Genomic DNA, 66,383 nt, shown 5'->3' on the forward strand with positions numbered 1-66,383 from the left:
CTTGCTTTACTTTCGAGTGGGGGAGAGCAGAATTTTTAGTGGAGGAAACTTCTTGCTTTGCTACAAAAAGAAGGGGTTCGGCTGGCTTTGGAAAAAAACCCGGAGGAGGAAGGCTGTAGGACTTTTGGTTGAATCCTTCGGGATAGCTGTAGGAGTTTAGTAGGAGTTGAACTTGTTGTTTTTCTTTCATTTTCATTCGGGACAGCAGGAGGAAGTTTTGTTGTTTTTCAGTTGCTTTGTATTCTCATTCGGCTACTAGCTAAGTTTTGTTTTATTTTCAGTTGCTTGGTATTCTCATTCGGCTACTAGCTAAGTTTGTTTTATTTTCTGTTTTCTTTGTTTTCTCATTCGAACAGCAGTTGTTTACTTGTTCAGTTGTTTTATTTTCTGTTGGGCAACAGTTGTTTACTTGTTTGTTTGGTGGTAGTTGTTTTAGGAGTTCAGTTTTCTTAACATCAAGTTTATTCCTTACAATTCCTGTTTTTATTTAATTTCAGTTTAATGTCTTTTATTTTTCCTTTCACCTTTAATTTCTGTCTATTTAAATTACTGTCATTTATTTCTCCTTGCATTTTAATTCCTTACATTTCATCGCTGCACTTACATTTCATCGTTGCACTTAAATCCAACAAACAAACATGAATCTGGTTCACGACCAGTAAATTTTGATTTTCATTGCACTTCTCCATCCATTGTACATATCATCCTCTTATTTTCTCTTTGTGAAGTTTTTTCACATTTTTCAACAAGTTTAATTTTAAGTAACCTTTCCCTGTGGATTCGATCCTGTGAGATACTACAACGCCTGTATACTTGCAGGTAAAACTGCACTTAAATTTTGATTCATTAATTTGAGTCAGATTTTAGTCGCAATCAGCTACCACTAGAGTTTAAACACCAATAGGCCATTCGACTTCTAGGATTTTGAGTCAAGTAATCTTTCCTTTTTCTTGTGTTCTTCTTCATAACTCAAAGTAGGGTGAAATGATAAGTACATGGTTGAATACATGAAGGATTTGGACTCCTCATCATTTAGCTTAGACCAAACCTTAGGAAACCCTAGTTGGTTCCTTAAGAACAACTGGGAAGTTGTGAGTGCTTCGCCATTACTAAACCCTTTAGAGATTCTCATCTCTTCATGAGTTGAAGGTGTATCGTGTGTGGGTATGTGAATCAAGAAAGCAAAGTCTCATCATGCCTCCTCTTTTCTAAAGCTAAAATCTCCTTTTGAAAGTAGTTTTCCCTTATTTGGTTGGAAGGAAAGTGTGAAAAAGTGAGAAATCCTTTAAGTGGTTATGTGAGAGAATATGGAGAGGGTGAGAACATGAGAGGTTCGAAAATGAAAAAAAAAAAAAAAAACCCTTGGGCATGTGGTTCATCTCCCTTTATATAGAACTCTCCCACAAAACCCTATTGGTTACTTGAGATCTAATGCATGAAGGACAAGTGGCTTGCCCTTCTTCTTCGCCTTTGGCCATCCATGCCTCTTCAGTTCCCATCATGAGTTTGCCTTGGAAATGACCAAAGCATGTGGGTGGCATGTGGGGTTCCTCCCCTCTAGGTCGAATGCCTCAAATGCCCCTCTCATATGAGTCTAGGTGTAATGAACCTTAGGGCAACTCGGTAAAACCATCCACTAGCCTCTTCCTCTTCCAAAATGAGGTGTTGCATGGATGCCACATGGCTTAGGGGTGTGGTTTCTTCTAGGTGCCACCTCTCTCTCTCTTCTCCCAATGAAGATCTTTCCTCTTCCATACACATTCCCTAGGTAACCCTCCCACTTCCCTATGCTTCCTCAAAACGCTAATACGACATGTGGCAAGTGAATGGGAATGGTGGCCAAAAACGTAAGGAGGTTCATCCTGTCATGTGGCTTTCTCCTTTCAAATCTTCTAGAAGGACTTAGCATCGTTGACAAGTGTCACATTTTTACAAAAACCCTAGGATAGGTGTGTGGGATGGAAAACCAAACCATCCTCTTTATCCCTTGGCTTTCCCCACAAATCCTTCTTGGAAATCCCCTTGGTCTTCCTTAGGTGCCATTTCCCTATTCATATCTCTCTCTTGGAAATTGAAAGGGTGCCAAAATAGAAGGTGCTAGGCGTGTGGGAGGGCTTGGTTGAGTGCCTCTTGGTTTTCCCTAGGAGATCTTGTCATGAGATGCTTCTAGAAGGCTTCTAGCATGAGTGGGAATTGGCACCTCCACTAGGGTTGGCATGTAAGCCTTCCCTTAGGCTTCCCAACATGCTTCTCTCCCCCTTAACCCATTATCAAAACTAGATACAGTTAGGGTTTGAATCTTTGGCTAAAATCCAAATGGGCTTGGGTTTTCCTTATGGGCCAAATTACACTAAGGGTTTTTAGGACTAAATTTCTCTTTTGGGCTCAAATTCACAATTAATCTTATAAGGCCTCTTCTTCCCTTAAATCACTAGGGCCCTCAATTACTAAGGCTTCTAAAAATAAATTATGGCTCATGCTTCACCATATCAGGTTATTACAGAGACTCTAGGTCTCACTAGGTCTTAGGGTTGACATCGGGTGCTGCTCCCCCACTAGGCGTGTTGTGGGGACAGTCGTAAATCAAGTGATCTGTCTGGCCGTACTTAAAATAGGCTCCCAAGATCAAACAACATTCACTGCTATGTCTTTACCCACATCTACGACATGTTGGGGGTGTGACCAGTGCGAGGTTCCAGCCATTACGCCTATCCCTTTATCCATCAAGGAGGGAACCCTCTTTTTCTTCGTTCTTCCTCCAAGTGAGTAAGACATCGCTCTCTTCGATTCTAATTGATCTGAGTGATCAAACTCCTTTACTTCGCCTCAACTATCAAAGCAATGCTAACCAATTCTCAAAACTTTTTATTCTCAAACAAGCAACATGGCTATGAATTCTTGGTTGTAAGCCTCCTTGAAACTTTTAGGCCTGCATCTTCTTGGTTGCTATCAAATGTGGGATGAACCTTCCTAATTCCAAGAAGCGAGTCGCATACTACTCCATAGTTTGGTTGCCTTGCACCAAATTAGTAAACTCCTAGGCCTTCTATTGCTTGGTGGACTCAAGGAAGAATCGCTTATCGAATTATTCCTTAAATGTTTCCCATGTAAGAGTAGCTATAATCCCAAGCTCTTATATTAGTATTTGCCTCTTGGTTTCCCACCATATACTGGCCTCTCCTTGAAGCATGTGTCCAACATACTGGACTTTCTAATCCTTTGTGCATCCACTTAAAATTGAAGGTTTTTTCCAAGTCGATAAGCCACTTGTTGGCTATTAATGCTCCTTCTGTGCCCATGAAATTTGGCTATCGATATATGAGAAACTTCTTAAATGGATAGCCACGATCATTTCCTATTGTGGCTCTTGTCTATTATTTTGCCCTTGGGCCATCCACTGTTGTACCACTTTTGTCATTTGGTGGATGGCTTTTGTTATAGTTTGACCTCCTTCCAGTGGAAGATTTTCTTCCTCCCATTCTCTAGTTCTTGAAGAATTATCATGACATCTCCCACATTTCATGAGCTCCTCTTTTCTTGAAACATACAAAGCTAACATGCATCATTCCTATTCGTAAAACAAGATAACCTTGGTTTCGATCTTTGGTTCATAAGCCCTCATGTTTTCAACTTATATGCTACAAGGATTCAAGCCTACAAATTGAGAGATTCAAGCCTAACTTTTGGTAACATAAACCCTAGGACACCTATAGGTTTACCTAGAGACGTAATTGCTCTAATACCACCGTCTGTGATGCCCCAGATATAGCTTAGGATTGGACAGAAATTGAAGCGTCGGGACAAGCAACTCAAGGTTAAAAATCTCTCGTTCATGATAATTAACATACAATGCACCTAGTATGTTTCTAAGAGTATGCAATAATCATAGTGGAAAATCTTCAATTCTAAGTGAAGATTGAGCAATTAAAGTATGGTACCAAATAAAGAAACCTATTCATCCCAAAAGTACTTGTTCCAAAAATGCCTAATACAAAATGAGGGTTTAAACCACAATCCGCATATCAAAACATCAATGTATTGCTTTTACATAGCCGAGAAAAAGTCCTATTTGCGCTTGTCTTTTTCTATTATCTTTTGTAGGTCCTCAAAAAGTTTTAGCACTTCATAGATGAAGTTCTTGATTGACTCTAATCTCTCTACTAATGTTGGCTCCACAGAGCGCTCAAGGCTCTTACGGGCCTCTTTAATTTGTAGGGGATATTCCCACTTGCATCTTCCCATCACTTTCTCCTAGACCTATCACAACTTCTACCATTGTAGAGGGATGGTAGTGGCAACTACCACAGTGAGATTTCAAGAAATCTTGACAAGTTAATCCAATAACATGCAAGAAGATAATATAAGCATGTATAGGCAAACCATGAGTATGAATGCATGGACATGAACTTGACTAGAAACTCATTTCGTTCTTGTACGTGTTATTTTCAAAACATTGGCTACGTAATTCATGTAATAGAGTAACGAAGTGACCATGTAAGAGTATCATTTTTCTAGTCATATTAATCATTTATAATTGTTAACCTATATAACAATATGGGTGGATACCTCACGGCTCCCCTAAGCACCATGGGTTCCCTACTAGTTATCGCATCACATTGCCCGCCCTCTTGACTAGGTGTGAGTACTCAAAGTCCTTATGACTAGGTGTGAATACATTAGAGTCCACAAGGCATTGAGTCGTGCTTTTACATCTAGTTGAGACAACTTGCCATGCCTTCATCTTTGATTTTCCGCTCTTGACGTGACCCTTCGGATGGGGTATGGCTCTAAGTACGATACTGACACCCTTATGAATCCTTTCATGCTATCCCAAAAAGTTCTCATCATTTGTTGTGTCAGTAGTTGTTCCTAGTTCCTCTTTGGTGAGTAACCCTTTCTCGCCTTAGGCAGTTGGTATACAACTCTCCCAAGCTCATCCATCCCTCTGATTTCTTGTTCCTGTCCTCATGGGTGATGACTTTCCTAGCTTGTCTACCATGGCCGATTTCCTCATCTCTACCTCACTCTGGAACATATCAGCCAGATTCCCACATGGTGCCTACTCGCTCAGATGTTGGACCAGCTACACTCGATGTCTCTTGCTGCTGGTTCTTAAGACCATTGGACTGCTTCACATTTTTTATGTTTCCTTTAACTCCACGAATGTTCTATTTGACGCCCCCAAATTTTTTCTTGGGATTGAACAGACATCTAAAGCGTCCAGACATGCAACACAAGGTTACCTGTCCCTGTTCATGACATATAAGATACAATATTCCTAACATGCATCTAGATTATGCAATATTCGCAGCGGATCATTTTTTTTAGCAATACTATGCACCAAATTTATAATATCCCAAAAAGTTAAATCGTAATCCAAGCATACTTAATAAAATAAACATCCACAATTTTAATACGAGTCTTAGAAGACTATAATCTCAAAAACATGAAAGACCAGACTCCATATTTACATTATCAAAATACACTATTGACGAAGTTCATCGAGTAACTCGTGTAACTTGACTAACGAGGCCAGAATACTATTTAAAAACTAACTATGGAAGCTATAAGCTCCACATTGTGTCTGCAGAGTCCTGTCAAGCTCCTCCAGTCTACCAATGTCCGCTTCCTGCTCTGATTATGACACATCGCCTACCATTCGGGGGAATGGTAGTTGGAACTACCATGGTGATATTTGATTACAAATCTCATAAAGTTAACAAGAAACTCCTACACAGGTTAATGATGCATGTATGACAATAAAAACATGAATGAATAATTAAAGTCGTAAGTAAGCATAGCATAACTTGACATATAGTATGACATAGTTGACATAACGTAAACTGAAATGTGAACTGAAATTGACTTGACATGACATGAACTTGAACTTAAAACATAACATTAACTAGCAACATAACATGAACGTGAACTTGAAACATAGCATGAACGTAGACATACATAACATAAACATGAACTTGAACTTAACATAAACCTGAGCATAACATGACATAAATGTGAACTTGAGACACAATGTGAACGTGAACATAACATAACATGAACATGAACTTGAATATAACATGTACGTGAACATAACATGACATGAAGATGAACTTGAAACATAAAGTGAACATGAACATAACATAACATAAACGTGAGCTTGAACATAACATAAACGTGAACATAATATGATATGAACATGAACTTGGAACTTAACGTGAACATAAACATAACATAATATGAACGTGAGCTTGAACATAACATAAACGTAAACATAACATGATATGAACATGAACATGAACATGAACATGAACATAACATAACATGTATGTGAACATAACATAACATAACATTAACTTGATCTGAAACTTAACTTAGCGTAGACTTGATCTAAAACTTATTCTTATCTCACCGGGTCACCATGATTGGTTATTCTTATCTCATGGGATTCACCATGATTACTTATTCTTATATCATGGGATTACCATGGTGGTGTATTCTTATCTCATTGGATTACCATGATTGCTTATTCTTATCTTATGGGTTCACCATGATTGCTTATTCTTATCTCATGAGGTTACCATGATGGTGTATTCTTATCTCATGGGGTTATCATGATTGCTTATTCTTATCTCATGGGTTTCCCATGATTACTTATTCTTATCTTATGAGGTTACCATAATGGTGTAGTCGCAATAAACTGAACAATAACTTAACTGCAGGAGGACATACATGGGACAAAAACATTTCATAACTTGACATGGCATGCAACAAACAACATTTTGTAACAAGCATACTTGCAATAGTGAACTTTATGTGACATGACTTACATGTAACAAATGGCATACTTAACATAATACACATGCACTGGATAGCATTACATGACATAATATCTTGTGTAATAGATAAATAATTCATGACAGAATAAATTATGTGTAACAGAAAAATATGTGATAACTTGGCATGACATGACATATATGATAACACACATACATATACTGTAGCTCCTTTACTTGGCACCCATATACAATAAACTGCTAATAAGTTAAGAGCTAACTTACCTCGATCGTCTCGTTCTATGATAATAAAGCACGAAACATTAGAAACTAAAAGATGGTATTCTAAAAGTTAGAAATTTAATCACTAAAGATTAGAAGCATGAAAAATTAGATAACTTAGAGTAAAATTACCATTTTACCCTCTACATATGAAAAAATGACCATTTTATCCCTAACTTCAAGATTTCACATCCTAACTAAAAAAATCTTCAAAATTTACATTTCTCATATAAATTTTGTCCTAAACTCAAAAATCAACTCAGAAAAATTTAAAATAAATTACAACTATAGAAAACACACTATGGCCAAAACATCCATAGGTCATTTCTCTTGATTTTTGTTGCAATTCTTTCCAACTTCAAAACTCATGCTTAAGCCAAAATTTTACAACGACGATCTTCATATCCTAAGTTTAAAACCATACTTAAAACATCCATTTAGAAAAAGCTAATAATCAACACCAAACTTTTTGTAAAAACATCCAAACCCTTGAATCACAAGCTTTGACTCTAAATCAAAACATCTCCAAGAATTCCAAAAAATTAAATCTTACTTCTAACATATTCATAACATCATTCTAAGATCAAACATGATTTAAATCATCAAACTAAAGTCACTAAAAACACAAAATAACACTTGAAGTTTTTTGGTTTTATATTTAGTCCAAAAACATAAACTTGTTTCCTAACTAGCTTTGATCAATCTCTTGATCCATGGCATAAAAAGATGAGATCTTCAAACTAAAACATAACAAGGTTTAAAAATATGTCTTAAAGAAGATCCAACCATCAAACTTAAAATCACATGACTAAAACTCAATAAAACATGGATATAACTCAAAAATATCAAATCTTAGGCCTAACCGAAATCCTCTTGCATAGAAAAATCATATCTTTAAAACTAATACTAAATATCTTCAAAATAACATCCTACTATGAAAATAAGAGACTTAGGATCATCATATAAAAATATAAAAGCCTTTATAGTAAGATCAAACCACAAAATATTCAAATTTTCTCCAAACAAAAACTGTTTTTCCACTTCCACTTTTCAAGTTTCTAGATTTAAGAAAATATATCATCAAAAACTTTATTCATGCACCAAAATTTTATTCATGCAACAAAACCTCAATGGAAACACGTAAACATATGCTAGAAGCACTCCATAAAATTTTCTGACCAAGATATGTCCATTAGCTTGGTCAAAAACTCTAAAACATAACATACTCTCCAGTTTTAGGCCCAGAATGACATTTCCATGATTAAAAATACTTTTGACCAACCAAATTACGATTTAATGAGACTAATAATATATTTATGGAAACTAAACTCAAATACAAACAACTTTTATGAAGGCGTCATTGTGTGAAAATACTTGGTCAAAAATCTCCACACAAAAAGACCTAGAAATCTGCCCGAGAGAGCTCTTTTGGGTTTCTCTCTAAGAACGGGGTGAAGAAGTGATGAAAAGGAAAGAAATGTGTCTTACACGACTTGAGACTTTTGTAGGGGGAGATATGGGCTCGAATGACCCTTGATTGGAAGTGGCTATGTGACATAAAGTGGAGAATAGTGAGGGGCAAAGGACTGCCTGCAGAAGCTGTGAGATATGGAGGTTGATAAGGTGGATTTTTTCTTCACATCAAGACACTATTGGGTGCAACCAAGGGCAGCGGATGGTCTACCATGTGGGGGAGGAAACTTCTTAAATAAGCTTTGCCAAGGTGGCCAAATTCGTGGGTCTTGGTGGGTCTCAACCAAGTGGGCTTCAATTTGGGGTTTAAAGGGGGTTTGGTTAGGGGTTGAGATGCTATCAAGTCCAAATCCAATTTTTCTTGGCCCAATCAAATTTTCAAGATTTTAAAAGTTGGATAATGATGTCATAACAAGAATTTGGTGATTTAATAGCATGCAGACGTGATTTAATCAAGTGATTAAATACAATGCTAGAAATTGGATCAAAAAGGGTTTGGAGGCCAACTTTAGTGTTTAGGAAAACCTTTTAGGGTTTTGGTTTTCAACCAAGTTTTCAGAATTTCAATTGGATTCCAACCATTTAGGGCGTCACTAGGGTTGAAACCCTCTTTGATCTGAGACAATTTGGTTGATCAGATAAAAAAAAGTTTTGCTTAACTGGTATGATCTCTCACACCTTGATTTCCTTTACAAATCCATCTAATGGTTCATCTTTGAGCCGAGTTTCTATTACTATTCACTATGTGTGGCTAAGATATTGCCAAATATTCAAATAAAACTTCTCTAACCTAATTTAAACATTCCACGCTGTGGTTTTGAAAACAATGCACTTAGTAAGCTTATCAAGGTTACTATTCACTCAAAAAAAATACATAATAAACTTAGTACTGAAAAATCCTAAATATTCATATTAATCTACAGTGAAAATCATTTACCAAAACTCAACCCGCCCCTAAGAATAATTTCACAGTTTCGAATAGGTGTTTTGTCCAAAATTATAAAAATGGGTTGCTGTGCCATAAAATCCTAAATAATCAACTTAGTCTCTTGACGCATACCATAACATATTCTGACACTTCTAACTACCTCAAATAATAAAAATTACATTTCTAGCACCATAGTGAGTGATAACACTGACTATGTTGACAGACTAAAACCTATGCGATTGGTTAATTCGTGAAAACTTATAAGGTTTTCATGAGATTCCTAAAGTCAATACAAATTTCAATAGTGAACTTCTAGCGGACTGTTACATTCTATGCCCTTTTGCATTAGCTAGGACCCTCACAAGAAGTAATCTCAAACTCAAGCATATTTCGAAGGACGATCTTTATCATATCTGTGTAGCAGTAGAGGAAATTGTCGAACATATTCTTTGGGAATGGCCCTTCTACCAAGGATGTTTGGAGTCTTTGTTGTGAGAAGATTCAGAAATTTAGTTGTGTTGGCCTAAGCTTTATGGAATTAGATATTTATCTGGAGGGGTGTTTAGAAGTTACCGATTTTGAGCTATTTATGGTTATTGATAGACTATTATGGATGAGAAGAAATAAATTTCTATATGATGATATTTTCCAACATCCTTCTCATTTGTTTCAGATGGTATCTCTTTGGAAGATTTACTTAACCCTTGCTTCCCATTACTCTACAATAGCAAGTTCCTACTCAAGTTTGGCAAGCCCCAACATCAAATTGTATAAAGGCAAATTGGGATATTTCTTTGGTCTATAAAAGAAATAAAATGGGTATTGGAATTATCCTACGTGATTGAAATGGTTGTGTAATAGCTTCAAAGCAAATTCCAAAATCGTAAACTCCTAAACCTCATATTGTTGAATCCTATGGAGCTTTTCCTGTCTGTTGTTTTTTGTTTGGACTAGGTTTTGACAAAGTTATCTTTGAGGGAGATGCTAAAATGTTGTGAGCTTCATTAAAAAATCGAAAGGTTTCTATAGTACTTGTGGTCATCTCTTACAGGATACTCGAGCTTTGCCGTCAACTACTTTTATGTCTTGAGACTTTTTTTATGTGAAAAGAGATGTTAATCATGTGGCACACCTCCTAGCAAAAGCTGCACTTTGTTTAGTTTGTGATTCTGTATTTATGGACACTGTTCAAGATTGTATCAAACATCTGGTAATGTCTTATTCAAATTTATAAAAGCCTAGTATGTATTTCTCAAAAAAAATAAAAATAAAAAGGACGCACGTGCCCCATGAAGGAGAAAGGAATCGTGTCTACTTGAACCATATGAATCTTCCTCCATAGTATCCTTGTATTTATAAGAAACAAATGGCCTGCACTTGCGGCATTCCGTTGTTTGTTTCCTTGTCATTTATTAGTGGACAAAAGAGTGCTTCACTCCTTTGAAGCACTCCTTTTTGTAATCTCAACAATAAATAATTAGGCTTAATTTTATGTATAGACTATAACTTTATAAGTCGGAGCGTAAACACATCACTATTATTTTTTTTAACACATAACTAATTTTGAAATACAGTACAATTAAAAAAAATAGCATGATGTAGCATTACCAAATTAATAGCTATTAATTGATTTACTTGATAAAGTCAGAAAGATGAAAGATCTCATCACTAGCTTACACTATTGGTATTAGATACGCAAGAATTCATTGAATTCCCTAGTGAGCTCAAGTCTAGTCTATGGCTCCAACCCGACCTATGGGTGTGACTGCAGCTACCCGCTTTCTTGGTCCTCATGTCTAGTTCCCACCTAAGAAGGTGCTACCATAATAATCCTACATAGACAAACACAAGCATAGATAGATTCATACCTATATATTTTGAATTTGAGATTTATTGGCGCCACCCACCATATCTATAAATGTAGAAAGGTATAGAAAATATTAATAAATAATTGTCATAATTGCAAGTGATGTGTATAATATAATTGTAGCACCATCTATATATTAAAATGGGAATTAGTTAACTAGTTAAAATCACCTTGATCAAGTCAAAATCTACCTAAGTGACATGATGCAAACCCAAATTGATATGAGGCATCTAGACCTAAATTTTATGTTGATTGCATTGAACAACTTTAAGAAGGCAAATATGCAAAAATATGGCAAGAAAATATCACTGAATTGTGAAAATATCAATTCTTTCTGTTCTTTTTTTTTTTAATTTTTTTTAATTTCAATCCCTAATTTCTATTAATTAAGAGCATCCTCATCCGGATCCCCATAAAATTCCTATAATTTAACTCAAAATCACATTTCCTTAAATTTATTCTTAAATTTTATTCATCTTTTAAAAACCTTCTATATCTCATTCTCCATCCCTATCTCTATTATATTAAATAATATTTCTCTATTCTTTTATTATTATTTTTTTCTCTCTCTTCCATTTTAATCTTAACTACAAACTCTTTTATCTTATTATCTTCTTTTCAAATTTCACTATCTACTAAATATTTATACGATCTTAACTATCATATACATTATTATTTTTCAAACCGAAATTCATATTATAAAAATAATAATTTTTTTTAATATGTACATTTTCTAACGTGATACGAAATTTTTTTTATTTAATACTCTTTATCAGTTTCTCTAATCGTAATACCTAGTCCTTCAACATTATCATAGCCTACTGAAAAACTTGGTAATGAAACCCCATCACCAAGGCTAAGATCATCCTACCAAATGCCTTCATCAACATAACAGAGTAGAGAGGGGATAATGGATCACCCTATTGTAGCTCATGGAAGCTATGGAAGAACTTAGTGGGCCAATGTTTATGCCAATTAAAATTTGTTCCATTAAAATTTGACAAGAATGTGTCAGGCCAAAATTGTACAAGAATATCTCAATAATTTTACATTTCTAAAAAATCAGTCATGAAATAAGGACAAAGTGTACTGGTCTCATAACAAAAGGAAGAACCAACAATTTTTCCAAAGTTTCTGTCAGTAGCATATAAACGGGAGATTTTTTCTCATAAATTAGCAAAGCATGTCGAATTAAACTAAAACAATCAAAGAATGATAATAAAATGAAAAAAAAAAGATTATACAAGCAAAACTTGGAGAAATCCTCAACAACTCAATTCCAAAAAGCAGCTGAAGAAAGTGAAAAATAAACCACAGCACAACCAATAAATCTAGAAACAGAGACCAATTTTAGCGCAAGAAAAGACTTTAGCCACTCCCCTTTCCCTCGGGTATAGCCATGGAAGAAAGCCAACAAAATCACAAACTAGCACAAAGAGAGGGACAGAGAGTAGAGAGAGAACCCGAAAAAAGCAAGCAAAACGGAGCTTAAGATCTAATACATACGGAAGCTAGCTACAGTTTGCCCCAACACCAAAATCAAAGAATAACAAGAGCTGCAATAAATAAATAAGACTTCAAACATCGATATAACTTCAAATAATTGAAGCTGTGTACCTTACTAATGAATTCCAAATCACTCACAGGCTTGACCATGGTGTCGGGAGGAAGAAAAAATGGAAGAGAGAAACAGAGAAGGAGAGAGAGAGAGGAAAAGAAAAATAGAAAAAAATTTGGGGAAGCAAACATACGAATGAGTAATTTTAGGGTTCTTCACTTACAAAAATTGGAGATGGAGAGCTACAATCGATGGTGCTTCAGTATGACGGAGAGACCAACCATTTACCCTAGTGAGAGAGAAGAAGATGCGAGCATGTCGAATATGATGCGGATGTACAATACTTTAACAAATATGGGGAATTCCTGTACAGATCGCAAAATGGGGATCGAGATGGAGATGGAAAAATGAGCAAAACCCTAAATTATACCCCAAATTATAGGGAAAAATACTATATGCAGACCCGGATGGGGATGCTCTAACAAGTTGTTAGGATACTTCTAAGTCTGCCTAGCATTACTTACCAACTTGGCCAATTCCCCTCCGCATGTATATTTTCTTATTACAATCTAGTAGGATGATTGATATTGTAAACACAACTACGCCATCAAATAGTGGAAACTTGGTGCGTGCGACTTGCATTTTTTGAATATTTTGGCTCTGCTAGAGTTTTGGGTATACGAAGCTAGGGTTCGTGGGGTTGTATGGTGGCCGAGGTAGAGGCAGGTCAACGTCCTTATGTTGATCTCGTCTTGGTGGTGCCTTAACTAATCCCGAAGATGTCTGTGTGTCATCGTGGGCCTAAGTATGTAGATGGTAAACTATATTTTCAATTTTCTAAGGAGGAGATTGCTCAATTTGCTGAACCTTTCCGTTTCTCCATTGTTCTAAAGTTCCTATGACAGAGGCCTTGATTACGCCCAAAGAATAACGCAGTAATTGTAGCACAACTTTGGGGTGAGAGACAAATTAAAAGATTAGCAGAAAGAACAAAGAAACTAAGGAAAAATAGTAAATGATTAATGGAGAATAAATATTAATTTTAAATATAAATTAAAGTGAAGCAAAATTATTAACAAAAAAAGTGATCAAATTGAGGAACAATAGAACATCAGGAATCCCTTGCACAAATCTGATATTTTAATTATTCTTGATTCATTGGATAACTCAATTAGGAACTCAATTCCCAAAATTATCAATCAGAATGTATAGATTTATAAACCAAAATTAAATCAAATGTAATCCTTTGAAAAATCTTTCACCACTTTTAAATACGTAAATTATTATCCCTATTGAGAAAATCTAACGACGGCTATATACTCAGGAAGCAATATTGTAGCAAAGAACTAAATCAATATAAATAAATAATTGATCCAAACATAATCAAAGAACCAATCTATTCAGTAGAAAAAACATGACTAAATCTATAAACAGAATAAATGTTATGATTATTCGGAGAAGAAAACAGCAACAATGAATTGAGAATGATAAAATAGAAGAGTTTTAATAATTAAAAATCAAATACATAAATTAAAAATAGCATCTACTATGCAAGTTCATCTCTAACCCTACTTAATAATTTAGTTACTCATAAATATAATGGATAACAAAAATCTCCAAAGAAAACTGTAGTGAACAACAGCCATGGAAATGATTTTCTCTTCCCTTCAAATCTGTACCTTGTGCCTCTCCTCTCCCTCTATTTCGTGTCAATGATATGCTTATATAGGATAAGAAATAAACCCTAATGACTTCATAATTTTCACATAAAAAAATTGCCTAAATTTTAGGACTAATCTTGGCAGCCACGTATGTGCTTTAGGAGTTCGAATTTGAAATCCTTATTAAAGACAAATTTATAGACCTTTAAAATAGCTTTCTAATTTCATCAATCAGATATGTGAGTAGAAAGTTATGGTCCAAATACTAAATTATATCCAGACTGTCTCCTAGCAAATTTTAGATTTAGACTTCTTGTAGTTTTTTTTGTGATTTTTTTTCTTTTTTTTCTCGATCCAAATTGCTCTCAAACCCCATGAGACTTCTTGTAGTTTTTTTGTGATTTTTTTTTCTTTTTTTTCTCGATCCAAATTGCTCTCAAACCCCATGAAGCTCCTCCTTTGAATTTGACTAGGCTTTGACTTGCTCTTTTATAAACTCTGAAATTAAATATAAAAAACTGCTTAGGAGTATCCCATTATAAATAAAAACTCAATTACAAAATACACATTAATTTCTATGATTTCTATTCACATTTTAGCATTTTAATCCAATAATAGGGTATTTAGAGTGTACTTTTGCACACTTATTACAAACCCCAACTTACTCATTGCGAGTCTCTAGTAATTTTTATGCCAAAACAACGAAAGAGACAAAAAAAATACACACAAAGGTCACCAAGTCACACTTTCCAAATTCAGATGTCAAAGCAATATTAAGAATTCAACAACCCTATCACAAACAATTCACCTATAGCAATCCGAAGAGTGTGTGTGTGTGTTCCAAACCATCTTACCAGAAGCCTTGACATACAACGTCAAGAACATCTCAAACAAAAAGTTCAGCTCTATAACTTATGGATATAAAAGTGTTTCATATGAGGATTTTCTCTATGGAGTTGACAATAGGTGTACACACACTCGTGAAAAATTAGGCAATTATATACAACCAACAAGCAAACATTGGTCTTATGATAGGAATACTAACAAATGAGACTTCCACCAATCTTTCTGAAATCTTACTTAGGATCAGAATGGTCAACACAAAAGATTGTAATGTGGCTTAGGTTCAAGGCTATATATATATATATAAAGATGAAAAGGATTCAAAAACTCCCTAGTACATACAAAGGGATTAAATATCTCAGTATACCATACTTCTCACTTGAATGTATTCTCCAACTTTTCAAATCATCAAATAATAATATTTTTCCTTCTTCTTCCTCTTCTCTCTCTCTCTTTTTCAAAAATTTGATGGACAAACACATGCCACTTTGGTATTCTTGCCATTTCTACCCAACCTTTTTTTTTTTTTTTTTGCCTTTGAAGCTCACTCAATTGAAGACTTTGCAACTTGTATTCTTCTCTTTTTTTCTTTTTTTTTTTAAATTAAAAATGATAAAACAAAAGAAAGAAAATGCAAATTCCACAACTAGTATGCACTTGGAAGTAAAAAGGGTAGAAAAATCAATGTATAGGTTATACTCCAATGTGGAGAGGTATGGATGATATAGGCATATGAAAAGAAAAAACTAAATATGTTTATTGGCTCAAAGTTGGCTACTAGGGGTCTATGATGGAAATGGTTAGATTGAAAGGCTCAAACGTTGATCCTAAGTTAACTTTCGTCATATCCCAAGTATATCCACCATCTTACCACAAACCATATAATGATATTCTCAAAAGAAGTGTCCAATTCAACAGATCAATGAACACTTATCACAATTTACTATATTTGTAGGATCTTAATCCTCTCCAAATTCACATGAATACTCAAGCAAAAGAGTTCTCTAGCTACATGTGTCAAACCATCATCTTACCGTAAAGTTTAGATGACTGCATTAGGGGATCTGTGAATGCTTCAATAAAATTGATTATGGTGGATTTGGTGTATTCACGAAGATGATTATGAATGAGAATGAGTACACATGTAAAAAAGATGCACGTGTGATGCAAAAAAATTTTAAAAAAAAAAATTGACACATAAAATGTGATGACCCGTTTTTACATGTATTTTCACTGAAGACGCTTTTTAATTTATTTAATATAATAGTTTTTTTATTTTAAATTATTGTATTTTAAATTGGTTTTAATTTATTTGATGTTGTGTTTAATTTATTTAGTCGTTTTACGGTTTTTAATATCGTTTTTGGCGGATCTATTTTTGGTTTCCTGAGTGAGGATTGGACCTCATTTCTTTTCTTTTCTCTTTTTATTTTTCTCTTTTTCCTTTTCTTTTTTTCTTTCTTTTTCTTCTTCTTTCTTCCCTGTTTCCTCCCTCCCACGCGCTGCCCCTTCTTTTTCCCCTTACCGTCAATGCCACTTCGGCGGCCCATTGCGCCGCCGTCCGGCGGCTGTGTTGTACACCACCCCCACCATTCTCTTCCCCTCCTACCAGAGTTCATCCCCACCAATTTTCAGAGCCATCGGACCAGTTGTTGGTCGCCACGAGCCCCTGGAAGTCACTGCACCTGCTCTGTTTTTTCCCCCTGTTGCCGGTTGCTTTCGCAGCCCAGAACCACCGTTTGACGATGGCGTGGCCTACACCACCCACCCAGTTTTCTTCCCCTCTCACCGGTGAACATCCCCACCAAGTTTCACCTCCATCTGAGCCACCGTTAGTCACCACGAGCTCCTCCAAGCCATACGGTTTTTCACCGATTCCGGCGCCGTCGCACCACCTCCGGCCACCATCTCTTCACAGCTTCTTCCCCTACCCCTTGCCGACCTAAACCACCCATTTCCGGCCTTAATCCGTTGCCAGAGCAGCTCCCACGAGCTCAACTCCGTTCAGCCCCTTTTTGACCTTCGACCGTCATTTCCACCACCCACGGCCAAAACTCATTTCCTTTAACTTCATAAATATCTCAAGACCTTTCCCTATCAATTTCATGCCTTGGTTTGTTCCCATTCGAAAGTGGGTAATTTATTACCCACGGCAACAGTGTAAATTATACTGTTACGTTCCTTTTCCTCCGCTGTTTGCAACGCTGCGAGCTTTCAAAAAATACCATATAGCACTATAAGTATTTTCCAAACTCTACTTTTAGATTTAAATATATTTTGCTCATTCAATAAATATTTATCTGTTGGTTGGCTGATTCCGAACTGAGTCCAAGGAGTTCGGGGGTCGGATGGATGGAGGACAGAGTTGCTTGATTTATTGATTTATGATTGGTTGATCGTTTTGTGCATTGAAATCGCATTTACATGGTGCATGCATGTGCATTTTATTTAATTGAGAAAAGCCTGTTTTATTGGCATAAGTGGATTTTCAGGTGCGTGTGTATCACGACCCCAAGCCGGGATGGGGTATTGCCTCGGTAGAGCTCCTCTGGTCATTCGAGAGCGGAATAAATGGAGTGACGTCCCCTGAGTTGTCGCTGGACGACGACGGGAGCGGGGGCTAAGGGATGCTTGGTTACGAACGCGCTGGGCGCGGAACCGGGCATCGCTCTACGCACTGACTCCGTGGCTTTTCGCTGGCGAGGGCTAGAGCATGCTTGGCTACGAACGCGCGGGGCGCGGAACTGGGCATCGCTCGTTAGGTGTCACATGTGTGGTCGTAACTTGTGGTGTGGCACTGGAGCCAGGGTGTGCGGATGACCCCTAGGGGAGGTCATGGTGCATACGGATTATTTGGATAATGGTTTGAGATGGTTGTGGGCCAAATGGGATTTTTGGCGTGCGTGGAAAAATATGTTTTTATCGGTTTTGAGATGTGGTTTATGAGACATGTGCATTAAGCATACTTCATGCATATTGTTTGAGTTTTATATGTTTTTATCTGGTGGTGTTTGGATTTTACTTACCTGCGGCGCCATTTTTGGTTCCATAGATTTTGGTGCAGGGTTCGAGGAGAAGGAGGAGGCTGAGCCCGAGGATGCGGCTCCGCCGGAGTTTTGAGTTGAAGTTATGCTTTGTAGCTATTTTTAAAACTATATTTGTGTTATGTAATATTTTATTTATGTATGTTTTAAACAGCTTGTATTATATCAAGAAAAATTCTGGTACTTAGTTATATGACTTTCGTTATCCGCTGCGTTTCCTTTTGCACATTTGTTGCTCTTACACACACTTGGCACTCGTCGATAGGGTGGTGACCCGGGTTGTCATCATCCGGACATCTCGATTTCTCCGTGTTCGTGCATGGGGATTTGGGGGTGTCACAGGTGGTATTAGAGCGGTTTGGCTCTGTGTAAAACCACATGTCCCGTAGGTAGTACCAGAATGTTTTAAAGTTGTGTTTTAAAATTTATTTTAAGTAAATTTGCTTTTGAATATGTTTTAATTGTTTTATTTGTTTGAGCTTATTTGCTTGTATGTATTTATTTAGTTGTGTTATTGCATGCTGGTTTCTTTTTTTTGTTTTCTTGTTATGTGGTTTGGTTTGGGTTTTTGGTTTTATTTGTTTTTCTTAAGGGGGGTCAAAGGTTGTGTTGTGGCAGGAAGGCGGTATAATTGAGGATACTATTATTAGGCAAGAACATTTAGTGTAGTAGGCTTGAATTTTTAGCGATGTGGTTTGCTTGTATGATGTTGAGGTCTGAAGGGAATGTCATGGTTTAGGCAATCTTTGTAAGGCAGGAACTCACGTAGCAATGAGGAGAGGGATTAGCTTTAAGTCGCTTAAGATGATTGAGGTCAAGGTTTTGTAGAATTTATGTAACGAGGCTATAGGATAGGAGAGTGTAGGTTCAGCGAACTTTAAGGATGTGTTTAAGGGAATTTTGTTTAAGGATTGGGGTCTATTGCCGCTGTGACCTGGCAGCGCTTTAAGAAAGAATTTAATGATCGCTTCTTTCCCACTTCAGTGAGGTGGCAAAAAGTAAGAGAGTTCTCAAGCTTAGTCCAATGGAGCATGACCGTGGAACAGTACGCCTGAAAATTTATAGAACTTGGGTGATTTGCTCCCCACCTCAACGCCTCGGAGGAGATGCAGGCCGAGCGTTTCCAGGAGGGTCTACGTCCTGATATACGTCGAATGGTGGTCAGCCACCGGATATCCACTTTTCAAGATTTAGTGGATGTGGTCACTCTTGTAGAGCGAGAGAATAATTTGAATATGGGCTCTCCTCCAGGACAAAAGAGGCAGAGTTTTACTGGTGAAGGAAGTAGTTCGGGTTCGCCTCAGAAGTTTGTTCAGTGGGCTGGGACTCGACCACAAGCAGCCTCGGGAGTGCGTATGGGAGGACGAGTGCCAGTTTGTGAAAGATGTAATAGAGCTCACGGAGGCAAGTGTCATCTGGGTAGTAACCAATGTTTTGAATGCGGCCAGACGGAGCATCTTGGTCGCGAGTGCCCTAGTCGAGTTCAAGAAAGCTGTGGAGCTCGTCGCAATGGTAGAACTAACCAGAGGCAATTAGCTCAGGCTCATGTGCACAGTGACTCTTGGTACCGTTGGAGGCGAGGTTACGGAGACTCAGAATGCTGGAGTCATGGCAGGTATGGGTCTAATCTAATCTTTCGTGATGAATGCCTTATGTGGTTTGTTTTTTTTTTTATATTATCGAGGCTTGGAGAGAATGGCATGATCTGGGTGATCTTTTAGGGAAGTAGAATAATTGAGTTCTTTGGTTCCGTGGAGTTTATGAAATGGTCTATACCGTAGTAGGTTGTAAGTTCAACAAATTTCAATGATAGATTTTATGAAGTTTCAACAAAGTTTTAAAGTTTGGGGCCTTATAGATTTTAGGAAACTAAGTTTATGGTAATTAAGGTGTTAGGTTCGACAAGCTTTGGGGGGAAAATAATTAAGTTTCAAGTTTTAGATTTCGTGATTCGGATGAGTAATTTGGTGGCAAATAGGGCTTTAGATTTTACAAGCTTTTAAGGTGAATGTTTCGGATTAAAGCCACCAATCTTGAGAATTTCAAAAAATGATTTATTATCTATTAATGTTTTAGAATTTGAAAGATTTGGGAGTCGATTGTTCTATTAAGGGATGTAAGTTCTTTGATCTTAGAAGTTTCGAAAGATGATTCTTATTTGATTTAAGATTTTAGAATTGCAGAGTTGAAGGATTGATTTATAATAAGAATTGAGTTCTTAGTTTTACAGACTTAGTGTTGTAGCTTGATCTACTCTAGTGAGTGATTAGTTTGTAATCATTAAAATGTGGTTGATTAGAGTTGAGTTATCGATATGAAAATTTTTCTAGAATAGATTCCTTTGAGAATTGGAGGTAATGATCTAGTTCGTGTTTTTCTTTGAGGATTGAATATATCGAGCTAGTTTAGAAAAATATTTACTGTTAACCCGAGGTTGTAGTGGCAGATTTTAGGAAATGATTCTATCGAATCGAAAGATATAGGTCCATCAGGGTGTTGGAAATAGTAGATTTTATGTTGATATTAAATACGATTGAATTTGAGGCTATATGATCTGCAGACTTTTGGGAATGGATTCTTAGCAGGTCTAAGGTCATTCTCGGTACCAAACTTTAAGCAATGGCTAGTTGCTGATTTAAGGATATAAGTTGAGTAGATTCAGGAATGATTCTTGTTGAGTTGAGGATATAAGTCCAGGTGATGGAAATGTAATAATGGATCACTTGTACGTTTGAATGATTTGTGGTGTTGGCTAAGAGTACATGAGATCGATGAGTAGTAATGGTAAGTGCGTATGGATTTCAGGGAGTGCTGATTCTTGTCTCATCTATTTTTGGCTTGGTTGGAGTTAAAGGGGAATCTGTGTGATAATATTAAATTCAAGAGATTTTGGCTCTGGGTCGTTTCGTAAGTTGAACGGAATTTATAGTCGAATCGGGTTACCCATTGGGATGATGGTTTGAAACAACTGTTGTATTCATCTTGAGAATTAATTACGACTTGAAGTTATAGGAATTTAAATTGGTGAGGCTATACTTTTCTTTGGAGATCAAGTATCCAATTGGGAGAATTGGGGATATGGTTATTTAACTTGAAAGAGATCGTTAGGTCACCATGTGTGGTGTATGAAGTAATAAAGCAGTAGGATCCATGAGTGTTGTTTAATAGTTTTTTATGGTTGAAGATTTAAACAGTATGGCCTATCTTCAGATTTATTTGTGAAGTGCTATGAAGGAATTAGTTGTGCTAAAACCTTAGTTTTTGAGAGTACAAGTAGGTGGGTGAGTTACCAAGAGCGTTTTGATTATGTCTAGGTGATGTCAATGGTAGTTTATAATGAGTTTGAAGTATGGGATATCGGATAGAAGTTATAAGCGCTCTCGTTGGTTGGCCGGGAAGGACTTGGGCCTTTTGGAGATGTTCCTTATCTTTAGAAGAGACAGGTGTATTTTGGGATGGTGTTATGTGTTTTCAAATTAGGGCCTGGAGGTTGATTAGTACTGGTTTCTGTCATCAATCAATGGATGTATTTTTGCGGAATGTCGATTTTCGTTTAGGGCAGCGATGGCCAACTGAGGAATGAGTGGAGATTTGTGGTTTTTGGAAGTATATGATTTTCTATGGAAATGTGGTAAACGTTTTCTTGTGGTTAGGTGTGGATTGAGCTTGTACTTCATGATATTAATTTTTGAGGATATAGCCTTTATGTATGTTGGTGAGTTATCAGAGTGCGTGTGAAAGCATGATTTTTGGAGATTTTTAGAAGTTCAAATTTTGTATCGATTTTGAGGAATTAGTAGTGATTCGGAGTTTTAATGGGAGATTAATCTTTTGGTCGTGCAAATTTTATTTATTGATGGTTAATTTCAGGAAGTGGCTATTAGGTTACCAAGGTTGGAATATGATGAAAATTTGGAAGGTAAAGCAGAGGCGTCGCCGATATTAGCAATTTATGGTCTGAAGTTAATAACCATTGGTTTTGTTGGGAGTTGTCGATGTTATGTATCTCTCAAATATGTTCGTAGTTGTATCTTGTATTTGTTTGGCGCTGATGGTTGATCTTGCAAATTTCGAGGACGAAATTTGTTTTCAAGGGGGGAGGATGTGATGACCCATTTTTACGTGTACTTTCACTGAAGACGCTTTTTAATTTATTTGATATAATAGTTCTTTTATTTTAAATTATTTTATTTTAAATTAGTTTTAATTTATTTGATGTTGTGTTTAATTTATTTAGTCGTTTTACGGTTTTTAATATCGTTTTCGGCAGATCTGTTTTTGGTTTCCAGAGTGAGGATTGGACCTCATTTCTTTTCTTTTCTCTTTTTCTTTTTCCCTTTTTCCTTTTCTTTTTCTTCTTTTCTTTTTTTCTTTCTTTTTCTTCTTCTTTCTTCCCCGTTTCCTCCCTCTCGCACGCTGCCCCTTCTTTTTTCCCTTACCGTCGCTGCCACTTTGGCTGCCCATTGTGCCGCCGTCCGGCGGCTGTGTTGTACACCACCCTCACCATTCTCTTCCCCTCCCACCAGAGTTCATCCCCACCAATTTTCAGAGCCATCGGACCAGCCGTTAGCCACCACGAGCCCCTGGAAGTCACTGCACCTGCTCTATTTTTCCCCCTGTCGCCGGTTGCTTTCGCAGCCCAGAACCGCCGCTCGCCGGCGGCGTGGCCTACACCACCCACCCAGTTTTCTTCCCCTCTCAGCGGTGAACATCCCCACCAAGTTTCACCTCCATCCGAGCCATCGTTAGCCACCACGAGCTCCTCCAAGCCATACCGTTTTTGACCGATTCCGGCGCCGTCACACCACCTCCGGCTACCATCTCTTCACAACTTCTTCCCCTACCTCTTGCCGACCTAAACCACCCATTTCCGGCCTCAATCAGTTGCCGAAGCAGCTCCCACGAGCTCAACTCCGTTTAGCCCCTTTTTGGCCTTCGACCGCCATTTCCACCACCACCCACGGCCAAAACTCGTTTCCTTTAGCTTCATAAATATCTCAAGACCTTTCCCTATCAATTTTGTGCCTTGGTTTGTTCCCATTCGAAAGTGGGTAATTTATTACCCATGGCAACAGTGTAAATTACACTGTTACGTTGCTTTTCCTCCGCTGTTTGCAACGCCACGAGCTTTCAAAAAATACCATATAGCGCTGTAAGTATTTCCCAAACTCTACTTTTAGATTTAAATATATTTTACTCATTCAATAAATATTTATCTGTTGGTTGGCTGATTCCGGATTGAGTCCGAGGAGTTCGGGGGTCGGATGGATGGAGGACGGAGTTGCTTGATTTATTGATTTATGATTGGTTGATCGTTTTGTGCATTGAAATCGCATTTACATAGTGCATGCACGTGCGTTTTATTTAATTGAGAAAAGCCTGTTTTATTGGCATAAGTGGATTTTCGGGTGCGTGTGTATCACGACCCCAAGCCGGGATGTGGTATTATCTCGGTGGAGCTCCTCTGGTCATTTGGGAGCGGAATAAATGGAGTGACGTCCCCTGAGTTGTCGCTAGATGACGACGGGAGCGGGGGCTAGGAGATGCTTGGCTACGAACGCGCCGAGCGAGGAACCGGGCATCGCTCTACGCACCGACTCCGTGGCCCTTTGCTGGCGAGGGCTAGAGGATGCTTGGCTACGAACGTGCGGGGTGCGGAACTGGGCATCGCTCGTTAGGTGTCACATGCGTGGTCGTAACCTGCAGTGTGGCACTGGAGCCAGGGTGTGCGGATGACCCCTAGGGGAGGTCATGGTGCATACGGATTAATTGGATAATGGTTTGAGATGGTTTTGGGCCAAATGGAATTTTTGGCGTGCGTGGAAAAATATGTTTTTATGGGTTTTGAGATGTGGTTTATGAGACATGTGCATTGAGCATACTTCATGCATATTGTTTGAGTTTTATATGTTTTTATCTAGTGGTGTTTGGATTTTACTAACCTGCGGCGCCATTTTTGGTTCCGTAGATTTTGGTGCAGGGTTCGAGAAGGAGGAGGAGGCTGAGCCCGAGGATGCGGCTCCGCCGGAGTTTTAAGTTGAAGTTATGCTTTGTAGCTGTTTTTAAAATTATATTTGTGTTATGTAATATTTTATTTCTGTATGTTTTAAACAGCTTGTATTATATTAAGAAAAATTTTGGTACTTAGTTATATGACTTTCGTTATCCGCTATGTTTCCTTTTGCACATTTGTTGCTCTTACACACACTTGGCACTCGTCGATAGGGTGGTGACCCGGGTTGTCATCATCCGGACGTCTCGATTTTCCCGTGTCCGTGCGTGGAGATTTGGGAGCGTCACATAAAAATATGCCACAGAGTTCTAACAAACATTTTAAATACTGAATTTGCACCACTACCCCCCAACTTAAATAAAACATTGTCCTCAATGTTTAAGAATCAAAATTAAATAGGGAGTAACTGAAAATGGTAGAATACACTTGATAAGTGACATGGGTAGCTCGCTAAGCATCAAAGATGGTAATCTGCAATGATGAAATGAAACTATCCTGCAAACAAAAAAAAGAAAAAAATTAGTAAACAAAAAGGAAAAGAAAGAAAATAAGAGAAAATGAAAACAAAACAAAACAAAACAAATAAAACAAATAAAGAAAAACATACATGCATGGTGTGGTCAAGATTGATAGACCGGATCCACAAGTGGACTGTCTTCCACTTCCGAAACTTGCTTATCAATTAATACTTTAAGGCATTAACTATTTACTTTAAAGATCCAACCATCCTTAGGATCCTTTATTTCTACCGCCCTGTTTTCAAAAATATTTTTCACTACAAAGAGGCCAGTCCACCTAAACTAAATTTTTCTTTGGTGCTTGTGAAGTCCAAAATCATATAAGTATACTTGGTCATTAGGCTCAAACCTCTGCCTAAGAATATTTTTACTATGAAACGCTTTCATTTTAACCTTATAGATTTTAGACTTAGGCAAAGATTTCAATTTAACTCTTAGTGCTTCTATACTTATAGGAATCTGTCTTTCACCTTTCTTAAGCAACTCCTCAAATTTTGGTTGCCATGCCCGTGTTCCATAATCCTGAATTTTATCAAAAACAGCACAAATATCAACAATATTAGATGAATTACTAATAGTATCAAACTCAAAATTAACAAGGGGATATTCAATAGGATCACAATCATAAGTTGTGTGAACTCTATTGTCTATGAGTGTGTCAATCATGTAAGTTTGGTAGCACTCATCATCCTCTATTGGTTGTTTTTCAATATGAAAAATATTCAACTCGAGAGTCATATTCCCAAAAGAGAGTTTCTTAGACCATTCTTGCAATTAATAAGAGCATTAGCAGTAGCAAGAAAAGGTCTACCTAAAATTAAGGAGATTTTAGAATTAGAGTAAACAACAGAACTAGTGTCAAGGATTAAGAAATCAACAGGATAATAAAATTTGTCAATTTGGATCAAAACATCCTCAACTATCCCTCTCGGTTTCTTAACTGAACTGTCAGCCAATTGAAACACAATAGAAGTTGGCTTAATTTCACCCAAACCAAGCTGCAAATAAATGGAACAAGGTATCAAATTGACACTAGCTCCTAAATCTAGCAAGGCTTGCCTAAACTCATGATTCCCAATATTACAAGCAATGGTTGGACAACCAAGATCCTTATACTTAGGAGGAATTCGCTGCTCAATTAGAGTACTAAACTGTTCTGTTAGAAATGTTATCTTCTTAACATGGTGCTTCCTCTTAACTATACACAAATCTTTGAAAACTTTTGCATAAGTAGGAACTTGTTTAATAAAATGCAAAATAGGAAAGTTAATCTTTGCCTGCCTGAGGTTCTCCAAGATTTCACTACTAGAATCCAAAGTTTGCATACCAGATTTTAAAACTTGAGGAAATGGTACCTTAACTGAGCTCTTGATTACCTCGGCTTCCTTGGGCAACTTAGTACTATTATTGCTTTGTTCCTCTTTAACATCCTCTGACTTATCAGTTGTTGGGATATGTAAGGACTTACCATTTCTTGTAACAATGGCATTGATCTCTTTCAAATTTTCTTGCGCCATATGCTGATCTTGGGGTGTAGATTAAGGTTGAGAAAGGAACTTGCCACGCTCATTCACACTCAAGGAGCTCATCATCGTGGATATATAACTCTTGATCTCTCTGTTTTCTTCAACAACCGGCATAATCAAAGATTCAAACTTTTGATTAGTTTTGCCTTGTGCTTCAATAAAATCATGTAAAGTATCTTCTACGAAGTTTTGAGAAGATGAAGGTGTATGATATGATGCAGGATATGATCTAGGGGGTTGTGCAGGAGGCTGATTTTTAGACTTCCAGCTAAAATTGGGGTGATTATGCTACCCAGGATTGTAGGTATCAAAGAAAGGTGCAACGGGCTTCATGTACATACCTAAGGCATTACATTGTTCCTCATACATTCCTCTCATATCAGCAAATGTGGGACACTCTTGGGCGAGGTGATTTACACTGCCATACACAAAACATGGTCCAAAAGACTCTGCATGATTAGCCACGTGTGTTGGGTTTAAGACCTTAGTCTTTAAAACCTCTAACTCCCTAGTGAGGATTTCAACCTTAGCCTTTAGATTATCCTCTTCCCTAAGATGGTAAATTCTATCACCATTTAGGTTTCCTGTAAGTCGTGACCTATTTGTTCTCTCAGTAGCACTAGGCCTAGTTCAAGTATGAGCTTTCAACAAGCTCATTGAGGTATTCTATCGTCTCATCAGGATCTTTTTGTAAGAACTCATCATCTCCACAAATTGATGCTATCTAGGTGTAAGTCCCTCATAAAAATAGCTCACTAAGCACCAATTCTCATACCTATGGTGAAGACATATACTCAACAACTCCTTAAATCTCTCTCAAGACTGATACAAAGTCTCACTGTCCTTTTGTACAAAGAGAGATTTGTCTTTTTAAAGCATTGGTCTTATGTTGGAGAAAGTATTTATTAAAGAAGACCTGAGTCATCTCATTCCATGACCCAATAGATTGTGGTCTCAGTGAGTATAGCCAACTCTTAACTTTATCTTTCAAAGAGAAAGGAAAGAACTTAATTCTCATAATGTCATCAGTTGCATTTTGACTATGAAAGGTTGCAACTACTTCCTCAAACTCCCTAATGTGCACATATGGATTTTCATTTTCAAGTCATGAAAAGTAGGGAGAAATTGTATCATCCCTGTTTTAAAATCCAATTAGCGAGTATTCGCTAGAAACATGATGCATGATGGTGTGGTTGTACGTATAGGGTGGAGGTAATCCTAGAGCGTCCTAGTGAGTTGATCTTCATGTTCACTCATTTCCTCAGAATTAGAAAAATTATCAAATAAATGATTAGAAAAATTAGACTCTGACTCTGACTCTAACACAGGTCTACAAGCAAATCGACCCAAGGCGTCTTTATACCTGTGCATGTAAGGTAGAGAAAAATGCAACACTAAAAAACAAAACAAAACTATAAAAAGAAAAATAAAATAAAATAAAGATGCAACAAGCTAAAAAAGAGAACGAAGTTACTACCTTTACAAACTGCTGAAAAAACAAAACTATCTAGCAATTCTTCTACTGTCTCCCCAGCAACGGTGCCAAAATTTGTTTACGCCAAAACAATAACGCGGTAGTTGTAGCACAATTTTGGGATGTCGATTCCACAGGGAAACAAATTAAAAGAATAGTAGAAGGAACAAAAAAATATGGAAAATATTAAATGATTAATGGAGAATAAAAATTAATTTTAAATGTAAATTAAAGTGAAGCAAAGTTACTAACGGAAAAAGTGATCAAATTGATGAACAATAAAACAGCGGGAATCCCTTGCACAAATCTAATATTTTAATTATTCCTAATTCATTGGATAACTCAATTGGAAACTCAATTCCTGAAATTCCCAATCGGAACATATAAATTTATAAACCAAAATTAAACCAAATGTAACCCTTTGAAAATTCATTCATCACTTTTAAATACGTAAATTATTATCCCTATTGAGAAAATCCAACGATGACTATATACTCAGGGAGCGATATTGCAGCAAAGAACTAAATCAATATAGATAAATAATTGATTTAAATATAATCAAAGAACTAATCCATTCAGTAGAAAAAGTATGACTGAATCTATAAATAGAATAAATTCTATGATTAATTGGAGAAGAAAACAGTAACAATGAATTGAGAATGGTAAAACAAAAGAGTTTTAATAATTCAAAATCAAATACATAAATTAAAAATACCATATATTATGCAAGTTTATCCCTAACCCTACTTGAGAATTTAGTTACCTATAAATATAATGGATAACAAAAATCTCCAGAGAAAACTAAAGTGAACAGCAGCCATGGAAGTGATTTTCTCATCTCTTCAAATATGTACGTTGTGCCTCTCCTCCCCCTCTATTTCGTGCTAATGATATGCTTATATAGAAAGAAACCCTAATGTCTTCATAATTTCCGCATAAAAAAATTGCCTAAATTTTAGGACTAATTTTGGCAGCCACGTATGTGCTTCAGGAGTTCGAATTTGGAAATCATTATTATTGAAAAATTTATAGCCATTTAAGATAAATTTCTAATTAATCAAGAATTTCATTAATCAGATATGTGAGTAGAAAGTTACGGTATGTCTACACTGTCTCCTAGCAAATTTCAGATTTGGACTTTTTATAGTTTCTTTTGTGATTTTGTTTTATTTTTTTTCTTGATCCAAATTGCTCTCAAAACCCCATGAAGCTCCTCTTTTGAGTTTGACTGGGATTTGACTTGCTCTTTTATAAACTCTAAAATTAAATATAAAAAACTACTTAGGAGTATCACAATGTAAATAGAAACTCAATTCAAGAATACACATTAATTTCTATGATTTCTATTCATATTTTAGAATTTTAATACAATAATAAGGTATTTAGAGTGCACTTTCGCCCACTTCTCACACCCTCCAACTGACTCATTGCAAGTCCCTAACAATTTTAATACCAAAATAACGAAGATGGGTTGCTTGGAATCAAATCTGTCGTCCTACCATCGAAGGGGGTTTGGGAATTAGAAACTTGGATGATATGCCCCATTTAAAATTTGCTATGAAACTGATGCATGAGGATTCACTCTGGGCCAACTTTTTCCGCTCCAAATATGTTGGGAATTGACCTTTGTTGCTGTTAGGCCCTCAAAAGGGTACTCGATTTTGGCATATGATCACTAAGGGTAGGTTTGGTAAGTAAGATGAGAATTTTGAGTTGAGATGAAAGTTTAAAATATTATTTATAGGTATTATTATTATTTTGAAATTTGAAAAAGTTGAATTAAAATTTGAAAATGTTAAATTGTTTATTATATTTTGTGTGAAAATTGAAAAAAATTATAATGATGAGATGAGAATTTTGAGTTGAGATTTATCTTCGAAACCTGCCCTGATTGTCTTCCCCTCATTTTGAATAACTCCATATGGAAGATTGATGAACATGTTTTCTTTCGGTATGATAAGTGGTTGGATTAGAGGAATCTTGCTGAAAATTTTCTTGTAAGTGAGCAACTTCTTTTACAAGTGAAGGATTGTTGTCTTGACAATGGCTGGAATGTGGAATAATTAGATAGGATGGTGGGAATGGAAACAGCTGATAGTGTCCTCAATGCGCTTGCCAAATGCAAAAAAGGAGCAGGTGTCTTAATCTGGACTAAATTTGAGAGTGGTATTTTTACTACTAAATTTGCTTGGGAGAGTTGATTCACTCAAAATAATGCTTCCAAGTATAAAAGCATGTTTAGAATGTAATGTGAGTACCCAAGGTCATTTCCACAGGGACGACTAGGCTAACATAACCCAACAAATAGTAAATGAGCAAAACAAAATAAACAAAGCACGAAAAGGATATGGTAGAACAACTCCTCTTTATGAAAGAGGAGTGTTCCCAAATGTGGAAGAGGGGTTGTAATGTAGTGGATTGTAGTGAATGTAGGATGATTTAGAGGTGAGACAAGTGAAACAAGGGAGTAATTCCTCTAAGGATAAAGCAATTGTAGAAGAGTTAGATTAACAATGCTTAAAGTTGAGACAATAAAAACTCAGGTATGAATAAAAACTTTGAAACTTAAAACTAGAAAATGTATATCAGAAAGAGAAAATACTAGGGATACAGATTCGGGGTTTCCTCTATCATCAGGTTATAAATGCTAGGTGCATTTGTTAATGTTAACTCAATCAAGATATTAACATTCAAGAAATAAGGAACAGGACAGCTCAGATAAAGGAACCGAATGAAGAAAAACTCTTTACTGCATTATCATCCATTTTCATCTCAAGACTCACAGTGGATACATCCTTGATTATTTCAAGCTCCTAATGTGCCGTGAGTCTACAACAGGTCAAGAACAAGAGATTTATCCAAACCGATAGTAAATAGGGCATGAACATATAGCAACAGATTTGTATCAAATAAAACAGTAGCAAATAACCATCAACAATGAAGGAAGGAAACCCTTTCCTCTACAACCCTAGCTATAAAAACTAGCCCCAAATCATCCTTTGATAGATGATTTGAAAACCCTAAAAAGTAAGGGAAAAAGTAACTGTTCTGAAAACAAAACCGAGCTAAAGAATCCAAGATTGGACGTGAATGAATCCCCCTATGTCGTGCACCACCTCTCCTTTTATCCTCTCCTACCATCATCTCCATCTCCTCTCTCTTTTAACCGAATCCCTTCAGTTTCACGGTTCTGCCCTCTAAGGGATGCGGCGTCCCTCGATTGCTCTTGATGAATGAAGGTGAGCTACTGCAGGGTCTTCCACGCAAGCCTTACGGGTTTGGGCTCAAAGGTTGGGCCATATGTTGATTCCGAGCTCATTTTTAGGACTTAGGCCTTAGCACTTGCAAGCAGAACATTCAGCCCATTAAGTAAAAGAGCATATTTATCCACTTAATTAGCAATTTCAAAGGTCCAAGATTTTGTCTAAGAATCCCTCAATTAATCTCTCTTTTGGACTATTTTATCTTGATTTCCCTTAATTGTAAGTAGATTTTATAACCAAAATAACTTGACAATCAAGAGTATTCGGGTTAGAGGTTCTGTTTTGGGGGCATAAATGGATAGGGTACAAATTGCTTCCAAAAAACTTTTTGGTCCAAATTTGGAAGGCCTGGCATGGTGCTTTGGTTGTGGATGATAGAATTAGAAGAATTGGGAGTCCTCTAACTTCGAAATGTGATTGCTGCCAACAAGGTAGGTATAAAGATCATAATCATGTCCTCTTCGCTGGGGAGATTGTGGTTGAGGTATGGAAGAGTTTTGGTTCCTTATTGGGCTTACTGATTTGAAGAACATGGCATGAAACAACTCTTAGTTGGTTTTGGCGTGCGTCCAATTCATCTCAGATGGGGATTATTATGGGTATGTTGCCTTTTATTATATCATAGAAACTATGGGAGCGAAGGTGCTTAGCGCGTATGGAAGGCATTTTAGATTCGGCTCAGGCAGTATTGCATTCTATCAAACATTAGATTGGCATGATAATTAGTCATGGCATTTTTGGGGTGCAGAAGTTTTCTCAAGCTAATAGATACAGTTTAAACATTCCTCCAGTTTAAATAAAGCCTTCTCAGGATCGAGTAAAACTCAACACCAATAGTAGTAGTCTCGGAAACCCAGGATCCTCGGGGGTAGGAGGTGTGATTTAGGACATGCATGGTTCCCTGCTACTAGCCTTCTCTATTAATCTTTGCTATGGCTTTAGTACCCGTGCTAAATTGATGTCCTTGTTGGAGGGTGTTAAGCACTACAAGTGAAGACGGTTACGTGTGGTAGACATTGAAATTGACTCCAAGGTGCTCCTTTCTTGGTTGCAATGTGATCGATGTGGCATCTGGTACTTAGAGGACTACTGAGAGGAGCTTCAAACTCTACTTCCTGAGATGAACTTCACTGTCTCTCATATTTATAGGGAAGGCAATGCAGCTACTGATTGGTTAGCCAAATTTTGGTGCTAGAGAAGGTGATACAGAATGGACTCACATGACATACGTGCCTCTTAATAAAGAACTCAGTAAATATAAAATAGTGAACTTTAATTAAACCAAACTCTGCCATGAGAAATTTAAACTCAAGAATGGCAGTGGGAAACTAAAGAAATTTTTTTTTCAAATTCCAACTACATGGGCCGCCAAGCTTTACCAAGTATATATAAATTCTAGCTATTATATGGCCAATTGAAATGGGCCGCATCTAGGCAGGCAACAACTGCATGAAAATTACCTATAATTCATGCTTTAATTTTATGTTCTCCTATCAATGTACCATATCAATATGATTAAACCTTCGGCATATATTGTACGCTATTGAGATTTGAAACCCAGTTATCTTATGGTTTTTTGAGAGGCAGACATAAGAGAAAACAACTCTACTTATATGAATTTAGTAGTCTATGATTCTTGGTTATACTAGAGAGCTCAAGAATCTCATGATTTGTGAACATTATAAATTTTAGTCAAGAAAAGTAAACCCTAAACATCAATAACAATGTACAAAATAATTTCCCATTTATTTTCACAAGGAATCTACTCATGTTCTTCCAAAAGTCCAAAGATCAAGTTGTGAGAGGAATTATTCTCTTACTATTGCTAAATTGTTTGAACCGATTTGTTTAGTCAATGAAGGCAACAACAAAAATAAAATAACATAATAATAAGCTGACAAAACATGTCGAGCTTATCAAAGATGAGATAAAAATAAATATTAATAGTATCTTCATCTAATCTAAGTAGCCATTGCATCCCTCAAAGGCATACCAAAAGATGTTTGATAGAGAGATGGAGTTGTTCAGTCTGCTGCTATGCCTTATTGTCACCTGTATTTTGGTTCATGCTCTCAACTCACTATTAAGAGGGAAAAGAAGTGAAGTGTCCACCAGGACCAAACACTTTTCCAATCATTGGGAAGCTCCTTGAACTGGGTGACAAACCCCACATGCCTCTCACCAAGCTTTCCAAGATTCATGGTCCCATGATGTCTTTAAAACTGGGCCGCATAACCACCGTGGTGATTTCTTTAGCATCCTTTGCCAAAGAAGTTCTCCATACACATGACCTCTCCTTCTCCAACTGAACCATCCCCAACGTGCTTTGTGCTTATAAACATGATGAGTTTGGTCTACCTTGGATGCCGGTGTCTTCTCGCTGGAGAAGCATTCGAAAGATATGCAACTTGCACATGTTTTCTGTTAAGAAACTTGATGTCAACCAAAACCTCCAGCGATTGAAAGTCTAGGAGCTTCTTTCTGAAGTTAAAAATGTTGTGAAGCCAGTTGTGCAGTAGTAATTGGTGAAGTAGCCTTCGGTACATCACTAAACTTGTTACCTAGCACCATTTTCTCGATGGATTTGGCCATCCGGCCTGGTTCTATTTCGGTACGAGATTCAAAAAACTCGCAAGGTAGATGATGGAAGCAGCTGCAAAACCCAACTTGGCGGATTACTTCCCTATACTACGGAAGATTGACCCTCAAGGACTAAGGAGTTGTATGATGACTTATTTTGGGGAGATAATGCTACTCTTTAACCATATGATTGCTGACCAGTTGCAACTGAGGAAAAAGCCTAGATATGTTACTTCCAATGATATGTTAGATGCTCTTCTCGATATCAGTGAAGACAACAGCGAGGAAATTGATACATCTCGTATTTTGCATCTGTCACTGGTTATCATCCTCTCTTGCTTAATTCTTTCAAAGTGTGATGTATTTCTTTTCTTTCATATACGATAAGTACTGCATATGAGTAAACCTAAACTAACACGGATATGTAATATTATTATGAATAGGACTTGTTTGTAGCGGGTACTGATACGACTGCAACCACTTGGAAATTTCAGTGGCTGAGCTACTTCAAAACCCTATTGAAAGCTCGAGAGGAGCCAGAGAACATCATTGGCAAAGGCAACGCTATCCAAGAATCAGACATATCTCAGCTACCATATTTACAAGCTATTGTTAAAGAGACATTTCGGTTACACCCCACAGCACCCTTTTTAATCCCATGCAAAGCACCTGACTTAGACACTAACATAGCCAGTTTCACAGTCCCTAAAGGTGCACAAGTATTAGTGAATGCATGGGCTATTGGCCAAGACCCAAGCACTTGGGATAACCCAATCTCCTTTGTGCCAAAGAGGTTCTTTGGGACACATATCGATCTTAGAGGACAGAATTTTGAGCTAATTCCACTTGGTGCTGGGTGAGAATTGGTCCTGGGTTGCCTTTGGTGATTCGGATGATTCATTTGATGTTGGGTTCCTTTATCCACTCCTTTGATTGGAAGCTCGAAGATGGTGCCTCACATGAAGACCTAAACATGGAAGATAAATTTGGCATCACATTGCAGATGGCTCATCCCCTGCGAGCTATCCCTATCCTTTGTTGAAAAAATAACTCATGTCCAGTCTTAGTGATTATAAACATGGCATGCTAGGGACCCCGGTCTTGTCCCTAACAATAAGGGCCACGAGCTTGCCTTGGTGAGGATGATGACCAAGTGACCTTATTAACTTGCTTGGCCTCCCACAAAGGGTTGGTGTTTGGGTAATGAAATGATGAAGATGATGATGTAGTAGTAGTAGGGTAATCTAAGTGATGATTTGGTGCATTTGATGCATTGTGGAACAACTTGATGGTTGCCCTTGATGTTGGTGCCACTTGGATGATGCTTAGGGTGGATATGGTGAAGTGTAGCTAGGGTTTTGGGTGGTGGCTAAGGGGGATTACGAAATTGGGAAGTGAAGCACTGGGGTTGGAGTGTAGGATAGATATCTCCTTGACTTTAGGGATTGACTAAGGTAAGATGAGGAATGTAGGATTTGGATATGGTAACAGGATGAGGTTGGATGGTGTTTGAATGAGTCTAGGGTTGTTCCTAGAGTTTAGGGATTCGGAGATGATAGGATTTGAATATGGCAAGCAGATGAGGATCTTTGGTAGCATTTGAAAAGATAGAGATAATTGAGGGAGAATTCCTAAGTTGTAGGAATCTATCAAGGAAAGAGAGGGTTTTGGTTTTGGCAAGTGGAGAGGGTCTTGGTCGACTTGAGTAATTCTAGGAATTGAGTGAGTTTAGGAATTGGATTTCCTAAAATGTTGGGACTGAATTTGAGTTTGAATTTGGAAAAGTGGTTGTCCGAAGATAGAGATGAAGGGATAGGATGTGATTTGGAAGATGAGATGAGGATTCCTAAAATGTAGGAATTGCCTTTGTGGGAATCTAGGTGGTTTTGGCTAGGGTTTGTGAGACTAGATGAAGGGTGGCTAGAGTTGCCAACTAAGGCAAGAGATGTGTATGGAACGATGGGAAGAATTTATAGAAAGTGGCAAACACTTTAGTGGTTGAGAATGAGGGTATGGAAGGATAAAATGAGCAATGGAAGAATGAACACCAAGAACAAAATGATGAACACTCAAGAACAAAGTTAAATACTTAAGAATTTGAATGAACAAAAGATAACAAATCAACTAATTATTCACGGATTGCACAATAGTTGAAATAAACCTCATGAATTGATAACTTAATAAAAACAAGGATAACAACAACTTGGATTCACGAATTGCACCAAGTTGCAAGTTGCAAGATCAAGATAAATGAATCACACATATTCACGAATTGCAATGTGTGATCCTCTTTTTGGGATTCACGAATTGTATCCAAAAGGCCCAAGTGCCTAGCACCGATTGTTGATCTCCCAAACAAAATAATCATCCTCTAGTGAATTTTTCAAAAGATGAAAATGTAAAGACTAAGGGTCCTATTTATAAGGATTACAACTTGAAAACCCCCAATAGGTCTATTAGAAAATAAATAATTAAATTAAAATAAACAATAAGTAATAACATAGTTGACCCATGGCATGCATGAGCCCATGGGTGGGCTAGGTTGGCCCTTCTTTTCATGGGGTCCTACCATTCCCCCTCTCTTCAAGAACATCCTTGCCCTCAAGGATTATATTTGAAAATGTCCATGCCCTTTCCTCATTCTCTTTCTTAGCCATCTCCATGGCAAAACAATGTGCCCCTCCTTTGCCCAACTTTTCTAACATTGAGACCTCACCCGACTTGACCTCCTTGGATGCTAAAGTTACCCATACATTTTTCTTGTACCCTAGCTTGAATTTCATGGTCCTTTTGTTGTAGTCAAGCACTACTCTTCCAAGGCCCTTGAGCCATGGGTTGCCCAATACAACATCAAGCTCTACCAAATGAAGTATATGTAAATCTGCCACTACTCTCACTCCTTGCACATTCATTTTTACTTCTTTTACTAGCCCTTCACATTTCATCTTGTCTCCACTAGTCATCTTTACCTCAAATGGCTCTATAGTAATCGGATTCAACCCAACCTTGGCAACAAGGGTGGAGTTGATGAAGTTGTGTGTGGAGCCACTATCTACCAATAAAGGGACTTCAATTGTTCCTATCCATGCTATTACCCTCATGGAGGTATGTTTTTGGGTCCCCAACAAGATATTAAGGTACAACTCGGCCTCATCATAATTTTTATTCACTTTGGTCTCCTCTTGGTTGTACTCTTGGCTAGAGGATTCCAAAAAATAACCATCATCCACTTCCTCGCTTCTCTCATCAACCAACATGTACACTTGTCCTGATCTACATTTATGCCCTATGTGACGCCCCCAAATTCTATTTGGGATCGGACGAACATTTGAAGCGTCGAGACATGCAACACAAGGTTACCTGCCCCCATTCATGACATATAAGATGCAATATTCCTAACATGCATCTAACATTATGCAATATTCGCAGTGGATAATTTTTTTCTTTAGCAATACTATGCACCAAATTAAAAATATCTCAAATGCTTAAAAGATACTTCATACATAAAGACCCATTGAACAACTAAGATCATAACACTAGTCCAAAATGCTTATGATCCAAAAAGTACTAGAGATGCAACTCCATAGTACAAGTAGTAATTTACGTTAACTACTATATTAACATTGACGTCGCATCATCTAGTTGTACGCAGTGTCTAGTTGGTCAGCTTCTGATTCTCCTTCAGGTCCTGTAACAAAATCTACCATTCGGGAAGAATGGTAGTTGGAACTACCACAATGAGATTTGATTACAAATCTCAGCAAGTTAACAAAAACTTCCACACAAGTTAATGATGCATGGATGACAGTAAAAGCATAATTGCATAATCAAATTCATAAGTAATTAAAGCATAACTTGGCGTACAACATAGCATAATTGACATAACTTAAATTAAAATATGAACTGAACTTGACTTGACATGAACTTGATCTGAAACTTGACTTAGCATGAACTTGCTCTAAAACTTGACTTAACATGAACATGATATGAAACTTGACTTATCATGAACTTGTTCTGAAACTTGACTTAACATGAACATGATATGAAACTTGACTTATCATGAACTTGTTCTAAAACTTGACTTAACATGAACGTGATATGAAACTTGACTTATCATGAACTTGTTCTGAAACTTGACTTAACATGAACGTGATATGAAACTTGACTTATCATGAACTTGTTCTGAAACTTGACTTAACATGAAAAATACATACTCCACAGTTGTTGTGGCCCCATGTATTCTACGTGTAAATACATATTCCACAGTTGTTGTGGCCCCATGTATTCTACACAAACTTGACTTAACATGAAAAATACATACTCCACAGTTGTTGTGGCCCCATGTATTATACGTGTAAATACATACTCCACAGTTGTTGTGGCCCCATGTATTCTACGTGTAAATACATACTCCACAGTTGTTGTGGCCCCATGTATTTTACACATCACAATTGCTGTGTCTCACGTAGTATATGCGTCACAATTGCTGTAACCCCATACTTCGTGTGCCACAGATGTTGTGGACCCCACGAAACTGAATGTACTCAAAATGAAATGTGACTAGAATACGAAAGGACTGAAGCCCTAACGTAACATAACGTGACTTGAACATAACTTGAAATACATGACCAACTTGAGATAGAAACATTTCGTAACATGGCATAACATATAATAGACAACATATTTAACATGAAATACTTGCAACAGTGAATATTACATGACTTGACATACATGTAATAGATGACATACTTAGCATGACGTACTTGTAAGGTACAGTAATGCATGACAGAATATGTTATGTAACAGATAAAAATTGATGACAGAATAAATTTTGTATAATAGATAATTACGTGATAACTTGGCATGGCATGATATATATGATAACACGCATACATACACTGTAGTTCCTTTACTTAGCACACATACACAGTAGACTGCTAGTAAGTTAAAAGTTAACTTACCTCGATCTCCGCGTTTCTTATAAAACCTTAAGCGCGATCACGAGAAACTGTAATTAGTGATTCTAAAAGTTAGCACTGAATCACTAATAACTTGAAATATGAAAAATACTAACTTAAAGAGTAAAATTTCTATTTTACTCTCTACATGTAGGAAAATGACCGTTTTACCCATAACTTAAGGATTTTGCATACTAACTCTATAAGTCACCAAAATTTACATGCCTCATGTAAATTTTATCCTTAACTCAAATATCAATTTATAAAAATTTAAAACTAATCACAACTATTAAAACTCCATAGGGCCGAAATTCCCATATGCTATTTCTATTGATTTTTGTTTCTAACTTGTTTTGATTAACCTTTTGATCTATGACTTATAAAGATGTGATCTTCAAACCAAACCATCACATGGTTTAAAAAGATATCCTAAAATATATATAAGCTTCTAATTCAAGATCACATGGTTAAAAATTAACCAAAACATAAATTTAGCCAAGAACATCTACACTTTGGCTTATCTGAATATTTCTTTGCATAAAATTTCATATATTTGAAACTAACATCAAATATCTTCAAAATAATAATATAACATGTATATAAGATGCTTATGATCCTCCAATAAAATTATCAAAGTTATTGGAATAGGTTTAGACCACCAAAGAGTTAAACTTTCTCAAAACAGAAACTGTTTTTCCTCTTCCAGTTTCTAAGTTTCTAAATCTAAGAAAATCTTTCATCAATACCTTTAATCATGCAAAACTCCTCAACCAATAGTCATATATACATGTTAACAATACTCCATAAAACTTTCGGACCAATATCTATCCATTAGTTTGGTCAAAAACTCCAAACTATAACATATTCTCCAGTTTATGTTCCAGAATGACCTTTTTATAGTTTACATAATATTGTACTGACCAAATGATCTTCAAATGGAATAAATAAGATATCCACATAAACTAGACTAAAAAAGGAACAACTTATATGAAGGAGACTTTATGATAAAATACTTACAAAAACTTCAAAATGGGCAAGCAAAAGAACTCCTAAAAGTTATGGAAAGTATAAATGAAGATAATTTCTTGGGGAGGGGTGGCTGGAGATACTTATGGATGAGATATGGAAGAGATGAGGCTAGAGTGAGAGTTAAGTGTAGGACTCTCTTACCCGAAATGAGAGTTAAGTGTAGGACTCTCTTACCCGGAGTGAGAGTGGAGTATAGGACTCTCTTACCTAATAATATCTACAAATCAATTCAAGATATTTTTACCCAATAATATCCATAAAATTAGCTTACAATATTTTTATCCAATAATATCCACAAAATTAGTTTAAGATATTTTTATCCAATAATATCTACAGTTTTGAACAGACGTTTTGTCCAAAAATATGAAAAAATGTTATTGCACCATAAGACCTTAAATAATCCTTCGAGTCTAATGGCACAAACCATAATACATTTTGACACTTCTAACTATCTCTAATAATCAAAAACACACTTCTGATACCATAGTAAATAATAACACTAACTATGTAGTTAGATAAAAACCTATACGATTAATGGATTCGTGAAAACTTATGGGGTTTTCACGAGGTTCCTAAAGTTAATAAAAATTTCACAATTGAATTTCTAGCAGGCTATTACACCCTATGCCCCATTTTTCTCCCTACTTAAAACAAAGGCCCTTTTTTATTCTATCTTAGACCTCTTCTTTTGAAAGCTTCTTCACTTCAAGTGACTTAGATTTAGAAGCACTCCCCATTTTCTCATTGTCTTTCCAAGGAACATTGGTTTGCAAGGGTGTAGTAACCGTACTCCTCATTTCCATAGATTGACATCTCTTCATATTAGTGCTCTTTTCTAGGATCTCCGCCATTCTCATAGCTTCTTGAATCTTAAAGGGTTGCTTCAACTTAATTTTCTTGGCTATCTAAGGCTTCAACCCATCCACAAACGTGCCCACAAGGGCCTCTTTGGACCAGCCTCTCACAAGAGTTTGTGGTTGCCTAAACTCCTCGATGTAACTATGCACTTTGCCTTCTTGCCTCAACTTGGCAAGTTGGCCATGGTGGTTAATGGTAGGGGATGGCCCAAATTGCATGAGGAACTCTTTTTCAAAAACCGTCCAACCCAATCTTCTCATTTCCTTCTCATATTGGTCCTGGATCCACCTCTACCACTTACTTGCTTTCCTCTCCAAATAAAAATATGTCGTCGACACCCTCTCATGTCTAGGCACCTCATACGCATGGAAGTAGTGGTCAACCTTGTCAAGACATTTATATGGATCTCCCCCATTAAACTTGGGAAAATCTACATTTGTCCTCTTAGGTCCCCAGTCATAAATCCGGTTTCCCCTTCTATCTTCATGGTGGTCAACATCATACCCTCTCTCATGATGGTCTCTTCTTCTCTCATAATGGCTTCCATGACCATATGGCCTCTTATAACCATGCTCATGCTTAAACCTGGCCTCAAAAATTTCTTCTCTTGGTGGCCTCTCAAGCCTTACATCTTGATACTCTTCTCTTACACTATGAGTTCTAGTGGGTTGGTCAACATTGGGGATCCATCTCTCAACAACGACTCGATTGTTTTCAATTCTACCACCCCTTCTAAACTCATTTTGTGGTAGCTCACGTAAGGACCCCATGACCTTGTCTTGGCCCCATCTACAAGGGTCTCATGCCCTTGTCTATTTGAACTTGGTGGTGGTCTTTGTCCATTAGTTTTCACCATTCTCCTCTCAAGCGCCTCTCAAGGCTTGCATTGGTCTCCCTTTTTAAGGTCTCCACGTCCCTTCTACTCTCCTCAACCGCACGGTTGGTAGCATTTAAGGACATTGTAAATTCCGCCAAGGTAGTCTTGACCTCATTGATGAGGTTTTCATGCCTTAAGCATTGCTTTTCTATGGCCTCTATGCATTCCCGGTTGGAACCACCTTGTTCCTCCTCTTGAACCACAAGACTCATGGCTAGCAATTTGGTGGGTGGGGCTTGCTCTTAGTTCACAAGCCCAACCTTGGGTCCCCCACCTTCAAAGGTGGTCGACCCCTCTTGCACAAAAGGTCTAACCGTGGATGTTCCACCAACTTGTGTGGTTGACCCCTACAATCACACTACTCATTCATCCTTCATAACCCTCAAACTTCGTGCAATCAATAATTCAATCAACAAAAATTTTGGGATCCACGAGAGTCTCCCCCAACCAATTCACAAAGTTTGGATTAACGCGTTGTTTACCTCTTTAGAGAAATGTGAGCTTCTCAAAATAGCCAAGCGAGGTAGCCCTCAATGAAAGCACCAATTAATGTTAGGGATCCTGGTAATGTCCTTAACAGACCATGAGCTTGCCTTGGTGAGGATGATGGCCAAATGACCTTGCCATCTTACTTGGCCTTCCACAAAGGGTTGGTGTTTGGGTGATGAAATGACGAAGATGATGATGTAGTAGTAATAAGGTAGTCTAAGTGATGATTTGGTACGTTTGATGCAATGTGAAATGACTTAATGGTTGCCCTTGATGTTGGTGCCACTTGGATGATGCTTACGGTAGATATGGTGAAGTGTAGCTAGGGTTTTGGGTGGTGGCTAAGGGGGATTACAAAATTGGGAAGTGATGGATTAAGGTTAGACTGTAGCATAGATTGCTCATTGACTTTAGGGATTGACTAAGGTAATATGAGGAATGTAGGATTTGGATATGGTAAGAGGATGAGGTTGGATGGTGTTTGAATGAGTCTAGGGTTATTCCTAGAGTTTAGGGATTTGGAGATGATAGGATTTGAATATGGTAAGCGGATGAGGATCTTTGGTAGGATTTGAAAAGACGGAGATAATTGAGGGAGAATTCCTAAGTTGTAGGAATCTATCAATGAAATATAGGGTTTCGGTTTTGGCAAGTGGAGAGGGTCTTGGTTGACTTGAGTAATTATAAGAATTGAGTGAGTTTAGGGATTGGATTTCCTAAAATATTGGGATTGGAATTTGAGTTTGAATTTGGGAAAGTGGTTGGCTGAATATGGAGATGAAGGGACAGGATGTGATTTGGAAGATGAGATGATGATTTCTAAAATATAGGAATTACTTTGTAGGAATCTAGGTGGTTTCGGTTAGTTGTGAGACTAGATGAAGGGCGGCAAGAGTTGCCAACTAAGGCAAGAGATGTGTATGGAATGATGGGAAGAATTTATGGAAAGTGGCAAACACTTTAGTGGTTGAGAATGAGGGTATTGAAGGATCAAATGAGCAATGGAAGAAAAAACAAGAAGAACAAAATGATGAATACTCAAGAACAAAGTAAAATACTTAAGAACTTAAATGAACAAAAGGTAACAAATCAACTAATGATTCATAGATTACACAATAGTTGAAATAAATCTCATGAATTGATAACTTGATAAAAATAAGGATAACAACAACTTGGATTCACGAATTGCACCAAGTTGCAAAATCAAGATAAATGAATTACACCTATTCACGAATTGCAAGTGTGATCTTCTTTTTGATATTCACGAATTGCATTCAAAAAGCCCAAGTGCCTAGCACCGATTGTTGATCTCCTAAATAAAATAATCCTCCTCTAGGAAATTTGCCAAAAAATGTAAATGCAAAGACTAAGAATCATATTTATAAATATTACAACTTAGAAATTCCCAATAGATCCTTTGAAAAATAAATAATTAAATTAAAATAAATAATAAACAATAACATAATTGGTATGGGCCAAGTTGGCCCTTGGCATGCATGAGCCCATGGATGGCTAAGTTAACTCTTCTCTTCATGGGATCCTACCACATTGCAGCTGGGCCGGTATCTTTCAATTCGATGGGCTGTTGGATTTTGTTTTATGGCAGTTACGTATAGGACAAATGGATAATTTTCACTAAAGAAGTCAGGATACATGACAGAACTTGGCATTTATAAACATGATCTGGAAAGTGGGTGAATGACGTCTATTTTTTCTTTTCTTAGTATATATAGCAGAAACAAGATGTGGTTTTACATTTTATTTTTCTTTTTGTAAACTTCTATATCTGCAGAATCCGGAACCAATTAGAAAAAATACCCGATATCAAGCAAAGACGCTAACGACCAAAAAGTGTATATACGCAATATGTTTTGGACTGAAAATTTCGGTGTAGTTTATTGGTAATTCCTTCTCAAATTTCAATCTTCAGATATATATAGTAAATTCTCGTCATTTTTGCCTCGCTCGGGTCTGAAATTTTTAGCATTGAAAGATGTCTTCCTTTTATTGGGATGTAATGTACGTCAGAGGCCGGAATGGACACCAATCTTGGTAAAAATTTAGGATCATTTTTAATAAACCCATCTTGTAAAATCTCGATCGAGTGTATAAACTCATATATCTTGTAAAATCATCCTAGCAGCTAGTATAATGGTGGAGTGGAGTTTTTTTTTTTTTTGTGTAATTGAACCCAGAATGAACCTAATCTAACGTCCATGACCTTTACTGCATCGCTCTTTCCCTATCTATTTCCTTTGGAATTCCATAAGGAAATTGTTCATCCCCACTTATTTAAAAATATCATCCTTCCGGTTTCCAAATCTTTGACATTGGTTTTCTAGAGGCTTCCCTGTTCATCCCCTGTTTTAGCTATAATCAAAGCTAGAAGGCATAATCTTCCTCTTGTAACAGACTGATTTAAAGCTTCTTTCAACAAGTTGAATTATTGTTTCTATTGTTCCTTGAGTCTGAAGCCCTCCCATAGCTTGGATAATTCTTCTTCAATACTCTCACCTCTAAAGACTGTTGTCTTAGATATAGAAATTCTTTGCCTTAGGAAAGGACTTTCCACCTTACTCTTCATAGAAGCAAAGGACCCTCCCACCCCAAGTGACTTCTTTTCATTCTTTTTGGCAGTTATAAAAGGATGGAGACTCGGAGTTTCATTTCATTTCAGCACAATCATCTTCTTTTTGCTTGCTTATAGCGTATAGCTAGACTCATTCTGTCACTACAGGTAATTTTTTTTTTAATTATGATGTATATTGTTTGATAAACTTACGTAAATTTTAACTTCCAGTTTTGTAAATTCCACTTGAAATATATTTTGTAAATCTTAATTTCGTGCATTTACAACCCAAAAATATCTGGTGCATGCGAAGTAAGCCCAAGATCCCGACTCAAGATCATCAAAAACTAACTTCTCGCCCCCTCGTCAAATAACAAGGAGTCCCATCCACCAAACCCCAAAAAATAATTAAATAATTGTCAATCTTGCTCGTATGAATCATCTGTTTGGTCAGTTGCACAACATGGAGGCATTCTCTAAGATTGTCGATCTTCACTCAAGATATCACCGATTTTAATGCCAGAAAAAGCCTTAAATGTTGTAGCGTGGTGAGAATATGCAAAAACTTGCTTGATCTTCACTAACTTTAAAAGCACCTTAACCACTTATCTACAAAAGTAGACGGCTTTCCAAGTTTTGTTGCTAGCAATAGAAGAATTATATATTCAGTTTGTGGAGTTTGTAAATATATAGTTTGGGATTTTTACTGGTTATTTTGGACGTTGTATCACACAGGCTTCAAATTTGAGTACTCAACGATCGGCAAGTGAATCTGGGGGAAGGTTAGTGTCTACTTTTACTTCTTTTATCGTATGCTAAAGTTCTTTAACTGTAACTATTTTTCACGTACATGATAATTATGAATTTGGTCTTGCTGGGGGAAGTCATCCATCCCACCATTGTTCCTTTCTTTTCTTTTTTTTCATTACTTACATGCTGCTCTGTACTTTTTATTTTCCCTCTTAGAGCATTCACGTTGATATAACAAATTTTGAATAAAATGTCACCTTCTGCCTGCACATTCAAAATTTGTCAAGCTGAGATATCATTCAACAGCCGTATTCATACCAAAACCAGATCACAGAGCTACCATGATTGTAAACTTGAATAAAAATAATCAGATGCCATATTGGAACGTATCGCCAGTGATAAAACAACATGCCACAGCATCACTATAGCCCATAATACATGCATGAAATCTAGAAAGAAATATATTTCCTAGAGAAATACTAGTTGTTCAACTGCAAACCATAAAAACTTTTTCAAAAAAAAAAAATCATGCTGACAACAGAGAAGTGATAAGTCACAAGTACCTTAAAGATGAAACTCAAAAAACAATTTCAAATATTAATCAACATAACCCGCATCTCTCTTTACATGTCATAAAACAACAAAATAATGAAGGAAAACTCACTCATACACAGAGAGGAACAGAGGCTCAACTCCTTAATTATATCCCGAGCTTTGTCACGAGGGCAAAACCACAACCAGCCAACACTTGATTTCCAAACTGCATTTATAAAAGAAAAATTCCCTCGCCACAAACGTGTTTCGTTAAATTATAAAATTAATTTAATAAAATTAAAATTATATCAATTTATATAATTATTTTTTTTAACAAAACCGCTATAAAGCGGTCCAGCTATTTTTATTAAAAGGTAGCGCTCTTATTATGACTTGCCAGGTCAGATATCACACTAAATAAACAATAGATGCCCCCACAGCGAATAACAAACCTAAGTCACTAGAGCCCCTCCCTTCCGTCTCAATTCGATTCCAAACTCACCATCGCTTTCATCGAAGCAGCCCTCACCATCGCGATTCGAAGCTCATCTCTTCCATCTCTTTGCTTCACCGCTCAATAGTTGTTCTCGTTCCACCGCCACCTCCCAGTCTGATGCCGACAGGTTTCCACCGAAATCCATTTCTCACAATCAGTACTCGCTGCGAGACTTGGAATTCTTCCGTCGGAAAATCGTGCGATTCTCTCATGGCAAATCTCGTGGACGAAACCTGGGAAGGTGATAATGTAAGGCCTCAACTCCCTCTCTAATTTTCTCTAATTTTTCTGGTCCGAATTTAGAAATGCTGTGCTTTAGGAGATGGCATCTAAATTTTCTCGTTGAAGGCCTCAACTTAAGGAATTTCAGATTTTCCTTCCACCTGACAGCAACTTCAACTCCCTCTCCTCAACTCCTCTGCTTAAGCCCCTTCACAACAACACCATTCTCAGCATCCTCAACCATCAGATCAATGAATTTAGGCATCAAACATCCACCACAAGCTGCTGTGCAGCAGAATTTCTGCAACAGCAGCTATGGCAGCAGAAAATTTTGTAACCCTCTTGGATCTATCCAGTTTTTTGCCTTTCCGCTTCTATGATGTCTTGAGCCTTTTCCATCCTCATTTTTATCTTCCGTAGAAGGTTGGTTGATAGTAGTTCAAAGAAGTTGAAGAAAACAGCAAAAAGAAACTGCAAACCGAATTATAACAGCAAGCTTTCCTTCCCTCTTCCATGTCTGGATCTTTTATTTTCTCTTTTTCTGTAAAGCAACTCAACCACGAGACAACCAAGATTCTGTCGCGAGAGGGGGCTGTCGTTTTCGGTTTTCCCTGCCACTGTCGCAAGAGGAATCGGGTCCATGGAGATGGCCGAGAGGAAGCGGGACTGTAAGTGACCAAAGAGCTTTCGTGCGAGAGGGGCGAAGTAGATGGCGTGGAATCGGGTGAAGGCGGTCACACCATCACTAAGTTGTGAAGCCTACGTGGTAAGGTGAACTGTTATTTGTGGTTCATAAGTCCAACCGGTCATAACGTTCCGACTGAGAGAAAACCGACTGAGAGAAAACGTTATGCAGTTCTACGTTGTGAAGCCTACGTGGCAACCAACAAAGTGTGGTCTTCGTATAATCACTTTGTTGCTACGCATTCCTACGTTACTCTCAGTCAGAGTATTATTTCTCTGGGCAATGCTACTTTTTATAAGTATGAACAATTTTATTTTTAAAATTATTAAAATATTTTTCTTAAAATAATATTTTTTTTTTTAATAAAAGACGTGCATATAAGTAAAGATTGTAAATAAAATTTTTTTATCTCTTTACAAAATAATATTATGTCAGAAATCAACCTAGACAACAAATCTCAAAAGATATTTAAAATAATAAAATAAAATAAAAATAAAAACACTGCCAAAACTGTTGCAAGAACTGAAAAATGTCCAACCAACCTGAAATGAAAACAACCCATCTTCAACAATACATAGAGGACAACATGTGGTACAAGGAGAGACTTACCACACGAAATCAGCACAAAAAACCAGAGACCAACAACAAACCAACTTAATAAACTGTGCAACAGAGGCGCAGGGGGAAGATATGAACAGTATGCAAGCATAATCATCCAATCTCATCGGCACTCATATTTTAGCTCTACCCAGACAGCCAATTACCTAGTGCGATGAAGAAAATCTCTGGATGAACACTGGTGCTCCCAAATCCTCCTCTAGGGTTGGTGCGCCATTGTGAGGGGAGGCTTGAGGGCTTGGGAACTACCAGTACGATGATGGAGAGTGGGTGAGAAGTGGCTCTTGGTACAAGGGTCGTCTGAATTCGTAAGGGGTTTCACATAGAGATAAAGAAGAGGGACAACAGGTAGTCGACGGCATGACCAATGGGGGGAATTAGAGAGAGAGAGATAGAGATAGAGTAATGGAGATCAAACCGTATAGAGAGAGAGAGTGATAGATGGAAAGAGAGAGGAGGGAAGACGCTTGCTGGTGGAGTAATGACGACGACACGAGGAGGTGACAGAAGAAATTACAAGGAAGAAATAAAGAATGACGAAGAAAGGTAGAAGAAGAGACTCAAGAGAGGAAGTGTGTTATGTCTCCGGCTTATAGTTGGGATTAATTGTGTTTTGGTTTGTTATTATTTAAATGGAAAATGATAATAGTGTCTATTGAACATGTCTATTCATATTTTTTATTTTTTATTTTTCTATTAACTTTTTTTTAATAAAAAATCAAACTTTATTGATAATAAAGATTATAGACGTTTATCAAACCATATGGTTTGAGAAACAAAGTCTAAAATAAAATCCTCCCGAATCTCACAATGCTCAACATTTCATGCATTCTTAGCAAGTTTGTGAGTTGTCATATTATCCTCCCTATGTACATAAGTAAAAGAGCTAAAACAACTCTTAATCAAGTGAGACCTAATCTTGTCCATATCCCTCCATCCAATTGATTCATCAATCAAGGGCTTTAATAGGATGCATCTATGCCAAAGCTACACTAACCTCAGCTTCAGTGATGGTTTAGCTAGGTCTTCATTCATAGAGGGTGTCACTTTGTCAGCAATAGAACATAGAAAATCAGTGGAACCCATCGGCTTTGAACTTGTGAAAAGTTCCTTAAAATAATCAAGAATAATCTTATTTCTCTGCTCACCAAACTGTCATAGCCCATTACCATCTTTAATTCTCACCAAGTTATTCATTTTTTCGCCTTTGAGATGTCTTCATATGGAAATATCTTGAATTTTGGTCCCCTTCCTTTAACCACAACACTTTAAATCTATGCTTCCACATCAATTCATTCATATCTAGCCATTTTTTTAACATCTCGGGCCAAATTAAGCTCCTCTATATTGTCCCCAAAAGAACTAAGATCATGTACCCTTTCGATATGCTTCCTGGCCAAAAATAGTTACTTCTACACATTCCCAAAGCAGTTTCTATTCCATGTGTAGTGGGTTTCCACCTTCCTTTACCATATCCATTACATCCCTCATGCTGTTACCTACATCAACGCACCTCCAAACTCTTTTAATAACACCCTCACAGGTCTTCTCACTAACCCACATGGCTTCAAACTTAAGCTTTTTTTTTTGGTTTGGTGAAACTTCCTTCCCCCTCATCATTAACCCATATTAGGACATGATTCGAGTATGCAATTGATCCATGAGTAACTGAAGTGAAAGGAAATATGTTCAACCAGTGCAAGTTCACCAAAGGTCTATCCAATCTCTCATAAACACAATTAGAACCCCCTATGATTACTCCAAGTAAACTTATGCCCTCTAAACCCCAAATCTTTCAAAGCATAGTCATCTACCATCCCTCAAAATGCATAAATTTTCCATTGAGTCCTTGGATTTCCTCTCCATTTCTCATGATGGTACAATAACTCATTAAAATTCCCTAAACAACCCATGGTTCATCATGCTTCCTACAAAGAATTCTTAGTAATCTCTAGGTTTTAAATCTTTCATTAACAACTGAGTGCCCATAAATCCCAGTTAAAAACCATAACCCCTTGGCAGGCTCATTCTCAATAGCAACATCAATATGATAGTAGGAATAATTCAAAACAGATAAGCAAACATCATTTCCTCCTTTCAACCAATACAATCAACAGCCAAGTAATTCGAAAACCCTAGCTGAAACTTACATACCTCAAATTCACAAGCTGTTAATCTTATTTCCTATAAAAACAAGATCTCCAGAACTTCCCGCTTTACTAAATCGCAAAAGGTCAGAATGCCTTGTGGGTTCCCAAGCCCACGGGAATTCCAACTCAGGGTCTTCATTGATCTCAACAAGGCGATCTAATAGCTTCAGGTTCATGATTGACAGCAACCTCCAAACTAGCCACAACCCCTCTCTACGATTGTCTTATTGCAACACCCTTTGTTTCAAAATGCCCCTTCTCCTTTTTACTTCTAAGAAGGTGAAGCCATTGAGAAGAACCAGATTTAGAAGTTGCCATTTCATGCAAAAATGACAGATGCTTCCACTTTCAGCCATCCGACCCATTGGGTTTCTACTGCAACACACTTTCTAGATTTTCTTCATGGTCTGCCTCCTTTGTATGCACATCAAGTCCACATGATACGAGCCCCTCCACCTTAGGCCAACTTGAAGTCATAGGCCCAATGTCATAAAACTCAGCACAAAGCCTCTGTTTCCATTTCATGTTTCCTTCATGTCCATTTTCCTCTTGAACCATTTGAATAACCTCTACAACTGTCCAAGAGATTTCAGGCCCCTTCTGTAACTGCTTCCCAAAGAAATCCAAAACATGTCCTTCACGTCTCCCCCTTTAACTCCTCTACCCCTAAAATTGTCTCCGCCCTATTCACCAAATTCTTAATCGCAGTTAAAACTAGGACTTTAGAATGGCCAACATCAATTGACTTACTGCAATCTACCAATGAACCACCACTTGCCTCCCTATCTAGTCCTGTTTGAAACATTGACGGCGGCTTTCTAGTCAGTCTGCGAGACTCTTGATTATCCTGGAACCTCCCAGTTTTGAATTTGTCACCAAAATTTGACGCCCGTAGCCAATCACCATACAACAATACCCCTCCTTCCTTCTCCATCTCACGCGAGCCACACTTCTTGTCAATGTGCCCTAGAAGCCCACACCAATAATAGAAGTTGGGTAAACGCTCATAAGAAAATCGGGCCCAGATTGGATCACCCTCCCCTAATGAGAATTTCATACCCCCTCATAAGAGGCTTTCTAATATCAATTGTGACTCTAACCCCTAACTCGCAAATATGCTTCCCAAGCCACCTCACCCTTTTCCACATCTACTTCCTCTACCCGTCTAATTTTTCCACCAACCAGATTACCAATGTACTCATTTTTGGCTCTTAGAAGAAGATCATTAAGGCAGATCCAGAACTGTGCCTCAAAAATTTGAAGTTGATGGACTTGTAGGCTACCATCAACTTCCATCATCAACACCAAGTGTTTGTCAAAAGGCCAAGGGCCTGCACGAACCACCCTTTCTTTGTCATGAGAATCTTCAAACTCTATTACGAATAGAGTGGAGGTGAGATCTCTAAACTGAACACCATGGATTGCATGCCATGCCTTCTTCAATGTGATCTTAAACACCTCTCAGTTATAATGTTTATCGATGAGAAGAGACATAATCAAACACTTGCTGCCACTCCAGATCATATCATCCAATTTATCCAACTTAACCACCACTTTTTCATTCTCCTAATCCATTAAAGACCATCGCTTATACGAACCATGTAAATTATTAGCCATCCTAACAATGAAATGAAATAGAAATTTCACTCCAAGAACCCACACGAGAGACTATACTAGGCAGTAGACACCCCTCCACTCGTCACCAGTAGACACCCCTCATACTTTTTAATAGTTAAGGAAGTGACTATTAGTGAATTTTTAATTTTTTTTATCTTTTTCTTAATTGTTAAGGATGTTTAAAAAATGATTAAATAAAAATAAAAAAGACTCATTTCTAATATGCACATTTAGTAGGAACATTTGGTAGTCATCCTAACATTGTTCTATTTAAATTGGTAGTGTTACTATGTCACTAAAGTTTGCTATTTTGGTGAGCCCCTAGTGCAAATTATATTTTACTTATTTTTTTGTTTTTTATTTTAAACATTTTTAAAATACATTTAGAAGTTTTTTAAAAAATTTAAAAAAATCATCAATACACTTATAATCACTTTATTAACTATTAAGTGAAAAACATTAAAAATAAAATAAAACACGTGAGCGGTCAAATTAAGAGACAAACTTAGGGAGCCTAGTATTATTTTCCTATTCAAATTTAGCCCTATTCAGCCCAATGTTATGTCTAGCTAGTCCAGCCCACAACCCAATAAGTATTCATGAATATTCATGAATGTGGCTTTAGAAAGCTTTACTAGGGTTGTGAGCCAAACTCAATTCATCCCAAATCAATAATTGATTGAATCCACTACTTTTTCAACTTCTTATAAAAAAGTTAAATTTATCTCAATCTACTTCATATATTTCAACTTAAAAAGTTAGAGATAAACTTAAAAAGTTAAACTCATCTTAATCTAAAAAAGTTGACTGGGTCCTATAAAATATTACTATTTATAACTCAACTTAACTCATCTCAACATCCAAATGTAACTAATTTTCATGTTTTTTGCTTGATATCGGGAAAAAAGTCACCAAACTTTAATCCAATAATTTTAGGTTTCTATAAGAGTTCTTCAAGGGTTATGTTACTTTACCATATTATGCATATATATTTTGTGCGGAATTCTTATATTTATCTTTATTATTACTAGTTAATATTTTCATCTATTGATTTCAATTAATAATCGATGATACTGATAAGAGATAGAGACAAAATATGTAAATAAATATCTTCGGAGGATAAATTAATTTCCTTGATAATTCCCATGTACGAATAATGCACATACCGCTTTTGGCATTTGGTATATTTTGAAATTACTCTTTTTTTTAGAACCACAAAACAAAAATTTCTTTACGAATTAAGAAAGGTAGATCAGTACGTAATTTCCTTCAAACCGATAATGGTTTTTTAATTGTGATAATACTAGACATCGAAAATATATTTCATAAATTTTGTGGAATGTTATATATATATCCTTTAGTTATCGCCCAAGTCGGGCTGTTTTGGGTTTGTTTTCTACTCTTATATATAGAAGACTTATTTGTAAGAAAAGTTAAAAGTAAGGTTAAGGTTCGGATTTAGGATTTATGTTCAAATACCATGAGGAAAAATAAATTAACTTACTTATATCCATAACAGGAAAATGAAATACGTGTCATGATGTGATCTCTATATGTTTCAAGTTTCATATAATTACAGATAAAATTCTTAATTGATTTCGACAGATTCAACATGGTGAAGAAAAATATGCTCTCAGGCACAATTGTTCCTGAAGTTCTTAGAAATGACAATTACGCGAGTTGGAGTGCTTGCATTAAAAACTATCTCTTGGCTCAAGATCTTTGGGATATTTTCGAAACAACCACAAAACCTCCAGAACCAGAAGATGGTGTAATGGAATTCAAAGCTTGGAGGAAGAAGAATGCTGCAGCTTTGCATGCAATTCAAATTTCATGTGGGGTGGAAATACTATCTCAGATCAATCATATCAGTTCCGCCAAAACTGTTTGGGATACGTTGCCCAAATTAATGACCCAACTACCATCGAAAGGAGTTAACCCAGTGGCTAAGCTGGGAAACTCATCATATATCCCATCTAGTAATATTCAAGAGGATCGATCAACGATTGCACCTGATCAAAAGGTTGAACCAGGAAGCTCCTCAAATGATCCAGGTCTCTCTCTTTCTGTAATGATTAACTTTACACATATGGACTCAACTCATTTTATTACGTTTGGTTTCATTATAAGAAAACAAGGAAAACTTGACAGGGAGGCAAAACATAATTGATACTTGGAACGCGGACTACTATATGGGGTATATGCCACTACATAATGCTTTGAAAAGTGGTGATTGGAACTCTGCAAAAGAATTCTTTAAGCTCCAACCAAATTCAAAGAGCGCAAAAATTACTACTTTGGGCAAGACCGCTCTTCACGTGTCTGTTGAGGCGGGACATGTCCATATAGTGGAAGCGCTCGTGGATCTAATGTCGGAACATGACTTGGAAGTACAAGACAATTTCGGTGACACAGCTCTAATGGAGACAACATATAGTGGACAGTACAAGATGGCGAAGTGCATGCTTAGAAAGAACAAAAAGTTGGTCAGCATGGGAAAAGCTCTTCAAAATGGGGGCCAACTTCTTCCAGTTGTTATGGCTATTGCAAATGGATATATAAAAATGGCTCGCTATCTTTATTCTCTTACTCCCCTAGAGGATCTATTTCCAGAAAAGGGCTGGAACGGTTCAACACTTTGTACCCAAGCTATATATACCAGAGCCTTGGGTACGTACGTAACAACTTGATCTTCGTCAAACTATATATATATATATCATCTCCACTACAATTATTAATTCTGTGCTTTTTTTTTAATTATTGCTTTATGTACACGCACGGGTACAACACAACGTACAGATATTGCTTTGGATCTAATCCGGCGCTGTCCACGTTTGGTTCTTGCTCCGGACAGAGAAAACTTTAGCCCTCTATACGCATTGGCTTCTATGAAGTACGCATTCCCAAGTGGACATCGTCTCGTGTTTTGGAAACGATGGATCTCCTCTTGTGAGTATACGCCCACTCTTCTTTCTGTTATTCTTTTTCCTCTCTTTTATGAAATTTTATCAAATTGTTCCAGTATTATAATGAGCACACAGCTATGATCGATCATGAGTTTAAACTATTCTTCCAAGGATTACATGCAAGGCGGAATATCACGTACGTTATTTCGAGTACTAAAGTTCACTAAAATTCTAAAATCCTGCTTCTTCTATTTTCGCTACTTTTTTAAATGCTGCAAGATGTATATACGTATATAGATTCGTACGTGACGTAGCACTACGCAAGCATTGCATGCATTCATAATTTGGCTTAAGCTTTTGATAATTACCAATCTTGTGATTCATTGACATTTTTATCTGAAAGGTATACACATTCAATCGGCAAATGGTACAAGTACCAATGACGTTCGGTTGAGAATTCAAGAACACGAGGAACCCCAAAGCAATGCAGTAAAGACTAACAGATCATTGGGTACGTAGTTAAGCTAGGTCTTCGCTTGCAATAAGGATCATATATATTTTGCACGTACAGGTTCATTTCTCTCAAGATCTTGTGGTGTTAATTACTAGCATAGCATAACTATTTTTCTTTCTGCACTGGCAACATGCGATGTGGACATGCTGATATTTCCTTCATAAGTAGATCACAAACAGAAATAAAATCAGGCATAAAATGGTTCATTAAGCTAATATTTAAAAAGTTTCTCATGTTTGGTACGGCACTAAAAATATTTATCGTGGATGGAAATTGGAAGAATGAATTACTCATGCATTGTCTACCCACCTAACATGATTACTCATTTCACCCTAGTTGTCGCCAAAACTTTCGCCATTACGGACGGATGTGCCGGTCCCGGGTGATGCCCCTCACCCAGCCAATTCCAGCCCTCTGAGTTGCACTTGTTTTTCGCATTTTGATGTTGCAAGCTGCCTTTCATGGCTTGGGCAATCTGCATTAATCTTCTAATATATGTACATATATGATTAAATTTCGTTTCTACTTTGTAGTTCGAGCCCTGTTGCGCCGACCATTTTCAAAACTCATTAAACTCTTGGGTACGTAAGTTTCATTGGCCAAATTTATCTAATTTCTTGAACCTTTTTATCCCTTTTTATCCCTTTTTTCTTTGTATTGATTCGTTTGATTAAATTGTCAATTGTGATCGATTGTTGACAAAGATATCGAGCATTTATATGAAATGAAGTTGGTCCATGAGCAATCCCGTCAACTTCTGCATCATATGTGCAAAGAAATCTTAATTTCAAATCAGGAAGGAAGGTCTAAGGGTAACGTTTATCAAGCCATTTTCCGTTCAATCAAGGAAGGGTCTTTTGAGTTTGTTCACGATGTAGTGAAAGCGAATCCGGATCTTCTGTGGACCTTCGATAGCAATTCAAGAAATATATTCTCGTATGCTGTCCTATGCCGCCAAGCTAAAATCTTTAGTCTTATATATGGACTGGATGTGAAGAGCAACATGGTATATGAAAGAGATAACTCTGGCAACAATATATTACATATGGCAGGGATGGCACCAGTTTCCATTATGCTTGATCGCATACCAGGTGCAGCTTTACAAATGCAAAGAGAATTACAATGGTTTAAGGTAATCTTTCTCACTTTCTCTATATATTTATCTTGTTTTTTTTTTTTTTCTTCAGCTCTCTTTATATATTTATCTGATGTACTCTTCTTCATTACTGCAAGCCGTGGCTATTTTAACACAACTAACACGAAATGTGGTGAGGGAAGACATATAAATATATATTATATATAGTAAAAGCAAACAACCGAACTTTAGGTGCAATATATAAGGCATCAAGTCAACCCAGGAATCTCATTGAAAGATAATACATTTAGAGCTAGACTACTATTCTTGGTATTTGGAATTTGAGCACAGCAATTAAATCAAGGATCAAATCTTTATTAGATTGTATTGATTTTGGGGCATGGGTACAACAATATTACTCTTGAAATATATCTCTTAGCACTATGCAAATATGTTATAACTAAGAAATAGGTTAGTGACCTAGCTATTAGCTGGGAGCCTGGGAATATGTATTATATATATATATATATATTAGCTGAGGATATAATGTTAATATTCCTGAACTGCACTCAATATTTTTGGTAAGTAGGATTAGGTGTTTTTTGTTTTGGGTTTTCATTTTCTCGTGTTTTGCAATGGGTTTGATCAGTTTGGGTTATGGTTCTAGCTTTCAGTTTTCTTGTGGGAAAATTAAAAGTACCAATCAATTATTAAAAACGTGAATGGAGTGAAGTTTAGATCCTATATATATTCAATTAGAGTAAGATATTTTATAACTATTTTATAATCTATTTAAATTAAGCCATATGATAGTATCATTTAATTAAAAAACAAAAACTCTTTATTTTAATATCATATTTTACATAGCTTTCTTCAATTTAAAAAAGACTTAATAAAAAAAACTTGTAGGGATAGCATTAATAATTTTCTTTATTTTTCTCCTATTTCATTCACATACATGAATATGCCCTCCACTATATGTTTCATAGAAAGTCATGATTTATTTGAATCTAGCCAATAAAGCTGTAATGCCCCAGTCCCCAAGGGGTCGGAGAGTTAACTCTTATAATCTGAAAACATCTCCAATAACACAACCATATATAATCCAAGGACTCCAAAATAATAAATTCATTTATCCAAACCAAGTGTACTTGTTCTTCCATCAAGATATCGAAGTAAAACCTCAATAAAATTTTAATCCAACACTCATAAATATCCATAACTCAAAACACCAAAACAACATAAATAATAAATCTATCAAATAAAACTCCCCAATAACTACTTATACCCTCTAGCACTTATTCCTCAACGATCATCAAATATTGTTAACAATTCCTACTCTTGGCTCCCAGCTGAAGTATCAAAATTATATGAAAAATATTATGGAGATAAAAGGTCATGAGTTATCGACAACTCAATAAGCAAAAAACATATACTAGGGTGTAAATATGAGCATTTATAGAGTTCAGAATGCAGAACAAAACATTTACCTTTAGAATGCTAAATCAGAACACTTACTTTCAGAATGCAAAACATGTACCAAAATATCTGAGCGAAACTATCATAAACAATCTTACTCAAAAATAATCCTTTGGTATAGCATAAATGATCATCATCATCATATCAGAGTATAAAAAAAAAAAACATATCAGAACAGAGTCCATGTATAACCTCCATGGTAGGGTTGTGCATCTGTGGATAACTAGGCAGAACATAATCACTCTGTCACCAAGGTGTGCACTCAAATAGAGACCACTACTATAACCCATGGTAGGGCCGTATTCACTAGTATAACTCTTGGTTGGACCGTATCTACTATTATTACCCGAGTTGGGCCGTATCCACTATTATAACCCGTGGTACAATTATAACCCGTGGTTAGGCCATATCCACTATTATTACATGTGGTTGGGTCGTACCACTATTATTGTCCATAGTTGGGCCCTAACTGAATAGAGCAACAACAGAATCAAATTCATAATCATAAAGTCATGTCAAAGGTTTTTCAACTTACACATCATATCATAACAAAATACTGAGTAGCTTCAGATCATTTCATAAATTCAACAAAACAAAATCAAAGTATCTTCATCTTAACCACAACAAAATTTTAAGAATCTCATTTTCACTCTTTTTACAAAGTTCATAAACAATATGCAAAAATAAGCTCATGTCTATACTAGCCATGACAAAAGTACTTTCTCCTTCATACATAGTTCATGAATAATGCCAAAACGAATAATTGAGGTTGTTTTTTACAATTCTTTTCGAAACAAAACATGCATATTTAAAACTCAACCTCGCTTTATTTCCTTTTTATGCAAAGTCTAGTATAGAAACTCCACTTACCTGAACTTCTTAGTTTCTTTGAATCTCTTCAAAATAATGTCAAACGAATATCAATAATCACCTATAAAAATTCATGTAACTTGAATAAATCTCCAAACGAACAAATAACCCGTATTTACACTTGAAAAACCTATTTTAATTCTGCAAAGCCTAAAATTCTCTTAACTGTATAAATGCTATCACTTTCTAAATTTCTCAATATTTTCTTGATCGAAAACCTGTTGAAGCACATAATCGAATACATATTTTATTCTACATGAAAAAAGATAGATACAAATAGATATTTTAAAATAATTAAAAATACCCATACTATATTATAGAATAATAGAATACAAATATCATATCCATTCTTTCAAATGTCGTTAAAAGTTTATTCTCTTATCAGAGTTTATAAAAATAATTGGTAGGAATATTCTATTCATTATAATAGACTTAATAATATTTAATAAAGTAATAGTAACTAACACAGTTTAAAATCCTTTAATTTATTTTCTATAAGGAAAACAGTATACTATAAGAGTAGGATTTATAGGCTTGACAAAATACTCCAAACCCGACTTAAATACAGTTTCAAATAAAAACTAAATCCATCTCAAGAGAAACACAAGTTCAAAACTTTCAAAGTTCGCTTAGCAACTAAGGGACAAATCTGTATTTAGAAATTAAAAGCCTGCCCTACAGCTAAAAATACTAGGGTTACTAAAAAATACATCACAGGCAGCAAAACTTACCATGGACCCTGGCCTTGAGGAGGTGGTATCCATGAGGGTGCAGCTTCGTGGGAGGTTTCAGTGTGGACAAACCGACAGTGGGGTTACCTTCAGTGGTGCACGGCTGGAGTGGTGAACTCTTAAGGAGTTTGGGAGGCTGAGGTTCCGTGTGTGGAGTTTCACTGAAGGTTGCGGCTTGAAGTTTATTCCCCGAGCAGAGATAATAGCATGCAAATATATGGAACAAAAGAAAAACCCTAGGAAAAAAGACGTGCACGAGGAAAACGATGTGCTTGACGTGGGGTCAGAAGGAAAATCTCATGTACTTGGCTTTTTCCTTAGTTTTGAGTTTCGAACCTCAAAAAAAATAACTTGCTCCTCAAACCTTGACCCATAAAAAGATTCTACCCAAACCCAAAAATAATTAAAGATTTAAAATTACTTAGCAAGCCCAATAAAATTATTCAATAACCGCCAAAAAAAAAAAAAGATTTTTTTTTGCTCATAGTCCAATGTAACAATGCTCATAAATTTCAATTGGGCTTTTCATCCGTATAAACCGAAAAATATTTTTAGAAAGTAGTTGGGTATTGGACTCGGGTGTTACAAAAGCTTTGGCAATGAAGCTATTAATTAAGGTTTTATTTGATTTTCCTTTATTAATTACATGATAAAGTCCTTGGTTACTGTCATTGATTGATTTTTACTTCAATATATATTTTGGTAAACTACTATCTTTAATTTGTGTTACATATGTAGGAGGTCGAGAGTATTGTCCTTCCAAAGGTCAAGGAAGTTGTAAACAATAAAGGTATGACTCCACGAGAGTTGTTTACAGAAAACCACAAGGACTTGATGGAAAAGGGTGAGAAATGGATGAAGGATACAACAACTTCTTGCACAGTGGTAGCCGCTCTGATTCTTACTATCATGTTTGCTGCAGCCTTTACCGTTCCAGGAGGCAACAATCAAGACGGCTTGCCAATATTCTTCAACAAAAAATTGTTTAAGCTCTTTCTAATATCTGATTCTTTATCACTATTTTCCTCTGCATCTTCTGTATTAATGTTCTTGGGAATCCTCACATCACGTTATGCAGAAGAAGACTTCTTTAAATCCTTGCCCACAAAGATGATAATAGGCCTTTCAACTCTTTTCTTCTCCATTGCAACCATGATGATAGCTTTTTCTGCAGGTCTTTTACTTATGCTACATGAAGAATCATGGATGGTTGTTCCTGTCATATCTTTGGCTAGTGTTCCTGTCACCCTCTTCGTGTTGATGCAATTCCCCCTTCTTGTAGACATGTATATTTCAACTTATGGACCCGGCATCTTTGATAGGAAAATGAAACGGTGGTTGTAACTTTATCCAAATGACCTAAAGACGTTCAATCAACGATTGAAGCATTGATATTATGTATATTTACCAAATGCACAAAGTACTTGTAGAATGTTATTGAAGTTTTTCAAAACAATTGGAATGCTATTGAAAATTCTCATAACATTTTCTTCAATGCCTAATGTATTAAATCTTCTCCTGATCAACTACACATGACACAAGAATGGTATAGATCAATTGATTATAATTTTGAATCTTGAATGGAACATTTGATTATATTTTTGCATCCTATAGAGTCATAAATATTTATTTTAAATAATTTTTAAATATATTATATTTAACATGATGCATATCATTATATTATAACAATTGATCAAATGCCTCATTTTAAACTTTTATCTAAGACCTCAATTTGTAGTGAACCGCCCCCGGTGCTATGATAAACTTTAAATTTGTAGCCCTCCTTTATGATCTATTCCATCATAGTTGAAAAGTTTTATCTTTTATCTAAATATATCAAAATTAACAAAAAGAAAAAAGGAATTTTCTTTAAAAAGAAAAAAATCAAAGAGAAATAGAAGACCTTGGCCACCTTGGAGTGGCCGAACATGAATCAAAATTCACCCAAACATATTAACACCAACACTAGTGATTTTCTCAGCAAACTCGATTGAAAATTCTCAACTTAGTGAAAATCCACATAATTAATTTTCTAATATACCTATTCAAATTAAGGTTGTAATTGTTTCGAGTTCCAACAAGTAGCTAGTAGGCAGACTATAATCATGAGGATTCAAACAACATCAATAGTATTAGGATCATAGTTTTCTCTCATCCTTCTAAATATCTAAGATATTCTTATTAATGAATTAAAAATCACATTGTTAAAATAATACTTACATAATAGATTACAATTTCTATAACGCTCGTGTACTTGTAGTGAGACTTTTAGAAAAATAGTTTTAGAAAAAGAGATGGGAATTATTGATCCTTTAAAAACTTTTTCCTTCATTCCCTAAGAAAATATGTTGTTGCTCTTCCCTTGGGCCATGTCTATCCTGCTGCTTCTTTATCCCTTTGTCCCTGGAAGGAGAAAGACATACATAAAAACTAAAGTGAGTCGAATACTCAGTAAGTATTACTCCATACAGTCAAAATCTACTAACGCAAGTTTTTAGTCATGCATTCACATTTAGCTACATACTTTACATAAAACAAACATTTCATTTAAAATATTACAAGATGAGGTTTTTTATTTTTTATTTTTAAAAAGGTTTTCATTTCATAAAACATTCTCACACCTTGGACATACATGCATTCATTCATTTTTTTCACTTTCCTCTGACTGGTACACACTATTACGCCTTGTGTGTTTGGAGTTAGTGGTATTTTGGATTTGATTTCGCCCGTGACTACTGGTTGGGAATCCCTCAGTCAGGGGGTAGCACTAGGTGCACCACTAGTGCTACTACCCGGCATTACAATTTGCCCAGTCCTTTGGTACCCATTCATTCAGTCATGGCCGTTACGTATTTTCATATATTAAACATTCAATCTTTTCATTCATTCATTCAATCGTTTTCTTTCATTCATTCTTTTCAGTCCATTCATTTCATAAACATCATTTTAAAGCATAGCTTAAATCTCAACATTTAAAGCATCCTTTAAAATCATAAACATGAGCATCATCGTAAACATCAGTTCATAGCATCCTTAAACATCGGTTCATGGCATTGTTTAAAAATCCATTTCATAGCCTTGGTTAAAATCCTTTTCATAGCGTCATTTAAAAACAGCTTTCATTGCGTCACTTTAAATGTCATTTAAAAGCATTGAGCATAAACCTTAACATTTCTTTTCATAAAAACAAGAACAATCAATACTACATATAATATCCATTCATATACATACAACTTATTACTTTGGGTGCATAAATAGAGGCTGCCAAAGATGGCCATTACATACATATACCTTTGAACATCAACGCTTAGCATACTTTCATAAAACATCTTTTCTTTTCCTTCATTGCATAAAAGAATATTTTTCATAAAAGCTTTTCATTTTCATTTCATATCATTTAGGAAACTCTAGAAGAGTGTGAACATAATACTTATCTAGACTCTATGCTATTTTCATTGCATGCAGTCCATTCATGTGCATGTTAGATGACAACCTACATGCATACATAATCTCACATCATTTCTTTCCTCAACTGCATAAGTAACTAAAACTTGGAAAATACTTAAACTATTTCTGACTTGGAATTCCTTCATCTAGACATACTCTTTCACCAATTTCCGTCTTCTATGTTTTCCTTTATCACGTTTCCTCTTTCTTCTTCCAAACACTTAGCACTCTACTTCAAGTTCTTATCCTTCAAAGTGAACCTCCTTGATTCACTTTAAAGGCTAAGACACAGTCTTTAAAGGCTAAGACACAGTCACCTTCATCATCCTTTCTACCTACTGAACCGTCCACTTTGATGCATAACTTGGACCAACCAGGTTGCACATCTCAACTTTAGCCAATGCACACAGCCCTTCCTTCATCCAAGTATAACCTAACCGACACGTCACTGTAACCTTAACCATGCACAATACACAACTTTAAGCCAATCTTGAGGCTTAACATCGTGTACTCATGCTTAAAACAAATTATCCATTACAAATTACAAATCTGTCAGACACGTGTTCAACCAATTTACACATGCACATCACCCCTTTTACATCTAAGATCAACATGCAATCCACTAAAATGCCCACTTGTGCATACATGCTTCGTATACACTAGCATCAACACTTAACTCAAATCCAACCAATGTAACCTTTAACATAACCCATCCAACCACTTGTATTATCCCGACACTTCTCTCGACCCACATGACATAGAATCATGTCATGACTACATTGCCTTTAATCACTTTAAATAGTTCATAACTATGAACTGTACAGTGATCCCATCACCTCACATGACACCTCGCCACTTTGCAAACTACATAGTGATTGCATCACTGTACATAGTACCATCACATCACTACTCCAAACCTAATCCAGTCACTTCACAATCACAACTTTGCCACTTTACAGCATGCCGGGACATCACCAACTACCTCACACTGCACAACAACCAGTCCCACCATAAACTTCAAGCTCTACTGTGACACTCCCATCCCTGCTTGGGATTGGATGAATCCTAAAGTGTCGGGATACACAACACAAGATTACATACCCCTCATACATGACAGTTGAGATGCAATGCACCTATATTCTAGCAATATGTAGTAAATCGCAGCAAAAAAATTCTTAGCTTACTTAAGGACGGTGGAAAAATGAATAAACATGGTACCAATGTAAAATCCTAAAAGAAAGTACTCTCATAATAAGTTTGCAAAAGAGTTAATAGTTAAAAAATTTTTTCCCTAAAATAAGGGACCATCCAAAATATCTTTTTTATCAAAATACCCCTAAGTTCCTATCACCAAAATACTAAAGCCTCTCTAGCTTAATCTTCCATTGATCCTTACTTACGTAACTGAGTCGCTTAGGCTCATCAATGAGATGCAAGGCTTTTGTAAGGGTCTTGTCAATGGATTCCAGAAGTTCAGGGATTGAGGGCTTAGACGAGTTAGGCTCAATTTTGAGCACTATCCTCTCCAGAGGGAGTGCCATCCTCTTCCGTTTTGTCATCTAAACCTGTCACAACTTCTACCATTCCAGGAAGGGAATGATAATAGAATATACAATGATGAGATTTCAAGAATCTCAGCAAGTAAACAGTCAACATTCAATAAATAACACAGGCATATATAAGTAAACCACAAACAAGTGCAGTTTATAACCAATGCATGATCATGAACTCTTACTTAGAAACCTGACACACGCAACTTAACTTTTCATAAACTTTCCTTTCTTTCTGTTAATCTTAACACTTGTTCATATCATTTGAGCTAAAAATCTTGCACTTGGCATGATGTGCCTTGTCATAACATTTCATCACATATCGTGTCTTATCATAGAGCTCAAATGCCTTGTTCTTTTCATGCTTTACATGAATAGATACCTCACGGCTCCCCTATGCATCGTGTGTTCCCCGCTAATTACCGCATCATCCATCAATCCCTTTGATTAAGGTGACTACATCTTAGTCATAACATGGTCTTTATATATGGTAGTTTGCTTATTTCGCCTTCTCCGTAACACTCACCCACTAGTTTTAGGTGAAACCTTGCTCTGGTATCCTTTCTTAGGAACCTTTCGAGGCCCACCGACTATGCTATTTCAACCGAGGGGTCTCCACTCAACTTTAAACACTTTTGAGTGGACAGGGAGTTCCACTAGGGCATTTCCCAGTCCTAGCATTAAGGTCGCGATAAAACATGCTTAGACTCTTTTCTTTTTGAAACATGGACCCCAATACATGAAACATGACATAGCAACTTATTACACTTGTGCAACCACGAACAATCCGAAACACATATGAGCCAAATGACCATATGCGTTTCACAATATAGCTTGAAAATATTAGAACATACAATCATAGGATGAATACATGTAAACACACATGAATCACACTTCCACAAACCCAAAATAGATTCGATTTTCATTAAAAAAGCCTTGGACCAAACCTCCAAATCATTTAAACTCGAGTTTCCATCATTCCATTTCATATTCACATGCTTACACACATTCATGGATCAATGATGGCTTGCAAAATTTCATATTGCAGATTTTACAAGTTCGCTCGAGCGGAGGCTCTTGGCCGCTCGAGCGAATTCAGGCAGATTCAAACGCTCGACTGCCGCTCGACAGGGAGCTCGAGCAGGTTGCTGAAAAACGAAGATCGCTCGAGCGGAGACATTGGCCGCTCGAGCGAAATCAGGCAGAGTCGAACGCTCGATGTGCGCTCGATAGGACGCTCGAGCGAAATCAGGCAGAGTCGAACGCTCGACGCGCGCTCGACACCCCGCTCGAGCGAACATCGTATTTTGACAGATTTTAGGTTTTCCGCCGTGGGACCATATAAAAGGCCATTCTTCACTCTAGAGCCGTGGGTTTTTTGACTGGAGAACACTCTTTGGGAGAGAAAAACATAGCTAGAGGGATTCAAATCATTTGTTTTGGAGACGGAATTCCAATTTATTGCACGTACGTTGGATTCATACACGAGCACGGACGGGAGAAAGGCGTTGAATCGTTCTCTTGAGCTTTTGACGACCAGTTGAGGCTGCAAGGAGGATTTTTCAGTGTTTATTTTCTTCTTCCCATCTTCTCAGAATAATTATGGTGAATTCGTTTATGTTGAATTCCAATTCTAGTATGAGCTAAATTTTCTTCTTTCTAGGAAAACGATGTAACCTAATTCCGAACTACGCTTGTTTGTCCATGCTAATTTAATGCAATTCTCTCTTTGTTTATCTGATTTATTCTGAGTTTAATGCTTCTAATTAACTGGCCATTGATTAGATGATTATTAATCTTGTGATTTGCTATCGAAAGAGGGAATCATAGGGTAGATCTTGGATATTTCAGCATAGGTAAGTATAGAGATCGAAAGACTTGTATGAACCTGTGTAGTAATTAAATCATTGGTCTTATTGCGTTCTTGATTATTTAATTTGCATACTCTTGTGTGAATTGATAAACTAGAATCAATTCCAATTGACTATCGAAAGAGGCTTTTGGATGAATTAGAGATTTGCTAATAGACAAAAGAGGTTTAAGTTAAATTAGCTGGATGAGAAAAGCATAGTGAAGAATTATGGTGAAATCGATTTCCTAGAAGTTTTCTTCCCTATTGAATTTGATCTTCAAACATCAGTTTTACTTTCTTTGCT

General features: G+C 36.6%; 2 protein-coding genes and 1 non-coding gene across 3 annotated transcripts; all 3 read left to right on the top strand.

Moving 5' to 3' along the window:
• Positions 1-27,258: 27,258 nt before the first annotated feature.
• On the top strand, positions 27,259-27,364 carry LOC122293791. The gene has a single exon (XR_006237362.1). It is a non-coding gene; the product is annotated as a small nucleolar RNA R71 (small nucleolar RNA).
• Positions 27,365-30,032: 2,668 nt separating this feature from the next.
• Positions 30,033-34,663, top strand: LOC122279753 (drimenol monooxygenase-like). The gene is made up of 4 exons (XM_043090599.1): positions 30,033-30,126; positions 33,312-33,508; positions 33,864-34,124; positions 34,247-34,663. Exons 1-4 carry the CDS (start codon positions 30,033-30,035, stop codon positions 34,661-34,663), a joined length of 969 nt encoding a protein of 322 aa, XP_042946533.1.
• A 10,016-nt stretch (positions 34,664-44,679) lies between these two features.
• LOC122314556 lies at positions 44,680-60,710 on the top strand. Its single transcript, XM_043130155.1, has 9 exons — positions 44,680-44,751; positions 45,319-45,365; positions 53,261-53,709; positions 53,807-54,325; positions 54,455-54,604; positions 54,965-55,072; positions 55,609-55,656; positions 55,780-56,207; positions 59,969-60,710. Exons 3-9 carry the CDS (start codon positions 53,268-53,270, stop codon positions 60,572-60,574), a joined length of 2,301 nt encoding a protein of 766 aa, XP_042986089.1. The 5' UTR covers positions 44,680-44,751; positions 45,319-45,365; positions 53,261-53,267; the 3' UTR covers positions 60,575-60,710.
• The last annotated feature ends 5,673 nt before the right edge of the window (positions 60,711-66,383 follow it).

The sequence above is a fragment of the Carya illinoinensis genome, chromosome 1, assembly GCF_018687715.1.
Source record: "Carya illinoinensis cultivar Pawnee chromosome 1, C.illinoinensisPawnee_v1, whole genome shotgun sequence".
Classification (NCBI taxonomy): domain Eukaryota; kingdom Viridiplantae; phylum Streptophyta; class Magnoliopsida; order Fagales; family Juglandaceae; genus Carya; species Carya illinoinensis.

What these genes read in the sequence shown, in the direction of transcription:
- LOC122279753 (XM_043090599.1), top strand. Translation starts at nt 30,033, where the DNA reads ATGGTGGGAATGGAAACAGCTGATAGTGTCCTCAATGCGCTTGCCAAA. An exon ending in CCAAAGAAGTTCTCCATACA is followed by an intron (nt 33,509 to 33,863) that starts CATGACCTCTCC and finishes CTCGCAAGGTAG; the next exon opens with ATGATGGAAGCAGCTGCAAA. An exon ending in GTATTTTGCATCTGTCACTG is followed by an intron (nt 34,125 to 34,246) that starts GTTATCATCCTC and finishes TATTATGAATAG; the next exon opens with GACTTGTTTGTAGCGGGTAC.
- LOC122314556 (XM_043130155.1), top strand. Translation starts at nt 53,268, where the DNA reads ATGGTGAAGAAAAATATGCTCTCAGGCACAATTGTTCCTGAAGTTCTT. An exon ending in AAGCTCCTCAAATGATCCAG is followed by an intron (nt 53,710 to 53,806) that starts GTCTCTCTCTTT and finishes AAAACTTGACAG; the next exon opens with GGAGGCAAAACATAATTGAT. An exon ending in GAAACGATGGATCTCCTCTT is followed by an intron (nt 54,605 to 54,964) that starts GTGAGTATACGC and finishes TTTATCTGAAAG; the next exon opens with GTATACACATTCAATCGGCA.